This window comes from Panthera onca, chromosome E1 (genome assembly GCF_046562875.1).
Source record: "Panthera onca isolate mPanOnc1 chromosome E1, mPanOnc1 haplotype 2, whole genome shotgun sequence".
Classification (NCBI taxonomy): Eukaryota; Metazoa; Chordata; class Mammalia; order Carnivora; family Felidae; genus Panthera; species Panthera onca.
The window spans coordinates 39370943-39440623 of NC_138352.1; the positions used below are offsets into that span (position 1 = coordinate 39370943).

At 57.2% G+C, this 69681-nt stretch overlaps 1 protein-coding gene across 1 annotated transcript; it reads left to right on the forward strand.

The window, feature by feature from the left end:
- The first annotated feature begins 3173 nt into the window (after positions 1-3173).
- Positions 3174-59034, forward strand: TMEM132E (transmembrane protein 132E). Its single transcript, XM_060646702.3, has 9 exons — positions 3174-4786; positions 46498-47428; positions 48878-49024; positions 49301-49493; positions 50289-50432; positions 52766-52971; positions 54519-54807; positions 55716-55907; positions 56878-59034. The coding sequence occupies exons 1-9, from the start codon at positions 4720-4722 to the stop codon at positions 57931-57933; spliced, it is 3225 nt and encodes a 1074-aa protein (XP_060502685.1). The 5' UTR covers positions 3174-4719; the 3' UTR covers positions 57934-59034.
- Positions 59035-69681: the final 10647 nt, after the last annotated feature.

Consider the following 69681-nt stretch of genomic DNA (forward strand, 5'->3'; position numbering starts at 1 on the left):
GCCTGGCATATCAAAAACACTCAATAAATGTTGGCTATTATATGACTAGGCACTCAATATGGGTTTGTAGAACTAAGCTCTTGAACTTCCCCATCTGGCTCTTGTCTGTCTTATCCAACCAATGTATTCCAGTACCTAACACAATGCTTCACATATAATTAGAGCTCAATAGAAAAAAGTTGAAGTAATTAATAAAATGAATTAACTAATAAAATGAATGAATCAAATGACCTCAGTTTTTGCAGCTGTAAACAGAGAGGGCTAATGTAGGAAATCTCTGAGCCCCTCGCCAGCTGAGCCAGACTAGGATTCTAGGGGAATCCCAGGAACTCCCCCCAAATGGTGACTTCCCCTTAGTGAAGTCCCACGTTGGCCTGTCCATCTTCTCTTCTCCACAGGCATCCTGAAACACGGGGACATGCTGATAGGGCAGATGTCATCAGGTCCACCATGGTGGCAGAGGTGAAGCCAGGTGCCTGGTTCAGCCTAGCTCCCTCGGGGACATCCACGCAGGGCACAGGGACCTGACATAGAGCCCCACTGACTCTTTGGCTGTCTGGCAGGAAGGTGGGGCTGCTCCAGGCAGCGCCCAGGAGCTGGGGATCTAGGACATCCCCAACCATTGCCAGCCCTCTGGCTAGAAAGACACCTGACCCTGAACAAACTGGTAACAGCAGAAAGGAGATGCCACCACCTGAATAAATAAGGCATCCATTTGGGGAAGAAGAGTACATACATGCCAGTCCTTCCTCCAGTCTGGGCTCCTACCCAGGTTCCAGGTGGGATCCATGAGGAAGCCCCACAGGTGAGGTAAGGGCAGTCTGTGGGTGTGGCAGGAAAGGACTGCAGGAAGGTGTGAGGCCCTTTCCCAGTAAATGACATACGGGATTGGGATTGTTACGGCAGCTGGCTGTGTCTATCTCTTGCCCACTGCTCTCTCCCTGAGCTCTAGAACAGTAACAGGCCCACGGGGCACTGCAGCTGTAACAACTTGGGCATTTTATTCCCCAGGTGGGCTGCCAGCAGCCCTCCACTCCCTAGGGTGAGGAGAACGAACTGCCATTTGGAGCAACAGAGGATAATCAGATATGCTGACCAGGCAGAAGACTCTTCGATTGGGGGGGTGGGGGGGACCAGAAGAACCTGGGACTGAAATTACATAGCAGGCTGCCCCCCTTTCCTGACCTTGTGCCTCAGTCTCCTCCGTAAGAGGAGCCAAAATGTATGTTGCCTTATAACTTATCACAGTGGCCATCAGTGATTGGCTGAAAGTCTGTCTTCCCCTCTAGAGTGGAAGTTCCATGAGGATGGGCTAGGTCTGCCTTAGCTCTCTGTTGTGAGCAGGGCCTGTGGGGCTGGAGTCACTCACTGAAGTGTTGTGAAAGGAGGGGGGAGGGGAGGCTACTTTCCCTTCACCTAAGAGCCGGGGGAGGGGAGGGTGGATGCGGTGCAGAGAAGAACCAGAAGTCTCCTGGGCTCGGTTTCCAGAGAAGGCTGGGAGAGTGGCTGGCACTGCTGGCCCACGTCAGCGGCAGACATCTGGGGAGGATGGCTTGCCCCACATCACTGGGGGCAGTGGGTCCTCAGCTCAGAAAAGCAAACTTGTGTCTCTCCTCTGGACTTACTCTTTACAGGCCCTGTGCCCCCTTCCATTTGGGGAGGGAGAAAGGAAGGTGGCTTCTTTTCCCCCTTTCTTCCATACACGGAGCTCCTCGCTAGCCTCTCAGTGGGATGGTTAATAAGCCTTTGGGTGACATTAATTGCCGTGAGGCATTAGGGGCCTAATGAGAATCATCTTCCTTGATGACTCCAGCACCTTCCATCCATCCCCAGGGCCTCCAAGTGCCTGGCCAGCCCTCGGTAGCTGCGCCTCGGAGCTCCAGACAGATGTGGGCGTGGGGGAGGGCGAGAGCGGCTCTCGGCAGGCCCCGGTTCTAAGCTGAGACAGCAACAGCAGGCTGCCAGGGAGGAGGGAGGCTTCCAGGAACCGTCCAAGCCCATTTTCCAAAAAGAAAATGCCAGTTTCCTGGATAACAGGGTTAAGAAGTCTAGGGCAGAGTCAGGCACATGGGGGACATAGATTGAGCACCCCAGCTAGCCTTGTTCTGACCTACATCACCCCACACTCTCTGGACGCATGCACAAGTGTGGCGGAGTGGCCCTCAAGATCCATAGCCACCACCCGCCCCCCATAAGAGGTATGTCCATAGGCTTGAAGACCCCGTCCCTCCCGAGTTGAGTGGGATTGAGATCCGGCCCCTGGGGGCTGGGGCCCGACACCCAAGGATGCTATAAAATCATTGCCATTGATCGAACGCCTGGCTGACGGTTGACGGTTGACTTGTCGGGTCTGATCTGGGTTGCGCTCTAATGGAACCGGCCTGACGGTGGGAAAGAACGCCACCCCTGTCGCCCCTCCCCCTCGTCAGCAGGTGCTCTGGTGAGTGTGCCAGAGGGGCAGATCCCCACCACTACCCGCACGTCCCTTTAAAGGCTTGCAAAACAACCTGTAGAAAGGCACGTCCCCCTCCTCTCCCCCCCCCACCCCCAGCAGCGGACGGGTTTTTCCCCAGCTGCTCCCCAGATCCATCCCAAACGAAGCTGAGCCGACGAGTTCCCGCGCGACGGAGGGGCAGGGCGCGGCAGCTCGGTCGATTCCCACCCAGTGCCCCCCGAGAGCCCCGCAGAGACTCAGGGGGTGGGGGTAGAGTGCCCCCTACCCGCGCCTCTGGCAGAGCGGCTGGAAAGCACCTCCGGCGCCCGGCGAGGAGCGTGCTTCCTTTGAAAAGGGACATCGGTGGTTGCGGTGGCGTCTACCCGGGGGAAATGCAGCCACCGCAGCCGGCCGGCCCCGCTCGGGCCCCGGCGCTAGCCTACAATGGGGAGGAAAAAATAAAACATAAAAGAGAGGCGAGCGGAATCGCGAGGTCGGCCGCGGCCCGAGTCTCATTAAGGAGCCGCGCGCGCCCCCAGGCTGGGAATGCGGAATGGACACGTGGACCGGGGTGGGGGGAGCAGGGTTGGGGGGGGGGGGGGGTGTCTCCGAGGCGCGCGAGTCGTGGGCCGCGCGCTCCGGGCCCACGTGACCACGGGGAATCTGGGAGGGGAGGGGAAGGGAGCGAGCGCGCCAGGCTCCGCGCCCGCTACTGCCGGGGTGGGCGCTGAATCCCGGACGGGGGAGGAGGGCGGGCGGGCGCGAGTGTGTGTGTCTCTCTCGAGTCATTTACGGCGGAGCAGCCGGCGCGAGCGCCGAGGAGGCAGCGGCGGCGGTGGCTTCGTGCAACTGTGGCTCCCCCCACCTCCTCTCTCTTTTTGCTCCTTGATTCTTCTACCCCCACACACGTCCATGGGGAGCCGGCCCCCCTGCCGGCACCTCCTCTCGGCTCGGCCCCGTAGGCTCCAGCTGCCGCCTCCCTGGCCGCGGGCTGCGCGGGCGCCCGGTGCCTCGGCCCCTGGCGTGGCGCCCGGGTCTCGCCGCCCGCAGCCTGGGCTGGCGCGGCGCTCCGCTCGCCCAAACTGACTCCGAGAGAGGCAGCCGATGCCCGGCTGCACCGAGACAGCGCGCGAGCCGGTATCCGGGGGCAGGGCGGGGGCGGCGGGGAGAAGGAGACATCGGAGACTCTGAACCCCCGAAAAGTTCAAGGTTTGTGCAGGTCCCCCCGGGGAAGGCGACGAGCGAGGCGGAGCGGCGTGCCCCTCTGCTGAGACAGCGAGACCTGGGAGGAGAGGGGAGAGGCTCGGGGCCGCGGCGGGCTGGCCGAGCCCTTCTCCATCCTAGTACGGCTTACCGGCCGGGAGGCTGGAGTCGGCACCCCTGGCAGGGAGGGCGCGGGTCCAGCGCATTAGCCGGCTGTCCCGCTCCCCCGCTTCTCCGAGCCCCATCTCCATGGGGCAGCGCGTTCCGGCCGCACCACCCTCGCCCCAGCCGCGGAGCCGCTGCCCGGGCAGGCGGCGCTGAGCCAGCCTGCGTGGAGCCCGGGCCCTGGTCGAGACTGGAGAGAGCGCGCTGGAGCCGAGCAGCGAGCTCTGCGAGGGGACGAGCTGCTGGCCGCCTGCCTCGGGCATTTTGTCCCGGCGTCGCCCAAGGTGGTGGCGACCCGCGTCGCCGGTCTCAGCACCGCACGGAAACTTTTCCTGCTCCAGATGGATTAAAGTTGCCTGGATTTGCTCTTTCTTTGCGAAAGAAATCATTCATTTGCACCTAACCTGGAATTTCTATGCTGGGGCTGCTGCAGGGCGCTTGGAGGAAGGAAGCCGCGCTATCTATGTGGGGTTACTACCGAAACCGAAGAAACTGGGGCTTGCGTCGGAAATCTGCACCCTCGAGCGAGTTCGGGTTCGAGCTGGGCCTCGGGGCTGGGGGATCCAGCACTTGGCTCTAGGCAGTCCCCGAGACGCCGGTGGCCACTGGGCTCCGGGACCGCACGTGCGGCTCCCCCCTCGCCGCACAGATCCTGCAGGGGGCACCAGCCGGGGGAGGTGAAGGCTCCTCCCGCCCGGAGCTGCGCCCCTACCAGCTCCGAGGGTGTAGCCGGCGGCGCCTGGGACGCCCCCCTCCCCTCAAAGTGTCCCCGAATTGCACTCCCTGGCCCCCCAGAGCTTTCGGCAGAGACATTCGGGCGCCACGGCCACCCTGAGTTGGATGTGACCAAGCCCAGACTGGGGCCAAGTCGTCGAGGACTGTTGCCCCCTCGGCCCCTTCCCTCTCCCACCTCGGCCATGGCCCCAAGGATGTCGGGCCGCGGCGGCGCCGCCCTGCTCTGCCTCTCTGCTCTGCTCGCCCACGGTAAGTGTCGCGGCGCGGATTGGGAAGTGAAGATGCGGCGGGCGCCGCTGGAGGGGGCACAGGGGAGACTGGAGAAAGGCGAGCCCCCACCCTCCGGACTCGCAGCCGCGGTTCCCAGCCCGGCATCTCGGGCTGCTGCTCGAGTTACCTTCAGTCCCCTAGCCCTTTGGCGGGAGCGGCGGCTGCGAGCCCCGCCCTGGGGACCGAGACCGGCTCCCGAAAAGGGCGGTGGGGGGGGGGGGGGTAGGCACTCCAATCCTTTCCTGGTTAGAAAGAAGGGTCCAAACCCTAGAGTCTGGGGGCGTGTCCGCCCACGGAGATCTATGGGGATCCAAGGGATCCGCTAGATCGCATCCGGGCTGCCCCTCATTCCACTTTCACCCCCGCACCCTGCGGGGCTGGGGGCCGTTTGGGTCCGCGGGGATCCTGTCTTCGCCGCCGCGGGCGCGCAGGCCGGTGCGGGGCCGCGCCGCCGGCCGCCTGGCTTCCTGCGGCGGTCCTCGGGAAGGGAAGTGGACTGACCCGGGCCCCGGGAGCCGCGGCGGCTCGCCGCTCGCCGCCCGCCGTCCTGTGAGCTGCATCTAAATGGCCGGCTTAGCCGAGCCTGGAGGGCGGGGGTCTGGGCCACGGGCGCGGGCCGGGGCGGCGAGCGGCGCGCGGAGGGGACAGGCTCCGCGCTCTCGCGTTCTGCAATCTGTTGCGTCTGCTCCCTAGGCTCGCCCCGGGCTCCGCGGTAAAGGGGGTGGGAGAGGGAGGGGTCGGGGTTGGCGCGCTTTGGCAGTGGGACAGCAGGGATACGGGTAGGGGACAGAGGGTCGCTGAACAGCACCCCCCCCTCCCCAGAGTGGGAACTCCGAGCCGACGGGAGAAGGCTGCAGCGGGCCTTCCGCAAGCTGGAGGCGCTCCAGGAGGCGAGGGGCGCTGACCGAGCGGGGAGGGAGAGAGCTGGGGCGGAGGAGGAGAATGGAGAATAGAGGCCCCCTGCCCCCTCCCAACACGAAACCAGCAGACCTGGGACACATTTCCCCCACCGGGGGTGGGGGTGGGGAGGGCTTTGTCGCCCCACGCTGAGGGGTGAGCCTGGACAGGCTGGAGGCGGCTTGGATGGAGAGGGCAGGGGGCTCTCCGGGTTGATGGAAGACCCTCGATGTGTCGGGCTCAGCGTTTGCCCACATCTGCCCAGTCCTGAGGGGCCGGCCCAAGCCCCTCTTGAGCTTGTCCCCGGCCTCTAACCGGCTGCCTCTCTCACCCTGACCAAGGCGCGTCCTCACGGTTGAAAGAAGAAGGAAAGGAATGGGTTCCGGGAATCTGGGGGCCTGGGGTTAGGAGTGGGTGGGGAATAAGGCCCACCTTCCTCTAGGGTAGATTGGCTCTTCTCTGCCCGGGGCGGGGGGTTGACTCTGGGTGGGAGCCGGTTTGAGTTCAGTTCACCAGACACAGCCAACCTCAGTTCTTTATAAGAAAAATGGGCAGGGCAGCGGGAGGGGGGTAGGGGCAGGGTGAATGCAGCTGGGAACCAGAAATCTCGGCTCTGTGTGCAAGACTGAGGGTGGGGAGGGGGTGGGGAGGTGGGCTGTGCCCGTCTGGGCACTGGAGGTGCAGGGGCTGTGCCTGTGACCCGGCCCTGCTGAGCAGGAAGTGTGGGCGCCTAACAGGAGGAAACTGAGCTGGGGCCTGGGTCTAGGTGTGGTTCTGCCCCGCTCCTGCAGTCTTGTGTCTTATTGTTGGGTCTCCTTTCTAGAACCCAGCCATGGCCCCACCTGGGGGCAGCTCAGCCGCTCTTATTAGGTTCCCACTGCCCAGCTTCCTGACCCCTCAGCCTGGTATTAAAGATCCTTTCTCCTCCCTCACCTGTTAGAATCCTGCCTGCTTCCAGAGACCCAGCCCCAGTGGGGCCTTGGCGTCCTGGCCCTGCTTTTCCTGAGGGGTAGCAGTCTGCTTCGTTTCCTCCTGAGATGTTCCTGTCTTTTTTGCACCCCGTTAGTCCTGGAGTGGTCGAGGCAGAACGGTGGGCTTATTCTCCTCTGTCCCTCCACACAGCCAGTGCTAGTATGCACAGGACCCCTGGCTGACCAGCAATCAGAAAGAAGCTATTTGCAGAGGTGGGGTGGGATTCCCCCACTGACCAAGTGGTTTCCCTTCCTGGTTACCTGGCTCCCTTTCTGAGCCCCTTCCCGGAGTTCCCATGCCATGCCTCAATCTCCCCATCCTCAGGGAAGGGTGCCAGGAGATGCTCAAAGCTTGGGGAACTCCCCACTCCAGAGCTGGATAAGGCCAGAATCACAGAAGTTCCTCCCCTCTTCAGAAACAACCCGTCTTCCCTGGACTTTCCTCCTTCGGGGCTGTGTGACACCCACCCACCCGGACCGTCCCTCTGTCAAGAAAAGCGGTCATGGATTTAGTCTCACTTCAAGCTAACGCTTGGGATTTCTGGGCTCTCCAAAGATGCTGAGATAGGGGAGGGACTTGTAGTCTTCGGTGCCCGGCAGGCCACTGAGGCCACAGGCTTCTGACCACACAGCCAGACTGGGAGCCAGATAGCCTAGGTTTCTGTCTGACTCTGGCGCCATCCGGCAGGGTGACCTTGGGCTGTCTCCCTCATGCTCCCCATCTTGCACAAGCAGTCCCTCGCGGCCCTGCCCCCCTCACATTCTGCCAGAACCGCTGGGCAGATACCACGTGTGGACAGAACCCCACTACATTTTTAGGGCCCAGCTCAGCCTGTGGGGCAGCAGCCCTTAGCCTCAAGGCTTCTGCCAGAGACTATCAGAGAAGGCCACTTTCCTGCATCTGGTCTTTGGGGAGGCTTTCTGCTCCATTTTTAGTTTGAATGGGAGTTTAGGGGGGCAGGGTGCTGGTTAAATGTGTTGTAGAGCTGATAATGTCAGCCTCCTACTCAGTAACCTGCACTGGCTCCCCGCTGCCTGTAGGATCAAGGATACACTCTTTGGCCCCCCCTCCCTCCCGGGATCAGAGGCCCTACACGATCTTGTCTAGGTCTGCGTCTTCTCCTCGGTGGCACTTCCTGCCTCTCCGCTTGTGCACCCACCAGCCCCTCCCTCTGGAATACCAGCCTCCAGAAATCCTTACCTTGCCATCAGAACCCAAGTCAAACCTCATCTCTTCCAGGGAGTCTGCCTCTGTTACCCCTTGGCTTCCCACCAGCAGCCCCCACCCTGTGACAGAAACAATGGCTTTTTCTAGTGCAGCCTTGGCTCTTTGTGAGGCCTTTCCAGCACTCCTCGTGCGCCGGAGTGTGGGTGTGTGAAGGGTGTGCGTGAGCCTGTTTGTGCATGTGCACCCCTCCTGGTCCCCACGTCCTTGCATTTAGCACAGAGGCTATGTGTTCTTCATTTTTGCCCCACTCTCCAGGGCTTGACACATGGTAGGTGCTCAGAAGAAAGGGATGGGGTGGGAAGACAGCCCCGTCTTGAGGGGCCCTCCCAGTCACAATTGAAAAGGGAGCTCTGGGGGCGCCTGGGTGGCTCAGTCGGTTAAGCGTCCGACTTCGGTTCAGGCCGTGATCTCACGGTTCGTGAGTTCGAGCCCCACGTCTGGCTCATCCCTGACAGTATAGAGCCTGCTTGGGATTCTCTCTCTCTCCCTCTCTCTCTCTCTCTCTGCTCCTCCCCAACTTTTGCTTTCTCTCTCTCTCAAAATAAATAAATAAAGCTTAAAAAAAAAAGAAAGAAAGAAAGAAAAAGAAAAGAAAAGGGAGCTTTGGCGGTGGAAGGCGGAGGGGGGACATGCAGAAGCCAGGACAAGGAGGAGGTAGGCAGAGACACCAGGAAGAGAGCAAAGGAATGGGGCAGGGCCGTGCCCACACCCTCTTGAGGGGCACATATAGGGTACACATCTCTGGAGTGACATGTTATAACAGCACTCCATAGGATACGAACGTAGCGTCCCACGGCAATCTGACTGCACAACCTCAGATGCGTGCGTCCTCACCTTTTGGTCCCCAGCCTGGCAACCTCGAGCCTCCCTGGTAGGTTGGGGCCACGCTCTCCCCACCCCACCAATGACCCTTTGGAGATGCACGAGGGACACCGTAGAAGAGGGTCAGCACTGACCCCTGGAGTGAGGAATGGTGTTCCCCCCACCCCCCAACGCACACCCCCATCTTGGTCCTGGCCACATGGAGCCCTACACCACAACACAGCCTTGTTATGTTTAAGACCAGTAGGTGGGGATGTGTTATAAACTTGGCGGCAGAAAATGAGCTTTATTAGAATCCTGAGGATAACTCAGTGCTTGGCTGTAGGAGGCAAGGCCACGTTGGAACATGAGGGGAGGGCTTGGGGCAGCCTGGCTGGAACTGACGGACCCCAGGCCTGAGATTGGCAGTGAGTGCTCAATGAGGCTGCAGAAACTGAGACCCTTAGAGGCACTAACTCCAACCCCTGCCACCCACCTAGGGCAGGGGGGTGGGTGGGGGCGAGGGGAGGGCTCGCCTTGCTGCCCTACACATGGTGATGTCCATCCCCAAACCTGTGAATGAAAAGGACCACACAGCCACCGCTGCAGCCCTCACACAGATGAGGAAACGGACTCTCAGAGAGGGACGGGGATTGGCCAAGGTCACCCTGCCAGTTTGTTCTGGAATCAGAACTAGCACCAGAGCCCAAAGGGAGTTCCTGGAGTGGCCGTCTGCTCCAGGCCACTTGGCAGGGATCCCACCGTCTCTGTTGCCGCCCCCCCAACCCCTTCTCCCGGCTTTGTCCGAAGACGCGTTTCTGGCCTCAAGCCAGCCTCGAGTCCCAGCCAGTCGAGACAGCCAATCACCAGTGGCATTCACAGACTTCGCCGGGCACAACAGGGAACGTGGAGGGGTTCCGGACATGATCTTCAGCTCTCTTTCATGCGTCCAGTTGAAGAGATGAGAAAAAGGCCCAAATTCTGAAATTCAAGGTAGTTTGAAATCAGAATTCCCTAGGAGAAGGGAGGCGGGGGTTCGGATCCTGAATTTGTCATCCGCTTGCTGTGCAACCACAGTGAAGCCATCTCCCTCTCTGAGTTTTTTCCTTCTCTGTCAATGAAGGGACGGTGTCCCCCACGCCCCCGTCCACGTCTCTTGTTGTGATGGACAAGCCTGCTGTTTCGTCCCTTAACGTGTCTCTGCTCTGTGCGGTGCCTCGCTGCACAGATGCCCACATTAGATGCTAACAAGGGGATCGGCTTCCCTCTCTCCGTTCCCTCCCCAGAGTTCTCCTTACTTCTTCCTTGCAGTACTCAACACAGAATTTTAATAAGAGATTAATGAGCCAGGTGTGGTGGGGTTTTTTTTTTAAGAAAATGAATTTCTTTTTCTATTTTCCTACTCTTTTTACGTGGAAAGGGGGCCTCCTTACCATCAATTCAGTCAGCTCTGCTGCCCTCCATCTGTCCCCAAGGATGGGACACTGGTCTCTGGAGGCCAGTGTAATAACAGGGCACAAGCCTCTCTGGGGACACATGCAGAGAGGCCAGAAGTCCCCTTCTCCTTTCTTCTGTCCTGTTTGCCCCTTTCAGTCCCGCCTCCCCCAGCCCCCCCATGCACACACCTCCACCCCAGGCTCTGGAGACAACCCAGCAGGATGTATGGGACATTGGAAGCAATTGCCTGGATTACTCAACGCTTGTTGCAGCAGAGAATGAATGCAAGAATGAATAATTCGGTGCCGGAAAAAGGTGGAAAAGGTAATTGAAGGAAATCCCTTTTGGCCTAAATTTTCTGCCTTTGGAAAGTTTTGCTTTTTTTTCTTTTAATGTTGCATCTATTTTTGAGAGAGAGAGAGAGAGAGCGCGCAAGCCAGGGAGGGGCAGAGAGAGAGGGAGGCACAGGCTCCAGGCTCCGGGCTGTCAGCACAGAGCCGGACGACGTGGGGCTTGAACTCCGAGTGGCAAGATCATGACCTGAGCTGAAGTCGGAGGCCCAAACCACTGAGGCCCCCAGGCCCCCCTGGAAAGTTCTGCTTTGTATCAAACTTGAATCCTTCCTGCACTCTCTTGCTACATTCTCGCCCACACCTTCTTGGCCTGTGAGGATAGGCAACCCGTTACTCTCTTCTCTTGAGTGACTTTTCCTGTTCTGCCCACATGGGAGGCAGGGGGCAGGGCACATGCTTACTGGCAGAGTTTAGCAGCCTGTCTCCATTTCCTAGGCCCCTACCTCAGGGCCCTCAGAGCTGGGGAGTGATATGCCCAGGGTCAGCTGGGTAAACAGGACAACACTCAAAATAGTTGAGCTTTTCACAGGCATCTTTCTCCAAGAAGCCAGGTCTGAATGGCATCAGACCCTAGAGAGCAGTCCCCTGGCAGCCGGGACACCCTTAACCCTGAACCCTTGCCCAGGCACCCAGTCCCAGAGGTGGCCAATCCTTAAACAGAATGAGTCACAGTTGCACTGAGTGACAACCTCCCTGCTTTTCTGAGGGACAAAAGGAGAAGAGGGAAAATGTTTCTACCTCCCGGGAGTACCCAGTATGACAAGGGGCATCACGGTCTCGTGCCAGAGAAGCCCCAGTCCGATGAAGGAGGCACAGCCCAAGCCCTCAGAGATGGCCTTTGTCCCCTTGCACGGTGAGGGTCTGACGGAGAGAGACAAGATGACCACCTTCGCCCAGAAGTGCGGGGCCCCACCTTGCAGACCTCCTCCTCCTCTCCCCGCCGCCCCCAGGGCTGTTGGAGAGCATGGCTCTGGGCCAGAAGCGAGTGTGTTTTGGGTGGATTGATACAGACGATGCAGCAGACTTGTCACGGCAGGAGAACGGTGTCACGGGGAGCTCGCAGCACAGGCTTACGCTCACATGTGCACCCACATGGTCATGGGCACACCCAGACATGCTTGAGAGATCAGGCAGTCCTTTGGGGTTCAGATCCACAAGCTCATCTGAGTTCCACGGCAGGGGCGGGGCGAAGGCAGTGCTTGCGATCCCCATTTTACAGATGGCAAAACTGAGCCTCCACAGAATCCTCACCACACCAGCTCTACTTTCTAACCCTGAACAGGGAAGTCTTCTTTGCTGTACCTGTCTGTCTCTCACAGGGAATAAGCACGGACATGGACAGACAGACATGTGGGCTCCCTCATCTCGAGCTCCTCTCCCCTTACTCTCTAGACCTCTTTCAGTCCCTTGAATGAATGTTCTTTTCCGTGCCAGAGCCTCTGGACATGCTGTTCCCTCTGACCAGAACACCCTTCCATAGCCATCTCCTTGCTCAGCCTTCAGGCCAGAGTCTAACCACACCTCCTCTTGGAAGCCCACCCTGATTCTCAGGTGGGCAAAGACCCACTGCCTTCTGCAGCTCCTTGCCGATTTGCCGTGCGCATAACTGTGCTGTGTGGCCTCCCGGCTGGCCATAAGCATGAGTGGACCTGGAAAGTGGGTGGCCTCTTCCCGGCCGCTGTATTCCCGTGGTCTGCTGGGAGGTCTGGGACAAAATAGGCGTTTGGTGATTTGTCAGGTGAGTCAGTGAACATACCCTAGTGCGCATACTTGTGTACATAGACACCTTCCCCGTCACTCCGTGAGTATTCAGTCGGTGCTTACTGTGGGCCAGGCACCGTCACTCCATGAGTATTCAGTCGGTGCTTACTGTGGGCCAGGCGTTGTCTTAATCCGTGAATTTAACAAAAATCCCTGCACTCATGGAGGCTGTGTTCTTGTGGAAGGTGGTGAGGCACGCAGACAGCAAGTAATAAATATACTGTATTAAATAAGTGAATTGTATGTTAGAAGGCAAAAGGCGCTATAAGGAAAATAAAAAAGGTAGGGTATGGGGAATTGGGAGTGTGTGTGTGTGTGTGTGTGTGTGTGTGTGTGTGTTTTGGGAGGGGTTGTGCAGTATAAAATGAATGCTCACTTGATAAAGTGTCATTAAGCACACTTGAAGGAGGTAGGAAGCGAACAAAGTGAGTAGGGGAATATTACAGAGGGCAGGCCCTAGGGCAGGAGTGGGCTTGACCATTCAGATTCAGCAAGGAGGCGAGACTGGGCTGGACAACAATGCAGGATAAGGACAGCTGCGGCAGACGGGTGGCTCTTGTAGGAACATTGACTTGTAGGCTCAGGGAAATGGGGAGCCATAGCAGGGTTTGGAGCAGGGGTGACCTGAGCTGCAGGCTTGCAGAGCCCCAGAACCTGGGGTCAGTGCCGCAGGGAGGGACCTCTGTCTGCTCCCTTTGGCCCATTGACCCTCACAATCCCGGCTGTGGCTGCCTTTCTGGCTGCCCCACAGCCACCCCATCGGGGGGACGCCCAGGGTGCGGAGGGGGCAGGCTGCAGCAGAGACGATCCAAGCATTGGCAAAGCTGATTTCCAGACCCGCCCGGCCGAGGAGCCGTGTGGCTGTCCGGCCCTCCTCTGATGGGCTTGGACCTCTGGAACTGCAGCCCTGGATGCTTCCACGGCCTCTTCTTGCCAGGCCCCCACCATCGCCTCCGTGATGGATGCCAGATGCCAGTATCTTCATCTCAGCTGGGGCATTTGGGATGCTAAGTTAGCTGCAGTTTATGTCACAGATTCTGATTTTTTTTTAACTAATTATCATCCCTTACCAAAAAAAAAAAAAAAAAAAAAAAAAAAAAACCACTCCAGGGGTCAGGCGGATTATAGGCACTTGCTTGGACAGCGATCTTCTAGACCACTCTGATTTGGGAAGGAAGACAGCCAGGATGTGTGCCGGCTCTGTGTTCCAGGAAAGCAAAACCCAATTTCCCTGGATCCCTGAACACCCTGCAGTGACTCCAGATTACCTGTTGCTTTGACCTCTCCCTCTCTGTCCCTGTTTTATGTCCGCAAGAGCTGGGTTGGTGGCCCCTCCTTCCACCACCAGCCCCCTGCCACCCGCATGACCTCTGCAGCCCACGCCCCTTAGGCAGGGAGGCGACCCACCCCGGGGTGGGTGTTGGGGGACCGCACTCTCCTGGGCCCTGCCCCTCCTGGGGAGAGAGAAGTGGTAGGAGGCCTTTGTCCAATAGGAAAGAACTCTTGGATTGAAAATAGGAAAAATTACCATTTTCTCAGCTGCCAACACAGCAGAGAAATGATCTCAATTTTCTGTGGCTGTTCTCGGCAGGAGGAACACTGCCAGCCGCCTGCCCCATGCATGAGAGGTCTGAAATGCTGGAGGGAGGAGGCAGGCGCTGGGGGAGGTAGTGGAGTGAGATGCGGGGGAGGGGGGACTGGCATAGGGCAGAGGACTGCAGCCCTCCTCCAGCGCGGCCCCCACTGACCACAAGCCTGTGTCAGAGGAGCTGTTGAATTATCTAACTGCCTCACTCATCACTTCTGTTAACTGAGTACCTACCATGTGCCACTCCCTGTGCTGGGCACCAGGAATTGTCCCCGGGGAGCCAGAAGTAGACTTTGGTCCGTTTTGTTTCAGCCCTGATGCCCACAGCTCTCCTCCCCTACCCTCACTTTTTCCCTGTGCTTGACTCTAAAACCAACCTGCCCGGCGTCGTCACTTCCTGTGTGACTTCAGGCAAAGCCACTGAACCACTTCGTGCCTCGGTTTCCTCATCTGCAAATGATTATAAAAGTACCCAACTTGTAGGGTTGTTATGATTCGATAAATGAGTCATTGTTTCATGTCAGATGTTAAGAATAGTGACTTGGGGGCTCCTGGGTGGCTCAGTCGGTTCAGCATCCGACTTCAGCTCAGGTCATGATCTCACGGTTCGTGAGTTCGAGCCCCGAGTCGGGTTCTGTGCTGACAGCTCAGAGCCTGGGGCCTGCTTCAGATTCTGTATCTCCCTCTCTGTCTCTCTTTCTGCCCCTCCCCCACTCACACTCTCTCTCTCTCTCTCTCTCTCTCTCTCTCTTTCTCTCTCAAAAATAAATAAACATAAAAAAAAATAGTGCCTTTGGGGCACCTGGGTGGCTCAGTCAATTAAGCATCCGACTCTTGATTTTGGCTCAGGTCATGATCTCATGGTTCGTGAGATTGAGGCCTGCTTTGGGCTCTGCGCTGACAGCACGAAGCCTGTTTGGGGTTCTCTCCCTCCCTCTCTCCCTCTCCCCTCGCCTGCTCGCACACAAATGCCCTCTCTCTCAAAATAAATAATTAAACATTTAAAAAAAAATAGTGCCCGCCCATATACCAAGTGCCAAAACTGAAGGTTGTCAATGTCATTGTTGTTACCATACTAGCACATGCCCAGCACCTTGTTAAATGTAAAAATGAAGAAAATATGGTGCCTGTCCCAAGGGGGGCTTCTAACGGGGTGCCCTGAGCAAATGAACCATGTCTGCACAGACTGTGATAAAATGCAGTCGTAGGTTGTCGGGAGGGATAAAGTCGTAGGTTGTGGAGGGAGAACTCTCATAACTATTCAAGAGGTCAGGGGAGGCTTCACGGAGGAAGTGCCGCCCCTGAAGACCAATCAGTCAGCATCTACTGTGTGTCTGATACCCTAGGGAAGACAGAAATGCAGGGCAAAAACGGTTGCTGGCCTACAATTCAGTCCAGCGAGGGAGAGCCAAGCTGCCTGGGAAGGAGTAGCAGGATAGGCAGACTAAATGCAGGGTATATGGTTGGTAATTCTTTACCTGGATGATCTTTAGAGATCTCTCAAAGCTTTGACTCTATGTTCCATTGAGTGCTGGGGAGCTACTGAGTGCTCTGGAGTGAGGGAGTGACATGATCAAAGCGGGGTTCTCAGCAATGAGTTGGTTGGGGCAGTCTGCAGATTGGAGCAGTGCTGAAGAATGCTGTTGGGTGAGGGCTCTTGGGAAGGATGGTAAGTGACCCTAGCTGTCCTAAGAGGTACCACCATATGGCAAGGAGCCCAGCCTTAGAACAGATCTGAGTGCTGGCTCTGCCATTCTTCCGTGGCCTGACTTCTTTCTACTCCTTGGTTTCCACCTGTGAGGCCTGATGGCAAATGTGAGGTACAGAGCCTGCAGCGTAAGGCTCAGTGTTTGGAACTATCTTGATTATTTTAGCAGCTAAGGCCCAGGGAGGAAAGGGCACTTTGGCTCACAGCCATTTATGACCCCTGGGAGGTGGGGGGGAGTGGGGGGTGGGTAGACAGGAGTCCTGGAGAAAGTGGCTGGGTAGGAGGAGAGAGGCAAGATCGCCCTCAGTATTTTCAGCAAAAGCCCAGCCTCCCTCCTGTTCCCCACCTCCACTAGCAGCCAGGGCCAAGGGGACAGATCCCAGGGATCCCTGCCAGCTTTGGGCTCCAGGGAACTCTCAGACGAAGCCCTGTCAGGTCAGAGAATCGGGGTGGGTTTTCAAGTCATGCAAATGTAGGTTGACATCTCAGCCCTTGCCGCAGTGCAGCCGGGTGACCCAGAAGCCTCGGCTTCCCCCTCTGCAGAATGGGAGTAATGGCATTGTCTCTCTTGAGCTGGGCTGCTGCAAGGGTATAAGGGTGGACATGCCCGGAACAGGAGCCGTGAGCCTGCCGGAGGGCTCAGCCCAGTAAATGTGGTAGGTTCTGTTTGTTTCTTCCCTCTCTTGCCTGGAGCCAGGCCTCGCTGCTGGGAAGCATGGTTAAGACAGTGCCAAAGACTTCCCGGAGATCTGTTTTCTGGTGGTTGAGTTTTTTCATTTCGTTTTGTTTGGGGTCTTATTTTTCTTACCCTTATGCCTCCTAGCAACATGCTGCCTGTTTGAAACACAGGAGTGGTCAGCAGCCGGCCCCTCGTCCTCCCTCCATTCCTCTTCCTTTCCCTTCCCAGGAAAGCCCCCATTCCCAGTGCCTCTCCAGCCTGGGGCCAGGGGAGGCGTTCCTGGGTCCCGCAGCCGGCCCCGTGGCACTGCCTGGGTCTCACTGGGCCGGTGAGGCCGTGGCTTCCTGACATCTGATTGCATTCTCAGCAGGTGGCCAGAAATGGGGTCTGGGGTTATAGCCGCGGAGCCAGGGAGGTTCCCGAAACACGTGCTCTGGTGCGTCCTGCAGCCCAAAGCACGTGGAGAACCTGGTCCCAGAGCTGCCTCCTCCCAGTCCTCCGGCTCAGATTGCCCGTCTGCAAACAAAGAAAAGCAAACCCGTCCTGTAGGGGCGTTGAGGGCAGGGTAACCGAGGTTATGCACCCTGCCGGCATAGTCAGAACTCAGTACAGGTCTCGGTAACCATTTCTTATTCATATTGAGCCCCTAGGAGTCCCCTCAGGGCCCTGGTCTTGCCAGCCTCCCACCAAATCTTCCTCTGCCTCTGGGCTGTCTCCGCCAACCACCGGCCTTAGACACAGCCTTCTTCCCACTGGAGTTCATTCTCCTTGTCTCTGAAATCGGGGCTGCTATACTGGGTCCCTGAAATCAGGGCTGCTATATTGGATCATTGCTGCCCAATGGAAATATACCACATGTGGAAGGTACGTTTTCCTAGTAATCACGCGAGAAAACAGTGAAAAGAAACAGGAGAAATGAATTTGAACATACTCTAACCGATATATTCAAAAGGTTGTCATTTCAACATGTAATCAGCACGAAAGTTAGTGAGGAATTATTTTACATTGTTGGGTGTTTTTTTTTTTTTTTTTTTTTAATTTTGTGTTAAATCTTCGAAAGCCCCTGTGTCTAACTCTTACACATCGCGATCCCAGCCAGCCGCGTTTCAGTGGCTCAGTAGCAAAGCCTAAAGAGTAGCCACCACTCTGGACGGTGCAGGGATAGATGCTCCCCAAGGACCTTACCAAGTTCTCCCCTGGGAGGTTCCTTGGGGAGCCCTGGAGTCAGCCCCCTGGGACTGATGAGCTGGGCCACTGTCCTTTCTGCAGTCCTTGGAGATTCCCTGCCCATGTGGAGTCGACTCAGTTCCGCCCCAGCCCTGGGGTGATTCGTGGGGGACCTGGAGACCCATCCATGCAGGGCCCGGCAGCTCCCGGCAGCTTCCCCTTCCCGCTCTACCGGGAGATCCTGTAAACCACACATCACACCAAATCCCTCTCCGGCTCAGAGCCCTCCACCTCACTGAGAGTGAAGGCCAAAGTCCTTACTGTGGCTGACAAGGCTGGCACGATCTGTCACTTTTCCCGACAATACCTCTCTGACCGGATCTTCCTTCTCAGCCACTTGGCCCCCACCACACTGTCCTCTGCTGTCCTCATACACGCCAGGCACAGAGCCTCAGGGACTTGGCCCTTGCTGTCCCCCATCTGGCCTTTTCCCCCCAGATAAGGATGACTCATGCCCCCACGCCCTTCAGGCCTCCACTCAAGTGCATGCTGCGGGAGTGCCCCTCCCTGGCCATCCCCTATCCAAACTGGCCCTGCCCACACCTCCGTCTGCCCCCCACTGTTTCCCTTCACCGACAGGTCATGTAGTTACGTGTCTGCTTGTTCATAGACTGACACACCCTTGGAATGGAAGCTCCTGAGAACAGGAGCCACATCTCTTTTGTTCCCTGCTATATTCCCAGCACCTGGCTCGGGGCCGCTCAGTACAAATTTGTGGAAGGAAAGAATTAAAAGCTTGCTTCTTTCTCTCCTCTCACCTTTCTCCCCAGGGACCCACTGGGAAGAGAGATCTAGGAGTTAAATGGGTGACAGAGACCAGAGGGAAGTAATTTCTTCCTCCCTGCCTCCCTCCCCCCCTTCCTGCCTGCTTTCCTTCCTTCCTCCCTCCTTTCTCCCTCCCTCCTCCCTCCCTTCCTTCTTTCTTTCCTTCCTTCCTTCCTCTCTACCCTCCTTCCTCCTTCCTTCCTCCTTCCTTCCTTCCTCCTTCCTTCCTTCCTTCCTCCCTTCCTTCCTTCCTCCTTCCTTTCTTCCTCCCTTCCTTCCTTCCTCCTTCCTTCCTTCCTCCTTCCTTTCTTCCTCCTTCCTTCCTTCCTCCTTTCTTCCTTCCTTCCTTCCTCCCTTCCTTCCTTCCTCCCTTCCTTCCTTCCTCCTTCCTTCCTTCCTTCCTCCTTCTTTCCTCCTTCCTTCCTTCCTCCTTCCTTCCTTCCTTCCTCTTTCCTTCCTTCCTTCCTCCTTCCTTCCTTCCCCCTTTTTCCTTCCTTCCTTCCTTCCTTCCTTCCTTCCTTCCCACACTCATCTGCCACATCCTAACTTGGTGGTCTTACAAAAATTACTTCACTGCACTGTGGCTCAGTTTCCACATCTATAAAATGGGAGAATAAGGGCACTGGTCCCATAGGGTTGTTGGGGTGAATAAACACCTTAATGCCAGTAATGTGCTCAGAGCAGTGCCTGGCTCGTAGTAAGTGCTCAGTAAATGGTAGCTCCAGTTTTACTCTGCACACATTTTTGAGCACCTACTCCACGCCTACTGTGACAAGCAGTGGTCATGCGCAGGGAAGACGTGTTCGCCAGCTGATGTGGGACAAGGGCGGAAACCTCCAGTGCAGCAGAATCGGTGCCAGGGCGGTAGAGGTGCCGGTGACTTTGGAGACGCGCAGGGTGTGGCTTCCCGTCATTTTGCAACAACCGCTCTCAAAGGCTCTGCAAACTGGTGACTTGAGCTCCGGTAACTACAACTGGGGCAGCCATTCTGTGCAGAGTCTTGCCCGCCCAGTGACTGTGGCATGCTCGAGAGAGTACAGCAGAGCGGTTCGAGAACCCCGTTATGACAACACCCACCTCTTAGATCATGGGGTCCGATGGGCTCATGTACGTAAAGGAGCCAGCACTGCCTGGATGCAGAGTGTAGACCAGAGAGACCAGACCTATTATTACCCTGGCTATTGATGTACTGGCCAGAGGGAAGGCAGACAGTGTGAATCTCCCTGCACACGGCGCCCTGCCTGCAGCTGGCACTCTGTCAGTGCGTGTTGAATACACGGAAAGCAGGTGTCCTCTGATGTCCTACCTGCACCGTGGCACAGAAGGGCTGCTCAGTGGGGTGAGATACTTAAGGTCAGAGAAGCTTGGGTCAGGGAAACTAGATGGGAGCTACGTGCCCCTCTCATGCCTCCCATCCATATTTGAAAGATAGGGACACTAAGGTCCAGAAAGGGACAGATCTTGGCCCAGCTCACACAGCGGTCTGTGATGGCAAAGCCACACCTAAGACCCAGGTCCCTGATGCCCAGCCCAGTGGGCTTGCCAGGGTGTCTTCAGAGGTTTTGCATGAGGGCATTAGAGGCGAGGGTGTGGCCAGCAATCACTGGAGGAAGCCGGTTGGTCAATCGCAGATCAGGGTAACCCTGCCATCTCCGGCTTCCCCCACGGCTGTATCTGGGGGGTAGGTCTCAGCGGGCATGGTGTTTACAACCGAGTAACCAGATTCCATCTCCAATAATCACATCACAAACAGCATGAAATGCGAACTGTGGGGAAGGCTTTGCTAAATGTGCAACCGGTTTTCTGATTTTCCCTCCGCTCGCTCCCCGCCCCCACTTCTCTTGCCGCCGAATCGCACGCCCGCACATGGATGCACACATACGTGACCTGCATTCTCCAGACATCCAATTCAGGCCTCTGATCCCAGCCCAGCCAAGGTCACTTAAGTCCTTGTTCGAGAGAGCAGTTTCCCCTGTCTGGGGGGCTGGGCAGGAGGAGGGGGTGTTTGAAGATCAGGTTCTCATCCCTCAAGACCAAGACCAAGAGTGTGGTACCCTGGGCAGTTCAAAAGTGGCTACTACACACTTTATCACCTCATCACAGGTAAGCCCAGCTTGTGAAATTGGCAATCCTGATCCCCATTGTATGGACGAGGAAACTGAGGCTCAGAGAAGGGAAGTGACTGGTCCAGGTCATAGAAGGGGAAGGCTGCATTTGCCTGTTGAGAACTGTCGTCTGCTCCCCCTGGGCCCTATCTCCTGAGTCTGTTGGTCCAGGCCCAAGGCTTCTCCTCTTGCCCCAATATCAGAGGAAGAGTCACACCCATTCAGCTTGGTCCCAGAGCCATCAACTCACCCATGCAGGTGCCCCAGTTACAAAAGGGGAAACCAAGGCATACATCCACTGGTGCCGGCTACCCTCCTCATGTGTCACATCTCTTCGCCCACCATATACTCCCCATCCATCCATTTCCTGGGTCCCTGGCTGCTGCTACCCCAGCCTTGAGAGATTTGTCAGAGCGGGACCCTGCAGGCCCCCTCCCCCTCCCCACACCCCTCAGAATCCAGATTCTCCTTCTTGGCAACCCTGCAAAGCTGATCTGCATAAAACCATCCCCGGGCCCTGCCTTTAAAAGTCTTCATCTTTTCTCTTCTCCCTAAACGGCCCCTAAATGATTTCTGTAAATTGCTCTAAGTAGCTCAAAAAAAAAAAAAAAAAAAAAAAGAAATAATAATAACTCAGCGAGTGGCTGCCTGACCAGAATGTGGATGGCTCTCCTGTCTGGCCGCAGCTCCCAGCTCCTTCAGGCCCAGCACCCACGCACAGGGTCCTCTGCTCCTTAACCCAGGAAGGGGCGGCACTGCCTCTGAGACCCCACCTTGCCTCCTCCGTCAGGCAGGAGCATCCCCCATCAGACAGGAAGATCCCTGGGACACTGACATTCTCCCTTCCCCTTCCCCCACCCCTCCAGCCTGTAGACCCGCCAAAGGTAGAGCTGTGTCTCCCTTCTCAGTCTGGGGCTCCTCCCCCATTAGACATGAGGCTTTCCCAGGAGAGACTGCACCTGCCCGGTCAGGCAGGGGGTTCTCTCTGGGCAGGACTAACTCTCCTTGTTCTGCAACCAGCTGCCCTGTACAGCCTCATTTCCTTCACCCATGTTAGAAGCTTGGGCCCTGATTCCTAGACTGAGCTCCATTTCTATGACTCAGTCAAGCATGCACACATTCATTCATTCATTCTACGAAGCTTTCCTAAATACCTCCTTTGTGCCAGACACTGACTGGGCAGGTGTCCTTCTGCAGAGTTGACTCCTTTATGGTGCTCCTATTAGCAGGGCCCTCAGACATAGGCCTAGTTCTCCTGGGGATAGGGTATCCAGCCAGAGGGCCAGCTGGGGCGGCATCCCTCATGGACATGAGCCCAGCCTCACCCCTTAGCCACCGTGATGACCTCTTGGCCAAGGTGGACCAGAGAGGGGCCCCTCTTGGGGAGCAGAGGCCAGGGGTGGGAGGGAGGTGCTTCCAAGGAGACCCTGGCCTGCCCCCCGCTTCCCTCCATAAACTCTCCCCAAGCCCCCCACCCCCACCATCTCCTGGCCACAAGGGGCTGAGATCAGGGCCAGGAGACCTTGATCCTAGCAACCTAAGTCCTAAAATGGTGGCATGGACTTAAACAAGTCTCTTCTCCCTTCCGGGCATCAGTTTCCCTTTCTAAGAGGTGACAGAATTGGACTCCATCAGTAATTTTTTTTTTCTGACCAGGGAAATACATAATCCGTAATATATTATAATATGTAATATATATTGCCAGAGATATACATAGTCTATAATGTATCACATACTATATATTACATATGATACGATTACTATAGGATGCAGTCAAAGCAGAGCTACTCATTATATGGAGAAGAGAGGTGTCCCCCACTGAGGGCTCATCTGCCCCACCCTCCCCTGCCACCCCAGGGCAGCCCTGGAGACACCCGAGGGAGCCCAGCTGGCAAGCTCTGGGTCTACTTAATCCACCCCTGAGGCCCCATCCACTCTGCCTTTGGGGGGGTCTGGCTAGAGCTGCCTGATTAGGGGCAGTCCTTCCACCTCTCTGGCCCCAGTTACCTGGGGCCACACTCAGTTCCCCTGTGGGGTGAAGCCCATGAGAAGACTTTGGCTTTTGCCTGGGCCCCCAGCACCCCCTAGGGTCCCTGAATGGGTCCAGCCTCCGGTTAGAAGTGCTGGCATGAGAGCTACTCAGAAGGTGGCAGGTGGGACCGGCCCCAGGACAGCCCTGTCCACCCCTGACAGGAGGTAGATTATTCTAGATGGGATCAATCCCATTTGTCACCCTCCCTGCATTCCCGGTGATGCGCAGAAGTTGAAAGGGGGAGAATAAACAGACATAGCCCTCCGCTTCTTTTCCGATTTAATTGGAACCCAATTAAGTGAGTAATTGTTACAAATGTGAAATCACCTTCCACCAACTTGGGGACATGAGCCTATGCTCAGCCTGACCCTGTGGGACCCAGGCAGGGACCCAGCCCCGGCCCAGCAGTGCAGGCTTTCCAGGGGCTGGGGAAATGGTGACTCACAGAACTCCTGACCGCGCCCCCCAAAGCTGGGAGAGATGCGGAGGATCCCGTCCAGCCCCTGCTGCCCGAGCACAGCCTCTGGCCTCCACCCTCTGGTGTCACATTTGGCTGCCAAACTTGACTGACCCAGGATGTGGACTCCTCGCCCCAGGTCTCACAGACACTTGCTTGGTCCGAATGCAGGTGCGTGGAAGTGTCACCGTCGAGGCAGGGACGAAGGTCCCCAGAAGAATGGGGGTGAGAAGGGGTGAGGAGCAGGTGTGATGACAGTGTCTGTGGATTCAGGGGCAGGGAAAGAAATAGAACAACTCAGGTAGCAGTTCTGAATCTTGGCTGCACATTCAGGAGTTTGTAGATAACTCCTGGTGTCTAGGGTCCCAACCCTAGTGATTCTGAGGCCACCAGCTTGGGGTGCGGCATGGGCTCCCAGGTGATTCTTCAGACTCGCTACTGGGGCAAAAGGGGTCGGGGAGGAGTGAGACAACTGTCCCCTTCCAGGACCCACCCAGACCCGCCCGCCTGGCGTGGCTGGGGAGGGGTCTGGGAACCTGCATCTTACAAAGCTTCCTAGAACCTGGATGATCCCGGTGGGGATGTCCCCATGCTGGGGTCCTCTGGGGAGGGGACACTTGGAGGGCCTGGGGGCCAGAGGCGCTGGGGTCCCTGGGGAAGAGGAGGAGGCTAGAAAAGGTGTTAAGGATGGGCCTGTCTATTTTTAAGTGATTTGAAGAGAAACTTTCTCTGGTTTTCTCTCTTCTCTTTCTCTCTCTCGCGTGATCTTGTTTCAGGACCCAGAACTCAAGGTGACACTCTTAGAACTGCTGTTCAGTTTCATTACACACATAGTAGGTACCCAATAAATATTTATTGAGAGGCGCCTGAGTGGCTCAGTCAGCTAAGCGTCCGACTCTTGATTTCGGCTCGGGTCATGATCTCACAGTTCGTGAGTTTGAGCCCCCATCGGGCTCTGTGCCAACAGCATGGAGCCTGCTTGAGATTCTTTCTCTCTCCCTCTCTGTCTCTGCCCGTCCCCCATGCTTGCTCATGCTCGCTCGCTCTCTGTCTCTCTCTCAAATAAAACTTTAAAAATATTTAATAAACACTTTATAGGCAAAATCTGTTGGGTGGGCTAGACTGGGAATGTAACTGCTATCAATGATACTGGCTCTATGGAGGAAGGCATTGAAATGTGTTTCTAATACCCAATTTCCAGCAAACTTTTGATGAGCAGCCATGTAGAAGCTGGTGTGTGTGTATGTGTGTGTGTGTGTGTGTGTGAGGGAGAGAGAATATTCTGCTCCCAGTGAGCCCAGCATGGACCTCACCCACCTTGGGGCCCACAGTGAGATGTGATATGGGTACCCTGATTGAACTCAGTGGGCATTTATGGAGATGGCAGAGAGAAGTGTGGTCAGAGGGAGGAAGGCCTGAGTGGTGGTTGAGGAGAAGGTCAGAGAAGGGCTGAGGCATCCAGGACAGGCAGACGGGCAGGGGTTAGAGTGGCCAGCGCTGAGCTGGGGCCCGGGATGTGGCTGTGAAGGACACAGATGTCAGGGTCCTCTGCACACGGCCTCCTCCACCGGGGCGGGGGGGGGGGGGGGGGGGGGCGGGGTACAAGGACAGATCAAAGATTCCAAGTAGAAAAAATGGCTGGAGATGGGGAGCTGTGAAGGGGAGGCCATGAGGTCACAGGACCCCCTGACCTGGAGCTTTAGCCCAGGTCCAGCTCACTGTGGGTCTCTAACAGTGTTTGCTGTGGGAAGAGAGAAGGGACAGTCCCCACCAGGGAGCAGGCAGAACCCAGGAAAGGTTGGAGTGGGGAGGAGTCTCCTTACTGCCTTCTCATGACACAGGATTTGGTCAATGACAGCTGACCAGAGTCCTGGGAAGAGTGTCACCAAAGACCAAGGAGGGCTCTGGCTCATAACCTTCTAGGGGTTTGCAGGAGACCCCAACTTGACCATCACCCCAGCGTCGTTAAGGAATATGGTGGAAAGAAGAGAGAAGCAGAGCCTGGTCCAGAGGCCTGGCCAACAGTGTCCCTTCCCGGAGCCTCTAAAGTGCAAGAATCAGGTAGCATCTCCAAGGAGGAATGACAGTCAGCCTACTGGCCATTGGTCCCCAGGGCATCGCTGTCACTCCAAGGGGCAGCCATTAAACTCAGAATGAGGGGCTTGGGAGAGCCCCCCAGCTCTCTAGGCTGCCTTATATCTGGGACCAGGCTGTCTTTCCTACAGCCAGGCTCAGCCCGGCAGGGTGCTCCGACCTCTGGCCCAAGGCTGTCTTTGTCCCCATAGTCCCAGCCCTACTTCCTGCTGACAGAGGACTCCAGAGAGGCAGCCATTCACAGGAGAGGTGACCCTGATGGCCTTGGGGGAGGGGGCTATCCCTGACCACACAGGGTGACAGTGATTAAATGTACCAGCAGCTGGGCCATCCGGGCCCTCCCTGCTGCTAATTTGGGTCAATTAAGCCAATTTGTCTTTGTCGACTTGAAGTCCCTTCTCTGTAATGGCTGCGGTCCCTCTGGGGCTTCCAAGGGAGGAGGGAGCGGGAAGGGAAGGAGGAGGCAGTGCCCTGGCCTCCGTGGCCATTCTCCCATCCCCATCCCAAAGCCCCAGGCTCAGGGACATTCCTGAACCTTGTGACCCCTCCCATTGCACTGCCCAAGGGCCTCTGCGGCTGTCACCCCTGCAGGGGCCCCATAAGGTAGGTCAGGCAGGGTTAATCCCTGTCCCACAGATGAGCAATTAGAGGTCCTCCAGGGAGGAGATGACTCCAGGTTAGCGGAATAGAAAGATCTGAGCCAAGCATTCAAAGCCCAGTCCAGCGCTCCTCTCCCCAGGCCATTTGGACTTACAATTTCCTGAAGGCACTCAGTCTGTGCTCCTGAGGCCCAGGGGAGCCCCGCTGCCATGGTCCCTGAGAGGCTCCAAGGAACACAGTTTGGAAACCACTTCCCCACTCTCTCAGGTTCCACCTTCCACAAGAAAAGGGAGGCAGGGACAAAAATCAGTGTCTCCAAAGCAAAGCCAGCTGCCTCTGCTTGGCCTCCCGGCCAAGGAGAGAACGGCCATCTTCTGGAAAGGGCGATAGTGCTGCCTGGAAGCTGGGCCCTGGGAGCGTCTGGACCTGGCCTCACCCACAAGAGGGGTGGGAGCAGCAGCACTTTAGGCAAGCACGGGGTCAGAGGCCAGATCCCCAGCCCGACATGCAGCTCCAGCTACCTGGAGTCTCGTGAGGCCCCTTCGCTCCTCTGGGCCTTAGTTTACCCATCTGTAGCATTGCCGGACCCGAAGAGGAAATTGGGCTAGGACCCTACGGCTCTCACATTTGACAAGTCCTCCTAGAGGGAGTGGAGGTCGAGGGGAAGGAAATGGAGTGCTCCCTCTCTGCCTCCGTTCTGTCGAGGTGAGAGCAGGCGCAAGAGGTGAGAGCAGTCCTGGAGGACTGGCAGGGAGGAGGGGGATCCAGAACTTCACAGTGTCCCCTGAGGGCAGCGGCTGCTCAGCTTTCATCCCCAGGGACCCAATCTGGGCCTAACACTCAGGGCAGAGGGAGGGCATCGGCCGGAGCAGTGGTTTCCGGGGGAGGCGGGCAGGAGAAGAGAATCTGGAAGGCGCCACAGGCAGGGTCAGCGTCCGGCACGCAATGAGTCGAGCTCCCCGTTAAGCCCCTACCAGGTGGCTTCCTCAACCCATCTCATGACCAGAGTCACTTCCACCAAGGGCAGAGGGTGGGGGAGCACGTCCAAGTGGGATGGGGTAAGTGCACCGTCTGCAGAGAGATGAGAGTCCCCTCTCGGGAGACCTCCAGCTGCACAGGGCCACACAGTGGCTCGGCCTCCTTGGGAGTTCGTCCTGTAAGATGCGTCCCAGCCTAGGCCGGGCTCCCAGGAGAGGAGGAGGGCCAGATGGCCAGGGCGGGGCCCAGAGGTAGTTTGTTGGTGCTAAGTTCTTACATGAAGTCATCTTGGGGCTGTGTCTTGGCAGACAGGAGACGGGATGGGTGAGGGTCAGGTGCAGGACTGTGGCAAATGCAGGAGAGCCTCACCTCCTCGGCATCCTCTCCCGGGTCATTCCCTTTGAGGGAAAGCCAGTGTTGCGTCTCAGATGTGCGTGACCTCAGAGTCTATGGTATTGGGGCCCCCAGGACAGGAGGCTAGGGCAACAGACTCACAGACCACCTGGAGCCTCGGGGCAGAGGATTCAGGGCAGGAAGGGACCCAGGGAGGGGCCAGCTTAGCCTCTCCCTGTTGTTACTGGTGGGGAGACTGAGGCCCAGAGCGGTCACAGGGCCGGCACGCCGTGTAGACGTGCTCTGTGAAAGCCAGCCGACGACTCCCAGCCTTGGCCAAGTGTTGCCTTCGGGGTCCTGCTAAATAAACCTCCATGCCATGGTAGGTGGGAAGAAGGGATGTATGCCGTGCCCGCTCCTGCACAGGCATCCATTTGACAGGGGACACACGGGACAAGATGGGTGGTGGAGCTGAGCAGGCTTTGGCCTGGACCTTGGAGGGAGCCCTCAGGGGCCATTCCTTCCCTGGGTGTGATCGGTGGCACTGTCCTCCTCCAGCCAGCTCTTTCCCCCGGGTGTCCCCATGTCCCCCGACCCTGCTTTCTCAGACTCCTTGCAGCTTCTGTCCGTGCCCGCCACTCTCAGCCATGTGCCCTGGTGGGCAGCCCTCCCCCTCGGCCGTCCCGGCCACGCTCAGATCTCTGGGCACTGGACCCAGCCATCATCCGTGTCTCCTCACACGGCTTCCTCACTCTGGTCACCCACTGAGCCTGGTCACCCCTGAGCCCTCCGTCATTCACTGCAACTGCCCTCCTTCCACCCAGAAGCCCAAGTGGGCAAACTGCCCACCATCTAGACCTCTCCCCCTCCTCCTCCTCCTCCTCCCTCCCTCTCCTGGCCTTGGGTCTGGTTGACGGAGTTGCTTTAAAGTGACAGCAACAAACACTATATGTTAACCAGCTTGGATTTAAACAAAATTTTTTAAACAATAAGAAAAGAAGAGAAGAGAAGAGAAGAGAAGAGAAGAGAAGAGAAGGAAGAGGAGAGGTGAACGTGAAGCCAGGACCAGGCGCACATATGCCCTCGAGTCTGCGCTTCACAGTGGCTTCTCTGGAAAGGGCCTCTGCTTCCTCGCTGTCACCACCCCACTCGGGGCTCCACGTCTCTCTGCTGGACCACTGCACCTGCATCCGGTGTCCGGGGCGGACTTTCAAAATGAAAGTCTGACTGTGTCACCACCACCCTCCCACCTTTCCTAGTTGCCTATGTATGGGGTGGAGGGAATATAGGGTGGCACCCGAGGCCCTGATCTGGCCTTGCTCTTTCTCCTGTGCCATCACCCACCTCTCTGCCCTCTCCCCCTGAACACATGCCCTCAGGCTGCCCCCCCACCCAGATGGCCACTGGTGCCTGAACTCCCCAAGCCCCACAGGTCCCACAGCGCCTCGCTGACCCACCCATCCCTGACTCTTCCTGGCAAAATCCCGCTCACGGGCCCCAGCTGAGGGCCCTGCTGAGTCCCCATCGGACTCCATCATTCCCTGCTCTGTGCACCCTTGGCAGCTTAGTTAGCTGCCTGTGAGTCTGTCCCTCTTGGAATCCAGTTATGACCTCTCTGGGCCTCACCTGCACATGGAAAGCCTTTGAAGGACCAAATAAAGGAATGGATGCATTTTCAGGAAGATCAAGTCCTGAGACTAATGAGAGTGGTTTATTATTAATAACTGTTGCGAGCCTTTATTACTGAGCACGTATCTGTACCAGGCACCACACGCGGAGTTTGCTTCGTATCCTCACGGCACCCCCTTGAAGCATCCACTTTAACGGAGAGGTGGCTGAGGCTCAGCGAGGTTGAGTCGCTCGCTCAAGGTCACACAGCTGGAAAGAGGCAGGGCTGGGATTCAAAGCCAGGTTTCTCCGAGTCCGAACTTGAGCTGCAGACCCTCCCACCCCCGCCACTGCTTGCACTCCCGCTGCCCAGAACAGCCCAGAATAATGGGGCAAACCTGGAGGGGCCGTGCCTACATGGGCAGCACTGAGTGGGACGTGCCTGTCCTCTGCTGCCTGAAGAGCGGCTTGCATTTCCGTATGTAATCAGCCATGAAGTCCTAAGTGAGCAGACTCAGGTCCCTTGTCCCTGACTGTCACACGGGCAATTGGGGCCCTCAGAGCATGAACCATATGATGACTGAGGGCTCAGCCCAGCTCCAGAACCACGTGGTTCTTCACAGCGGAGCCCAGCGAAGGTATCTCTTTTTAGAATAAGGGGTCGGGTCAGCTGTGCTTGGCACCCCCATCTCCATAGCTACGTGGGACAGGAGGGGCTGCCCCTTTTAGGCGAGTTCCTACGGAGACCCTTCCTTGGTCATCTAGAGCCAGCCTGGAGGAGGTGCCAGTAGCCCCCGAATACACCCCCAGCATCAGAACGGCTTGACCCCGTCCCGCTCTCCCACCTGGGCTGCAGACAGGGAACTGCACTGTGCCTCCAATAAGCCGTGTTCTCGTCCACTGGCAGAAGAAGGGCTGAGATGATCTTTCAAAGTCCCTCATCAGCACCAGGATTCCACACATCCAGGAAAGGCTATCAGTCAGCTATTGCCGTGACGATGCCACGTAACAGACTTCCCCATCTGTCTTAAGGTGTGTCTATTTCTCGTGAGTCTGCCTGGCGTCTGGGGTTTGGCTATTCTAGACCGGGTTTGGCTGGCTGGACTCCAAGCCGCTGTTTGGACCCCAGTCTCTCCATGTCTCCCAACACCCTCTTTGGACCAGGTGCTGCTTGAGGGCTTACTCTTCTTGTGATGGAAAGTCCCAGTCGTGCAAGCACATCTCAAGCGTCTACGTGCATTTCCTTCACTCAAATCTCACTAGCTAAAGCAAGTCCCATGGCCAAGCTCCAGATCAGGAGCTGGGGACGTATACCCCACCTACCACAAGGCCACGGCCAGGGCACAGCTGCACCGTACGGCTGCAGGACGTTGAAGAACTGAGACCAATAATTCCATCTGCCACCCAGGGAGAAAGTGAGGCAAGTCAGAGCCGGAAAGGGACCAAGAGATCACAGGCATAGAAACTGAGGCCCAGGGAGGGGATAGGACGTGCCCAGGGAGGTGCAGGACCCAGTCTCATGCCCTTAGTTTGTGCTTGTGTTGGACGGACCGGACCACCTGGAGTGGGGAGCAGTGTGCACCCCAATCCCATGACCTCTCCTACCAAGCAGAGACATGACTTCTTCAGTTTCTCCAGCTGCAGTCCTATCTGCCCTCCCTGCCCATGCCTGGACTGCCGGAAAGACAGCGCTGGGCCTCTTATCCCCTCTCTGCATCTCGCACTCACCCCTTCCCCCCCTCCTCCTTTCCTTTCCTCCGCCCTTCCACAGCAGACAGCAGTTCCTAAGAACGGTAGCCTCCCAGAATCCCATGGTTGGAAGGTCATCCAGGCCAACCCTCTGCCTGTGCGGTATCACCGATGGAGATCGTCAGCCTCAGGTGGTTGGGATCCTTCTGGGAATGGGGAGCTCACTACCCCCAGAAGGCAGTCCTTTCTGTTGTTGGGCAGCTCCGACCCCAAGAAATTCCCAACTCATTTTTAGTTCCAAGTCTTCCTCGCCCCCCCACCCCAAATTCCATTCACTGATCTTAGTTCAATATGTAGGAAAACATACATGCCAGCCGGGATCTGGGGATACAGAGATGAGAGTCTGCCCACATGTCCAAGGGGCTGCAGTCCACATGGGAGGCAGACAAGGGTACAGGGTGACAGGCATTTGGGTGGGAGGAATCATGGTTGTCCTTGCGAGACGTCCTCACCTTCTTGGAGCGTCAGGACATCTTGTCCTCTTCCCCAGGGCATCTTGAGATGCTCTGGTGTGAGCAAAGACTGTTGAGAATGTGACTCTGTTATCTCCCTTCTGGTTGCTTCCTCTTGGAAATGAGCAGCGTCGTGGGGCCCTGAGAACGACCAGGGGGCATTAGGCCCACAGAGGAGTTTGAGCAGATCTCTTTAGCAGAGATCGGGGAGCAGGTGGCCTTAGCATGGAAGAGAATGTCATCTGCTCTTATATGGCCCCTCCCAGAATCTGAGGGCTGCAGGGAACCTCAAAAATGTCTAGTTGAATATCCATCTGGGTGCTTGGAGTCAGGAGGGGTAGGCACACTACAGACGGACACAGAAGCCACTGTTCCCCCATCCGGCCCTCACAGAAGACATTGTTCATCACGTGTGGCTCTCTTCTTCCCTTGAATGTGGGCTCAGATTCAAGCCACTCTCAACTCCGGCTCCTCTGCAGGAGGGATAAGAATTTCTTGACCAGTCTTGCTTTACAGCAGCCCACACAGGCTTCCTAGAGGAGGCGGGATTTGGGGATTGAAATGAGCAGACATGGGGCGAGCACGTTCCAGATGTGGAGTTGGGGGGACGTCTGGGGAGGGCCCTGTGCTCAGTTCTCCTGCCTTCCCGGCAGGTGCCTGTGAGATCTCTCTCAGAGAGCCTCTGGGAGGCGCTGGCGTGGAGTGGGGCAGGGACAGGGACAGGATGGGAGAGGAGGGAGAAGAAGGCAGTTGTGAGCGGAGGGGGCCATGGGGTGAGGTGAGGGGCTAGTGCAGGTGCCCGCCACGGGGTCTGGCCCCTTCACCTCAGGATGCCTGGAGCCCAGGCTGACCTGACGGGTTGTTGCAATAACATAAGCTCAGGAAATTCTTTGTAATTATGGCACTTGCTTCCCATGCCCTGTATCAGCCCCTCTGAACAGCAGTTTTATCCGTGTCTCCTGCTTTTGCCTGCTGTCTTGAGTGTATGTTGGGGATGGAGTGCCTGGGAGGCGCTGGGAGATAAGGCAGGGCCCCACCTCTGGCCTCCCTGCCTTGCTCCAAATCCCTAGGGGCTCCCCATCACCCACAGCATGATGGCCCGAACTTTTAAAGGCAATTATTCACGTGAAAGCCTTTGTGAAAATCCCTATCTACAAAACCTGCCGAGGACCTCTGTGGCACCCCCCTTGCATCACCCCCAGGCCTTGTAGGGTCCGGGACCCTTCTGCAGGGCCCCAGGGCCCCTGGGAATACAGTCTGAAAACCATTGGGATAAAATCCCCAGACTCATCTGTCCAGCACCAAAGCCTTTCCCACGCCCTCGCTGCCACCTGCTGTCCACCTCAGCTCCCTATGCCACCCAGCCCAGAGCTGCCTTCACCCCTGACCCCGTTGTCCACCCCCACTCGCTCCGCCTGAAAGCCCCCCACCTCCCGGGTCTCGTCACACTCCTCGGTTTATGTATTTCTTCTACCCTCCTCCAAGGCCCGCCACTCAGTCCCTCCTCCCCCTCCCGGCATTTCTTGTGTGGGCATCTGGCTCCTCCTAGAACACCCAGGGTACCCTGCACTCCTCCTGAGCCTTGCAGCATTCTACCTTTTAGCGTGGTTATTTATGTACCTTTCTGGTCTCCCTGTTAGCCTGCAAATTCCTTCCGGGCAGAAACTATCTTCTTTATCTCTGGCTCCCTGGCAGCTCCCAGCAGGGTCTTGAGCAGAGAAGGGGCTGAGTAAATATTTATGTGTTGAATATCTTTATTGAGGACTGTTGTACTGGGTGGTCAGGTTGCAAGGTGAAAGGCCCAGCCCCTGCCCTCAGCAAGGCTTCGGTCTAAGAGGAAGCAAAACCTGTACAGAGAAAAATGCGGAATGGTGAATGCGAGTGGCTCAGAAGTGCCTAACCAGGTCTTGGGGGCGGTCAAGGAGGGCATCATCGAGGAGGTGACCCTTGGGAGGAGTCAAAGGTCAAGGAGAACCCACCAGGCGGAGCATGTGGGCAACAGCACCACAGGCATAGGGAACAGCATGTGCAAAGGCACAGAGGCAGAGGGCATGGCTGGAGTGGCCCAGACCCAGGTGTGTGGGCTAGGGAGTGGAAGGAGGTGACTCGAGAGCAAGTAAGGACCCACGACCGGGGCACTGTGGGAATGAAACACTCGTGGGGATGTGGGACCGGGAGGAGGAAAGAAAGCATCCCATAAGGAAGAGGAATGGGTTGCACTGAGGCAGAGCAGAGGAGGAGGAGCAGGGTGTCTGTGTTCTCCAAACCTCAGTCTTCTCATCCGTAAAGTGGGTGGTTACAATCAGAGTCTTGAAGACCCCAGCCCTGGATCAGAAACGCCCATGGCGCATCAGGTAGATGACTGACCGTCAATCATCGTGGTGCCAAGAGAAACAAGGCACAAGAGGGCCTAGGCTTCGAGGGGCAGTTAGGGTAGGGCAGAGCAGATCCGGAAGGCTCCATGGGGCCGAAGGGGGACACCCGTGAGCCAGAGTCTGTGAGAGCACTCAGTAGGGATTCCCACACCTGTTCTTTATAACACCCGTATAGAGGTGGGTTTCCTTGGCCCCATTTCGTGGGTGAGGGAGCTGAGCCTCAAAGAGTAAGTAAGTGGCTTGAATCCAAGGTTGTGACACTGACCCTCTGCTCTCTTCCCAGCTGGCAGGCGAATCTCATCATCCAGGGCTCCCCGCCTCCACCCCCAGGAAACCAGCCCAGGTCCTACAGTCACCCTGCAGGACACTTCCTAGTTCTTTTTAACGCCCTTTGACAACCCTGTGGGGCAGACAGAGAAAAGATGGTTAGCCTCCTTCTTAAAGTGACCAACTGTGTTTTGCCCAGGACGGGGGGGGGCGGGGGGGACTGTCAGTATCAGATTGGTCGCACTACTCATTCTGCAGGCCCAGGTCACTCCAGGGGGCAATGCCCTGGTCCCCAAACTCGCCCTCACACACACATGTTCCAGCCCAGGGGCCAGCTCAAGAAGGGGCCTCCCTCCCCAGCTACCCAGTTCCCAAGGCCCCAAGCTGGGGGCCACAGAAGACTCTCTAGTGAAGACACTAGACAGCTTGTAAGTGAGTCAGGAAGACCAAGGCAAGGCTCAATGCCGAAGGACAATCATGGGTTCCTCCTCCAGGTCCGGATGCCCAGACCAGCTTGGAGTGCACTCTCTTCCTTCCTGGGTGGCTCTCTCTTCCCCAGCTGGAAACTCCCCAGATGGGGCTTTGGCTGTGCAGCCCCAGCAGACCACCCCCCCTACCGCCACCCTACTGACCTGTCCCAGGGGCCAGGAGTCTGAGTTCCAAACCCTGCTCTGCCACAGAACCCCTGAGATCTTGGACAGATACCCTCCTGTCTCTAGGCCTCAGTTAAAACGGGCTCAGGGAAGGCCCACCTCTCGGACCGTTGTCAGAACGTCAGACCTGGGCTGTGGACGGGCCGAAAAGCCCTGTGTTCGTAATAGCGCCAGCCGCCGGAGCTGTTCTGGAAACACAGCTCAGTTGGTCCAGCATGCCAGGTCTCCAGCTTCCATTGCTCCCAGGAAATGAGCCCAGGGCTAGGGAAATCAGGAGGCCTGAAGGAGCCTAACCCCAGCTGTGTGGCCTTGGGCAAGCCTCTTAGCGTCTCTGAGCTTTGGTTCCCTCATAGGCGGAAATAGGGATGTTATTTATTTCCTGGAGTTATCGTGGGGACAGGAGTCTAGCCTAGTGCCTGCGGTCCGTAGCAGCCTCTAAATATGAGCTGGGCCCCCCCACGGGCTTGCTCGGCCCTTTGGGGCCACTCTGTTCACTGCAGCCCTGACCCCCAGACTGGGCTGGGCTGGGCTGCAGGGGTGAGGTGGTTCCCCAGCTGTCCCCAGAGCCTCCCTTCCCAAGGCCCAGCTCCAAACCCCACCCCCACCCCCACGGGCAGACACACACACACACACACACACACACACACACATTCTCTCTCTCTCTCTTTCTGTTGTTTGCGGCTAATTGTTTATTAGGAGATGCGGGGCGGCTGCGCCAGTGGGAAGGCTCAGCTTGCTCCGCTATAATTAGGATAATGCCCACTAGTCATTTAGTGAAACTCAGAGAGCAGCCCCTCCCCCGCGGCTCCTGCTGCAGCTCCCAGGCCTGGCTGCCCAGCGTGCTCCAGTGCCAGGCCGCCCCACCCTTGCCCTCGGCCCACCTCCTTACCCCTCCATCCCCCTGGGCACCTGCCAGGCTGAGGTTTTCCTCCCTCCCTCTCCTGGTTTCTTTCTCTCTGTCCTCTTCCTCTACCTCCCCCCTGCTCTCCTGACTCTAGCTTCCTCTCTCCTTTTCTCAACACCAACCCCCACCCCCCCCACCCAGTTCCCTCATCCTTGCCTCATGTCTGCTCTCCCCCTCCCCTTGCCCTCCTGGGAGCCTGAACCAGAAGCTGGGTTGGGAGGGTCAGCAGAGTAGGTCAAGCCTGGGTTTCCAGGCCCCAGGCGGGGGCAGTTCTAGTGGAGGCTGTGACCTCCTGGGGGACCCGCCTCCCTCAGGCCTGCTCCCTTGGAGGGGCCCTCCTTGCAGCTGCCCTCCCCTCTTCCCTGCCCGAGGCTGGAGGACTGGACTGGTAGAGCAGGGCTTGATCTCCAAAAGCCCCCTCCCAGGAGCACAGCAGTATGACTCTATTGCCCTATCCCCCATGCCCTTAGGGTCTTCCTGAAATCCCAGAAACAGGGGTGTTTGGGGGGTTAGGGGCTTAGGGTTCTGGGTGTGAAGGTGGGGACCCCCACAGGAATGGCCAAGCAGGGAGCCGTCCGCCTCACGTGGCCCGAGGTGGGGAGGGGCAGCGGGCTGCTGAAGAGTATCCATTAGTTCACCAGCAACCAGGGGCTCTTCCAGCAGCTTCCTTTTGTTCTGAGCCCCACAGCCACCAGTGGAAACCAGACCTGGCCACATATGAACCCCAACCCCTCTTCCTCCACCCTGGACCCCACCCCCCACCCCCGCTCAGCCCTTTCCACCACAAAAGAGACCTCACATCAGACCCATTACAGCTGGGCAGACTGAGGGTTTCACTCGCCCTGATAGTTGTTGCAGGGGGCAGAGGTGAGGACGGGGTCCCTTCCAGCTTTTCAGAAGTCAATAAAAGAGCTGTTCCCCAGGGGTGAGAGATGCTTGCCTGGAAATACAAGGCCTCCTTGTCCTCACAAGCCTGTCTGAGCCTCTGGTCCCCATCCTGGGATCACAGATGCAGACAGACTAACAGACAGACACACACTCACGACTCATAAGGGCAGGCTCACAGAGCAGGCACTGGGAGGGGGGCCTGGGACACTGGGCATCTGGAAGGGGCCGGGCTTCTGTCCCTCCTCTCCTGGGCTCCCCCAGCCCAGGAACCCTGTCTCTGGGCTCAGGCTCCTCCAGCCCAAGGTCACCGTCCCACATCTTCAAGTCCTTGCCCCCAAGAGGTCTGTATCACCCTCTCTAGGGCTAACGCTTCTCACCCTCCCTCTCTTCATGGGCCCCAAGGCTCTGGACCCCCGGGCCATCTGTAGCTTACAGCATCCCACAGAGAGAGCAGAGGCTGGACGGGAAGGGAGTGAGCCTGGCTCAACCAGTCCCTCAGGACCAGGCTTGGTCTTGCCCTGGGACTGCTTCCCTCTGGCTGCAAGGCTCTGGGGCCAGCAAGATAGTGCCCCTGGGACCAGCAGGGAGCCGGGGAACAAGAGCCCTGGCTCCAGCGGGTCTCCCATCTGCCTTGCTGTGCACCCAGGATGTCCTCCCTGCCTGGGCCTCAGGTCCCCTGCCAGGTGCCCAGGAGCAGGACTGGATAGATGGTCAGCACCAGCACGCAGGGGCCACAGCAGCTCCCTGGGGGGCACGGCTACCCGAACTTCCGGTGCCCTGGCCCTCCTTTGGGCCCCTGAGAAGCACTCCCAGCCAAGCTCCCAAGCTCCAAGTTAGCGGAGCTTGATACTGTCTCTCATTCACCAATACTCTCCTCCTCCCCTCTGTTTCTGCCTGCATCGGATTTCTCCCCTCATTCTCAAAGATGACCAGTCACAGCTGAGCGGCAGGCAGCTGCTGGTCTCATGGAGCAAGAGTGGCCAGGTCAGAATGCCGGCCCGGGATAGGGCTGGAGCAGGGGGCCTGGAAGCGGAAGACTGGCCCAGACTGCGTGTGTGCGCGCGCATGCGGGCGTGCGTGGCTGTGAATCAGCACACACAACCTCCCAGGGCCCCCCCCCCCCACCCCGGTCGTTCATTTGTTCATGGCTCTGTGCAAAGCACCAGAAGGCTCAGACACAGTGAGGAGGGGGAACAGTCACTGGGTTTCAGAGGCTCTCTGGGCCCTGACTCAGGAGGCTGTGTGGGTTCCCTTCAGTGATGGGGACAATGACTGCCAAACCATAGCTGACATTAAAAGAGGCTGACTGTTGGGGCGCCTGGGTGGCTCAGTCGGTTGAGCCTCCGACTTTGGCTCGGGTCATGATCTCATGGCTTGTGGGTTCGAGCCCCGTGTCGGGCTCTGTGCTGACAGCTCAGAGCCTGGAGCCTGCTTTGGATTCTGTGTCTCCCTCTCTCTCTGCCTTCCCCCACTTCCCCTGTCTCTCCCTCTCTCAGAAAAAATAAACATTAAAAAAAATTTTTTTTAAATAAAGAGGCTGACTGTGCACCAGGCATGGGTGAAGTACTTTATAGGTCATCTTATAACATGTGCATTTCCTTCTCAGAGCAGCCCAGAGAAAGAGAGACTATCGCCCCCTTGGACACTTTAGGAAACTGAGGTAGAGGGATGCTAAGCCGTTTGCCCAAGCTCACACAGCTAATTGATGGCACAGCCAATCTGAGGGGAGCCTTCCTGACCCTCAGTTTCCTCATCTGTAAATGCAGGGTAGGGATCCTGCCATCGCTACAGCTAAGGGACCAGGAGTTCTCCGGTAGATGCAGGAAGAGACCTGGCCAATCATCAGTGCCGCAGGCAGCAGGCAATTTGGGCGGAGTGGACAGGTGCCCCTTCTACTGGCCCCTTTCCCTCAGCTTGTTCCATCCCGTGTGGCAGGGGGTGTGACAGCATGGGGAGGCTGCCTCCCCAGGATTTGCAGCCTCCTGGGGGCTGTGGGATACTGGAGGCTTGGCTTGCCATGGGTCCTCTCCCTGGAGCTCCTGCTCCACTCAGCCCAGCCAGGGCTACAGGCCCACGGAGGTCCTCAGTGCTGGGGGCACAGGAGTCAGGTTCATGGTGAGAGAGCCTCACCTTGAGGGAACCGCTTTGGGAAGAGGCAGAGCGAAGCTGGGGAGGCAGGGATAGTGGGGCTCAGGGTGGGGACAGACATCTCAGGACCCAGACCTCAGGGAGGCACCCATTTCTCCGCCGGGCTCCTCCTCAAAGAGGTGGTTCACCACAGCCCCAGCCTTGGGTGGGGACATACCTATATCGACCAGCCCAGATGGCATCACATAGGGAAAAGGCAGAAGCATTTCTGCATCAGGCTCTGGGCTTGGTGAGCAGAGCCCGGGGCTGGGTTTAATTTCCTGCTGGCTCCCTGGACCCAGCATCTTTGTACAAGACCCAAACTGTTTAACAGTATATAGAGGCCCTGCCTTAGGGGATACGGGAGGGCATTGTTTGGGGCCCACGGGCCCAGCTGTCACCTCTCCTTTATCCGGCTGACCCCTGCCTGGCCCAGAACCCACCAGACTCCCTGCACACATGGCCCCTGCCCACCCCCACGTCCCCCATGTGGCAGGCAGCTCAGGGACTGTCCGCTTCTTCCTGATGAGGTCCAGACAGGGGAGGAAACTGCCTCAGCTCACTCAGCAGGCCACCGGCAGATCTTCCTGAGCTGGATCCCAGGGGCCCCCAAAACTAGTAATCCTTTCAGCCTCGGTGGCACTTTCGAGCTCCTTGGGACACTGTGCTTCATGTGCCTGTCATCTCTGTACTTGTCCTTTTTAACTCAACAGACATTGACAGAGGGCCTGCTGTGAGCTAAACAATGCATCCAGTGCTGGAGAAAAGCAGATCAGCACTTCTCCCTTCTCACAATGAAATAACCAATACGTGTTGAGTGAATAAATGAATAAACACTGAACGCTGAACACTGACTCTGTGCCAGGAATTACACCAGGCAATTTGTTTATTTAGTCATGGCAACCCTATGAAATAGGTTCTATTATCCTCATTTCCCAGGTGTGGCAATCGAGGCTCAGAGAGGTTAAGTAACTTGCCTAAGGTCACACAGCTAAGGAAGTGTCAAAACTGGGATTTGAACGTGAGTTTGTGTGGTTCCCAAACCACACGGGTTCTTTCTTCCTTTCCTTTCTTTCTTTTTTTTTATTTTCCTTTTTTAAAAAAATCTCGGAATAGCTTCAAACACTTTCCTTCATTTTTAATGACATTTATTGTTTTCTTTCTAATTTTACAAGCAGTACATGTTCATCGCAGACAACTGGAAAATACATAAAAGCATAAAGTAAAAAATAACAATCACCCGTAATCCTCACCCCCCAGAGATAACCACTATTAGCATTTTGATGTATTTCCTCCCGGTGTCTACATCTTTTTATGTAAAATTGATATCATGCCATAGAGCCAATTTTACACCCTTCTTTGTTTAGTTCAAACTATTTTGTGAGCATTTTCCCATCTGAGTAAATATTTTTTTGAAAACTTGATCTGTAATGCTTGCACACATCCATTCTTAAGCATTTGCTTTTATTTAACCATGTCTTGCTTTTGGACACTTAGGTGTTTCATATTTTTTACTTATAAACGTAACATCACAGTGAATATCTTTTTACATAAATCTCTGAGCCGATATCTATGGACGAGATTCCCCAAGGGGAGTTCCTGGGGCAAAGAGCATGAGCATCGCCAAAACCTTTAAAACGTATCTTGAAAGTGCGTTCTAGAAAATTGTCTACAGTACCCTCCGACAGTAGGGCGTGCAGATGCCCCGTTTCTTAAAACCCTTGCTAATACTGGATCTCACTAATGAAAACAACCACAAATGAAAACCAAAAACCTTCTTCAAGACAGGTTTTTTCCCACTTCAGCACCTCACTCCGTGGTTCCTGGCATATGGGTTGATGATTGATTCTCCGTTTACTGATATGGGGAAATGGGTCCTCAGAAATGGCATGCTTGCCCCGGGTGGGAGCTAATCGTTAGCCAAGGAAGAGCAGGACTGGAACTGGGGCACCCCTCCTCCCGGCCAGAGCCCTCTTCCAGGCACCCTCAGAGGGGAGCTTCCTCCCCTACAGCTCTCCTGGGCCAGGGGTGTTTCACACCTCTGCTGTGGGCCTAGAGGTTTGAGCTTGTGTGGGGGAGGGGGGAGGGTGCCACTGTGCAAACCCATCCCTGGCCTCTTGATAGTGGACACATAGACCCCAGGATCCTCACCACCTACAGCAACCATATCTCTTGCTCCCATTCATTCATTCATTCATTCATCTCTTCACAGATTTGGCACCTGTATGTGCCAGGCACCGTTCTAGGCTCTGGGTACTTCATCACCCACTGTCAGCATCACCAAATTATGTCATACAAGTCACTTCAGTGTCTCCCAACCTTTCCCGCTGGGCGCCATGTTTTCCAAACTTCTGTGATAACAGCGCCTGGGGTGTTTGATAAACACACATCATCAGGTCTCTCCCCTGGAAACTCCGATTGTGTTAAGCCTGGGTCCAGCCCTAGAATCTGTTTGCTTTTGTTTTGTTTGCTTCCACTGATTCTTACATTCAAGCAAGTTCAGGAGCAAGTGCCAAAGGCTCCCCAAACATTGACATCTGGTGTGGCACCTGTGTGTGTGTGTGTGTGTGTGCGTGTGTGTGTGCACACACAGGTGAGTAACCAAGCGGCTCCCAGCACAGCCCAGCACCCTCAGGCCCTGCTAGGACACCCTGCTGTGTCCCTCAGCCTCAAACTCACCAGAGCTAATGACGATCTTTTTTTTCTGATTTGGAAGCGATTAGTTTTAATTTGGGGACAATTAGAGGTAGAAGCAGGAGGCATCTGATCTTGATTAGAAGCCGGGAAATGGCCAGAGGCACCCCCATCCCCAGCCTGCCTGGCTGTAGCCTCTGTGTAGATTAATTTATATTTTCAGTAGGTTTGTGGGGGTGGCAGGCTGGCCTGTGTGTCTGGGGAGAAAGTGGGAAGGTTTTGTGGGGGTGGCCAGAGGCCCCTGCTGTGCTCCCAGACCACAAAAGCCAGACTGAGTTGAAGAGGGAGGGCCTCTGTGGGGCACCTGGGTGGCTCAGTCATTTGAGCGTCAGACTCTTGATTTCAGTTCAGGTCATGATCTCACAGTTTTGTGGGTTCGAGCCCTGCATCGGGCTCTGCGCTGGCAGCTTGGTGCCTGCTTGAGATTCTCCCCAACTTCCTGCCCCTCCCCCATTCATACCCTCTCTATCTCTCAAAATAAATAAACCTATAATCTTAAAAACAAGGAGGGGGGAGGGCCTCTGTCCAGCCACTGGCCCTGCGCAGGTGTCTCATAAGAGGGTAGAACTGAGATTTGTTAAGCACCCCAAGTGCCACCCTTTGCGCTGCGCAAAGCTGGTCCAGGCCCCGTGTCTGCCTGTATCGCCATTGAGCTGGAAAAGCAAAAGCATAAATAAGTAGGTGCCTTCTGGTGTCGGGGGTGGCTTGGGAGACTTCTGCACAGGTGAAGGGGCGCGTAGGCCAGCGTCCTGCCTGCGGAGAGCATTCACTGAAGTGACTAACGAAGCAGTTCGATGGTAATTTGCATGTTACACCCAGACCAAGGCCAAGCTCCAGATCAGTCGGACCCAGAGCTGGACAGAGCAAAGCAGCACCCACGGGTCCTAGTGAGAGGCGTGGGGGAGTGCTTCAGGAGGAGGCAGAGCCGGGGTGGGCGTGGAAAGAAGATGGGACCCCCACACCCCATCCCAGCTGAGCATAACCCCAAAGTGGCCCCGGGTCGGTGCTCCCCAAGGGACTGGGCAGATTCAGTGCCCAGGGAAGCTGGGTGGGGGGAGAAGATTCGAGGAAGATGGGAGTTCAGGCCTGTTGCATCCACAGACACCCCATTCTTCGTTACCAAGCTGTAAAGAGCTGTATGTGCCTTCTGGGGCTGTGGGAAGAAGGAGCTGGCTCAGCTGAGTTGGGAAGGGTCACACTCTGGGTCTAGTCTCAGGGAAAGGCTGGGTCTGCCTCAGCCGCCATCATTATCCCTGAGCACAAAACCAGCATGATCCCCGCCCAGCTTCTTCCCCTGGATGGTGTCTCCGCTCCTGACTGGGGAAACTGAGGCTGTTGGGGGGCAGAAACAGCCAATCCCCATGTGTTCATCTGCTTGGGCAGCCCTAACAAAGCACTACGGACTGCATGACTAAAACAACAGATTTTGGCTTCTCGGTTCTGGAGGCCAGAAGTGCAAGGTCAGAGTGGCAGCAGGGTGGGTTTCTCCTGCGGCCTCTCTCCTTGGCTTGCAAAGGGCCGTCTTCTCCCTGTGTGTTCACGTGCTCTTCACTCTGTGTGTCCGTGTCCTCATCTCCCTACTTGTTGGGACACCAGGCGTATTGGATCGATGACCTCGTTTTACCCTGATGACCTCATCTTACCCGGATCACCTCCTTGCAGACCCTGTCTCCAAACACGGCCACATTCTGAGGTCCTGGAGGTCAGGTCTTCCACGTATGAATTGGGGTGGGGGTCACAATTCAACTCCTAACACCCATCATGCGCCCGAGAAGATGTGGAGAAGCCCTCTCTATCAGAAGGCGGCTCAGTCGGTTGAGCGTCCAACTTCTGCTCAGGTCATGATCCCACAGCTCGTGAGTTCGAGCCCCATGTCGGGCTGTGTGCTGAGCTCAGAGCCTGGAGCCTGCTTTATACTCTGTGTCTCCCTCTCTTTCTGCCCCTACCCTGCTTGTACTCTGACTCCCAGGGCTGCACCCAAATGCCTCCGGAGGCCCAAAGCTGTTTACACAGAGGGAAACCTAGCTGCTGCTCCGGGGGAGAGTCAAGGCCACTGACAGGAACACAGTGCAAAGGGTGGTCCACAGGGTGAGCTGGGCCCAAACACAAGAGCAGGAGTTGGGAGCCTGGAGGCCAATGCTCTGGGGAGCAAGTGAGAGGGTGAGGGGCAAAGAGTGGCCAGGGTTCAAAGCCAAGCCTAAGAACCCTGTGGGGTGCCTGATGTGGGGCCCGAGGGGCGGATGTGCGCCAGCCCGTGAGATCAGCCCCCCTGTGTTGGGGGGGGGGGGGGGGGTCCAGGCTGTCATGTCCATCCCAGCCACACCCTTTCAGCACCTCTCCCCCACCTCTGGGCCCAACCAACCTCAGTTCTGTGTAGATCTTCCCCTCCCCCGACTGTTGTCATTCAGGGAAACTGCAGCTCTTTCCTCCCAAGGCCAGGCCCTGCTTTATGCTGAGATAACAGGCCAGTGCACACATTAGCACACACACACCTTCCCAGATAGCCTTCCAGAAAACCTGACCTGTCTGCCGACAGCTCCACGGGCCTCAACTTCCTCCCCTCCAGCCCCCCCACCCACCCCAGACCACCTCCAGGGCCTCTCCCACCTCCCTGGGGAAACTGAGGTCCAGAGAGATCAAGCAGCTTCCTTTATGCTCCAGAGTAAGTGGGCAGGAGAGCAGAGGTTATAGTGCTGGGGCCTCAGAAACACTCACCTCCACCACAGAAGAGGCCTCAGGGCCTCACAGAGGATAGAATGACTCACAGTGGTGACTGGAGGGGGTGTCGTGTGTCACGATGACACAAATACGAAAATTGCACCACCCTAATACTGTCTTTTCTGGCTCTCCTTTCTGAAAGTGAGCTGTTTTCTTAGCACAAGTTGCTTCCCCTTTCAGAAACCCAGACTCTTTATCTGCAAGGTTGCTGCCTGCCACTGAGAACCGTCCCCCTCAGCGGCCATCCGGTCTTCTCTTGGATGCCTCGTGGAGGAGGCCCTTGTACCCCACAGAGCATCCCAGTCATCGGGTTCTGAGAATCCCACTCATTCCACAAAAATCTATGGAGGGCAGAGGGGTGCATGCGGACATGGCCTCCAGGCCCCTCCCCCGTGCCCCTCTGAGTCTTCTGCCCATCTGGTGGCTCCTGCCCCCACTGTGCCTCCAAGGGGTCCAGATGGCCAACTGTGGGGTGGGGACAATGAGAGTGTCGTCAAAGGGGACTAAGTGCTTACTTAGCAGCCTTTGGGATCTCCTGAGGACAGTAAGCAAGGCAGGGTCAGTGGTTATGAGTTCCGTGCCCCCAGCCTGTCCACCCCGGATGCTGAGCACTTACTGCTATGGCAGCTGCCCTTCCCCAACACCAGCGGGACAAGCACGGTGGCCCCTCCCCGCCTTGGCCCAGTGCCCACAAGCCCTGGACATCCCACCACACAGAGCAGTGCCCCCCTCCTCCTCTCCCTTGGCCTTTTAGCCACTCTCCACATCCTCGTGGAGGGGCTGATGTCACCATCTCAATTTTAGATATGGGAACCAAAGGAAGTATCTTGCCCATGAGTGTCACGGGGAGAACCTTGCACCTGAGTCCTGGATTCTTTGTTTGCCTGCTTCCTGCCGCTTCCAAAGCAGTTTGGGTGGTTTCTGAGCTCTGGCTCGGGCTGTTCCCCTGGACTCCAACATGTGTCACTTGGACCAGCCTCCCCCTGATGGCAAGGACAGCATCTCAGAGACTCCAGGGGTAACTGTGGGGCAGGGACTGCGGCCAGGAAGGCTCTTCCCATCTCTCCAGACATCTTCCTGTCCTCGTCTTGGACCTAGCTGTCCGCCCCGCCACTGCAGCCAGCATACCTTGCAGGGTTCGGAGCATCTAGTGGGGAAGGTGGCCTGGGAGCAGAGTTCTCCGGGGAATGGGAGGAGCAGTCTGGTGATTAAAGCATGGGCTGCCCGCCGCACGGGCCTATGCCCTGCCCCAAGCCAAATGCCTCTTTTTTTTGAATGAGGAAATTAAACCACAGATTAAAAAAAAAAAAAAAAAATAGGCCATAGGTGCCAGAGCCTCAAGAGCGGGGAATTTTTAGTTCATTGCCTTTATGAGGAATTGGATGTGAAGGTCTGTAGAATTATCAAGGTTTCATTGATGATGGCAAAATAATAAATGGGCATAAACTGCAAGGAACCACTATAGCGTTGCTTAGAAGGCTCTTCCTTGGGACACAGGTCTCTGCAAATCACTCCGCGTAAATCAGGCATGATTTGTCAGAGCCTTGCTCAGTGCACGGCCTCCTAGATAACTAACTTCCATACAAGACAGGATGCGAAGTCCCCTCTGAGAAGGAGAGTCCCAGGGATTTGAGGTCATACCTTGGAAGGCTTCCTGGAGGAGGTGGCATTGGAGCTGGGCCTCGGAGGAGGATTCCGATGTGGATGCGTGCAGTTAGGAAAGGGGAGAATTTGATGCAGAAGGCACAGCATGAGCAAAGACGGCAGATGGGGCAGAATCAGCAAGTGCTACAGGCAGAGATGGTCCAGTCATGCTGGCAGCGTGGGTTTGGGAGGGGGAGTCCTGGGGCAAAGGGGAGCCTGGAACCCCACAGTAGAGGACCCTGAATGCCACACTCAGGCCCAAAGTGAGTCTGGATTTTGTCTTGTAAGCAGAAGGGAGAGAGTCTATAAAAATGCTTACAGACATTGGCATTGCGATGCACAATTTATAGAGTTCTTTCTTATTTGATTCTCGAAAACAGAGCAAGTGACAGCACAACATCCTTTAAGACCGGTATTATTATTATTATTATTATCAATTATTATTATTATTAACTTGATTTTAAAGGTGAGGAAAGTGACTCAGCACCGATGGGAAGATGGGAAGAGAACTGCTTCTCAAACCTCAAACCCCCACAGCTTGGTCCTTCCTATTCCAGAACAGTGTCCAAAGGGAATTGAGCTGGCGGTGAGGGGCCAGCAAGGTCTCATTTGTGTCCAGGAGAAACAAATCTCTCTGCTATTGTGGGGGGGAGTGGATGCCAGGGAGGTGGTTAGAGGGAGAGGGGAGACCCAGTCAGGCCGTGTTATGTTGTCATAGCAGCGGGATCAAGGCAGGGTTCTGGGGATGGAGGACAGGGGGCAGCTCAGGACACCTCACAGAGTCAAGAGGTAGAATTGCTTTGGGCAGGGTCCTGCTCAGATGTGGGGAGGGGACCAGAGATGGCAGACCCAAGGCTTGAGTTGGGTTTGGGAGAGTGGGGTCCCATTCCCTGTGTATACAGTGCATGGGGAGAGGGCGTGGGGGTGGGGGGAGACAAGGGATCTCTGGGGGCCCTGCACCGTCTGAGGCAGCGGGAGCAGGAAAGGGCTTGGGTTTGAGAGTCAGGTGGCCCTGGGTTCGAAGCCTACTGCTGGCCCCTTTGGCTCATGTGGCTCGGGCAAGTTGCTTAAGCATTCTGCACCTTTACCTGTAACATGTGAGAATAAGCTCTCAAAAAAGAGAAGCTGTTGACAGAACACGATTGAATCCGTGGAAATGGTAGACTGTGTAGCTCAGAGGATCCATCTGAGGATCAAATAAGCTAATGCCGGTGGCGTCAGCGTGGAGCAGGTTGGAATGGTAAGAGCGCTTTCTGGGGGCCCCCTCTCCGCTCTCGGCCCTTTACCCGCACACACTACTTGGGAAGTCTTAAGCAACCGCACCTGGAGGCAGAAAGCAATTTCATCCTCATTTTACAGATGAGGATGTGGGGGGATAAACCCTCTTTAAAGCCTCACAGGGCTTTGCGCTAGTGTCCGGTTTACGCGCACGCTGCAGCAGAAGAAACCAGGCAACGGTGAGCGGAAGGTTAACACAGCAGCACAAGGGGACGCGCTTGGCGCGGACGCCCGCTGCGGGGTGGGAGGCTGGGGTGCCCTGCCGTGCCAGCACAGCCTCTGCTCACCCCTCTGGGCTCTTTCCCCTGTCTGTCCCCAGCCTCCGGCCGCTCGCACCCGGCCAGCCCCAGCCCACCCGGCCCGCAGGCCGGCCCGGTGCTGCCGGTCAGCTACCGCCTGTCGCGGACGCGGCTGGCCTTCTTCCTGCGGGACGCGCGGCCCCCGCCGCCTGCGGTGGCCAACGGCTCCCTGCAGCGCTCCGAGCCCTTCGTGGTGTTCCAGACCAAGGAGCTGCCCGTCCTCAACGTCTCCCTGGGGCCCTTCAGCACCAGCCAGGTGGTGGCCCGGGAGCTGCTGCAGCCGTCCAGCACCCTGGACATCCCCGAGCGCCTGACGGTCAACTGGAAGGTGCGGGCCTTCATCGTCCGCGCCCGCGTGCCTGCCTCGCAGCCCGAGGCCCAGGTGCTGTTCTACGTGGCCGGCCGCGACTGGGACGACTTCGGCGTCACCGAGCGGCTGCCGTGCGTCCGCCTGCACGCCTTCAGGGACGCGCGGGAGGTCAAGAGCTCCTGCCGCCTCAGCGGGGGCCTGGCCACCTGCCTGGTGCGGGCGGAGCTGCCCCTGGCCTGGTTCGGGCCCCCAGCCCCCGCCGCGCCGCCCGCCGCCCGCCGCAAGTCCCCGGATGGGCTGGAACCCGAGGCGGCCGGGGAGAGTCAGCAGGCTGAGCTCTACTACACCCTCCACGCCCCGGACGCGTCTGGGGGCTGCGGGGGCGCCCGTCGGGGGACCGGGCCCGGGGCAGGCGCCCGCGCGGAGAGCCCCACCCAGCACCCGCTGCTGCGCATCGGGAGCATCAGCCTGTTCCGCCCGCCCCCCAGAAGGACCCTGCAGGAGCACAGGCTGGACAGCAACCTGATGATCCGCCTGCCAGATCGGCCCCTCAAGCCTGGCGAGGTGCTCAGCGTCCTCCTCTACCTGGCCCCCAACTCCTCCTCTCCCTCCAGCCCCAGCGTGGAGCATTTCACTCTCAGGTAGGGGGCATGTGGGGGGAGGGTCCGCCCGCATCCCAAGGTCAAATGCATACCTGGCCGCTTGCAGGGGTGAGCCAGCACCCTAATCCGACTTCTTCCGTTTCTCACTTGAGCTACTTCAGGAAGGCACCTTACTTATTTGAGCCTCAGTGTTCTCATCTGCCCGGTGACAACAAAAAATTCTGCCCTACCTCCCTAGCTCACAGACATGGGGAAGGAGAAATGTTCCTTTTCACAAGCATAGGTATCAAGAATGATAGAATGGGGTTGGAAGGGCCCTTGGGCCTTAGCTGGTGTAACTTAAAATGGTGTACCCATTTTGCAGATGAGGAGACCAAAGGCAAAGAGAAGAAATGGAGATCAGACAGCAGCCCGTTGGCTGGGAGTCAGAAATGAGCAGTAGTGTGCCCATGTGTCAGGACATTTGCCCAATCTTGGAATTAAGAGAAAAATTTTCAGGACTCCCAGCCTTTTCTGTACCCTGAACAGGATACAGTCCACAAATTCAGAAATACCTTAAGCCATATCACATCCCCACAAAACAGAATGGAATTTAAACCATGTTGAATGATTCTGAGAATGTAGCAAAGGCCCCACCAAAATATTCCCCCCACCCCAGGCACTATGCATAGGACCCACAACATTGCCTTTAGCCTCCGACTTCTTTGAGTTAAGTATTACCCTCTCTCCTGAGTGTACCACCTTAAAGTTCAGATCTTCCTGGAAGGGATGAGACCTGATTCAATGATTGATACGTGAATGTGAATATGAGTTAAATCAGTCATCACAGATCTTGGGCTACATTAATAGGAGTAAACATGTAGAATTAGGGAGGTGATCACCATTCTGCTTTAGCCAGTATGAATCGGAGCATAGCTGAAGTGTTGTATTTGGTACAGGGCGCTACAGGGTACTTATGTGTGCAGTGTCCAGAGGACGGTGACCTGAACCTGTGGCAAAAAGTAACAATTGGAAGAGCTAGAGATTTTAGGCCTGGAGAAAAGAGAGACTCAGGGAACACCCGCTCCCCTCCGGCTGTCTGAGAACTGTTACAATTGAGACGAAGGAGGATTGTTCTTTCCTGCCCCAGCAGAACCCATGACTAAGTATAGGAATGGGGTTTCCAATCCTTAAGGGCTTTCTGAGAATGGAATGGGATGTGCACAGTAGTGAGTTCCCTGTCACTAAGGTATGCAAGTAGAGGTTTGGTAGAACTTGGCAGAGAGATGGGGTAGAAGCGATTGTAGCCTCCACTGAAGGTCAGCATTTTCAGTCACATGATACCAGATTCCCCAAGTTCATCTCAAGCATGAAGTCTAGGACTCAGGGTAATGTACTCACCTGCTCCCCCTACTCCCAGCCCCAGCCTGGGGGGTGGGGGTGGCCAGGTGGGCAGCCATCGGGCCCTAGGCTGACCCTCTCGCTCTTCTCCCTCCCACTTTGTCCCAGGGTGAAGGCCAAGAAGGGTGTGACCCTTCTGGGCACCAAGTCACGGAGTGGTCAGTGGCATGTGACCTCGGAGCTGCTGACTGGGGCAAAGCACTCAACAGCCACTGTGGATGTGGCCTGGGCGCAGGGCACACCCCTGCCCCCCTGGTAAGCTGAGGTGGTGCCTCTGCCCACCTCTTTGCAGGATAGCACCTGGGAGGGGTGGGGGAGTTCTTGATGGAGGAAGCGAGACCAACAGAAGGGCTGGGGCTCAGATTGTGGGGGCTCTGGGGTCCAGGTCCGGGCACCTCAGGTGGCTGGAAAAGGCTCAGAAAGCTCCAGGAGGCAGGATGCCAAGGAGGGCAGGGGTCCTCATCGGGGTCCTCATCCCGAGCTGCTCCCAGCTCTTCCTCCCGGGCTCTGCTTCCTTCCTCCCCCCTGCAGGGAAGGCCAGGGGCCCCTGGAGATCCTGCAGCTGGACTTTGAGATGGAGAACTTTACCAGCCAGTCGGTCAAGAGGAGGATCATGTGGCACATTGACTACCGCGGCCGCAGCCCCCTGCCTGACCTGGAGCGGGCGGTCACCGAGTTGACGGTCATCCAGCGGGATGTACAAGCCATCCTGCCCCTAGCCATGGTGAGCGGGGCAGGTGACTGGGCCAGTGGATGCATACATCTGTCACGGGCGCGTGTGTGTGACAGGCACGTGCACAGCTGAGCGTGTGTATAGATCAACGCATGTCTGTGTGAGCCTGCGGCCAAGTGTGTGCCTGTGAGTAAAGGTGTGTGTGTGTGTGTGCACGCGCTCACTGGAGGCAGGCGGTGCTCTGTGCCTGGTGCTCGAGTAGGACAGCAGAGGCTCACGGGGACAGAGGTGGGAGAAGTCACCCATGGAGAGGGCACTCAGGAGAGGCTTCCTGGAGGAGGCGGCCATGCAGTTGAACCTGGAAGGAAGGGCTTATATAACCAGAGATGAGGAGGGTGCTCGAGGCTGAGGATCATGTGGGCAAAGGTGCGGTGATGGGAACGTGAGTAGTTTGTTCTAAGGAGCAATGGACTTGGGGGTGCCATGGCTGGAGTCACTGGGCCAGCCTGAGGGCACCTGGAATGGTCAGCAAATGTGTTGGATGTGATGCTGAGAAGCATGTCAGATGTTGAGAGAAGATGGTGGGGGACTGGCGAAGGGTTGTCTCCTGGTGGCACAGTGGCTTCCTGAAGGCTGTGGCAGGAGGCCAGGTAAGCAGAGCACCTGAGAAGGCAAGTGAGACTGGGCGGAGGCCCCTCTCTGCACATGCGTGCTGGTGTCCCCAGGGGAAGGACGCGCATCTGAGGAGTGGGGGCTCCAGGAGCCTGGGCCTTGGCTGGCCTGTCGTGGGAGAGCAGATGACCACCATAAGCACCCCAGTTCATCAGGGTCCCACCCTCCCTGCAGGACACAGAGATCATCAACACGGCTATCTTGACGGGCAGGACGGTGGCCATCCCTGTCAAGGTCATCGCCATCGAGGTGACTGGACTTGTCCTAGATGTCTCTGCCCTGGTGGAATGCGAGTCTGACAATGAGGACATCATCAAGGTGGGCGTCCTGGAGATGGGCCCCCCACACACAGGGAAAGAGGCCTCAGACCTTCAGGGGGAGCAGAGCCCCAAGCCAGTGGGGATTCACATCCCAGGCAGCTCCCCTTGGTAGGCAAGTGGAGGAGAAATGGGGGTGGGGGAGAATAGCTTCACATCCCACGTCTAGCCTGAGGGGGGTGAGGAAAAGCCTTGGGTACTGCTATCCTAGAGGGCTTCCTGCAGGAATTTGAAAGAGGCCATTTGGCAGGCAGAGGGGAGAAGGCAGTGTTGACAGCCTGAGCTCAATCCAATCCAGCAAGTGATTATTGAGCCCTTGCCCATGACAGCCATCAGGGAAGGCAGTGGGGGTAGGGAGGGAGCCTACCCCTCAGGGACACGCCCTGAACCCAGATGCTGGTGACCTCACAGAGAAGCTTCAGCTCTGGGAGGAAGCCCCAGAAACATGCGAGTTAGTCCAGGGGTGAAGGTCGTGTAAGGAAGGACTCTCTCAGGGCACACTCCCCCAAGTCCTCCAACTCCCGAAGCCCCCCACCCCCCACCCGCTAGAGCTCCTCCCCAGAGATCCACTCTGGGCCCCTGGTCCTCACAACCCAGCAAACAGGACATCGGTCTGACTCACATGTCCCAATTTGCCACCTCTCCAAGAGGGCCTCCAGATTTGCCCCTGCCCCTGGTTTTGGACGGTGGTCACAGGCCATGATGCACAAGGGTGCAGCCCCAGTATCTGTGTGGTAGGTGAGCTGTTTGTTGGGCCAGCCTCCAGCAGGTGCCAAAATCAGATGATCAGACAACAGAATCTGTTCCCTGTGTCTGTAAATAGCTCAGCGTGAAGGAGAACGGGAGGAGTGGGCCGTGGGTGTCCTTCTCCCTCTGGCTAACTGGGGCTAGCCTGGAGTGTGCTCGCTCTCTCTCCCCACATTCTGTCCCAGATCCCTCCAGGTCTAGGGAGCTGGAGCCTCACTTCACCCATTCCCCACCCAGGAAGAATGCCCCCTTCAAAGTCAGTCAGAGCAGATGGCTGGGTACCACAGCCCCATCCCCTGCAGAGCAAAAGCCTTGCCCAGGCCCTTGGGGCTTCCCGGTGCTGGCAGGCTGCATCAGGAAGAAATAGACCTGCTCTCAAAGGCTGTCACCCAGCACCTGCCCCTGCCCCCCACCTCCACGCTCCCCGACCCCGGCCGCAGAATGGACCAGAACAAAGTCTTGACGGCTTAGATACCAAAGGGGAATTCGCAAAGATGCTAAGTGGAATCTGTTTCCGTTCTCAATGAAATACACTCAGGTTCTTTATGGAGTTGGCCAACACTCTGAATGGACTTTGCCAGCCTTCTGAAGTGGGAAATGAACATTTCTGGCAGGGCTGCTGTCCCACGTCCCACCACCCCCATCTGAGATGCCTAAGGGAGCTGGCAAGAGTTTGGGACGAGCTAGGGGCTCATCACAGATTAACCACAACCCCGGCCCCCTCCCCACCCCCACCAGAGCCTCCAGAGCGTCCTACCCCCGCAAGCCGCATGATTAGACCCTCCTCGCACGTGCACGCGAGGGTGGGCACCCAGTGGCCTGTAGCGGCAGGAACACTTAAATGCGTTGCACACAAGATTCACTGCTGCGTGTGCCGGGTACATACTGGGCACACTTGACGTGCACACCCACCTACATCTGCCCTGAAGTACCGGCACAGGTGTCCACCAGGATGTGTTCAGCAGGCATGTGCCCACCCAGCGAACCTCTAGGAGTATAAGCCGGTGTCCTGGTGGGCATGCATCCGTAAAAGCTGCACCCACTGGTGGCAACCATCCACCTGTCTGTCCTGATTTTTCCTCTCCCCGTCCCCCACCTCCACCCCAGGGCTAGAGCAGAAATTAACTAGCGGCTGAAATTAACTGAAATTAACTAGCGGCTCATTTTCCTGGGGCCACAGGGCCAGATGGGCCGTTGAGGAGTCGTGGGCTCAGGACAGGCTCCCTGCCCCCTCTGCACTGTGGAGGGTCCTACCAAGTGACACCTGCACCAGAGCGCAGGCAGTCATGCGGGGGAGGGGAGCCAGCCCCCGGCCGGGGCGGGGGGTGGGGGGGGGGGGGGTCGTCCACCAGAAGTCTCCTCTGAGGGGCGGTCTGTGTAAAATCACGGGCACGCTGGCTCCTTGCCAGGGAGCAAAAACCTCCCATAGTAGCCACTGAGAGATGATGCTTGGTGGAGAAACAGTGGGAACAGGGACACCAGAGGCTGATGTCTCCCGGAGGAAATAAATTCGTCACCTCCCCTCCAGCCCACAGGATGCCCCCTGTAGGGCAAGACAGGCCAACCAACCTCCCTCCCCCTCCCCAGGTATCCAGCAGCTGTGACTACGTGTTTGTGAGTGGAAAGGAGTCTCGCGGGTCCATGAACGCCAGGGTCACCTTCCGCTATGACATCCTCAACGCCCCCCTGGAAATGACAGTCTGGGTCCCCAAGCTGCCCCTGCACATCGAACTCTCAGACGCACGCCTCAGCCAAGTGAAGGGCTGGAGGGTACCTATCCTCCCCGACCGGAGGTACAGCCCCTCCACACACAGTGGACACTCGGGATACTCACAGGTGGACACAGCCCTGGCACATAGTCTGATCCACGCATGTGTGTAAGACCCCAGGTGTACACAGTCTGCAGGTCGGTGATGCAGTCAGCAAACTTATATTGAGTAGCTTCCTGTGTGCCAGGCACTGATGGGTGCTTGAGACATGGGGTGGGTGTGGCCAGTGCCTGACCCGGCCAAGCCACGAACATGGTAGACACGGGAAGCCCTGTGCGCAGGGAATCGAGTGGCACTAAAGGAGACAGCCACCTCTTCCTCCAGGAGAAGTCCAAGCAGGCTTCCTAGAAGAGGTGACTCTGGGTATGCCTCTCTGGGGCACGTCCTCCACTCACCCCTCATTGCTGCTGGAGAGGAAAGCCAGCAGGGCAGAGAGAGAAAGAGTGGCAGGCAGCTAAGAGGGGAGGGGAGGGGCTGGGGGAGAAGCAGGCAGCCAAGGGAGAGCTGGGCTCAGCTCAGTTCTGTAGAGATTGGGAAAAGCAAGGCCCGGTGGGGTGGATCGGGGATCGGAGCCTCTCAAATTTGAATGTGCACATGAATCCCCTGAGGGCCTGTTCAAATGCAGATTCTGACCCAGTAGGTCTGGGAGGGGGCCTTCTGCAGGGGAACCAGCCCCTGCCCCGCCCCCCCCCCCCCACCAGGTGCTGCTTTGAGTCATGACGGGGGAGTGAACTCTGCAGCCAGACAGGCTGGGTTTAAATCCTGACTGCTGTTTACTAGCTGGGCCACCTTGGACTACTTACATAACCTCTCTGTGCCCCCGTTTCTTCGTCCACAAAACGGGCACGTTAACACCTCATAGAATGGTTGTGAGGATTCATTAACACGGGCACAAGAGACCTGTGTGAAGGGATATTCTGGTTGCTGGATGCGTCCAGAGCAGTAGCAAAGCACGAGCCACGCCCTCTGCTCTCTCTCTCCAGAGCACGCTTCCCTGACAGTGAAATCTCCTGGTTTTAGCCTCTTAGGCAATCTGGATAGGCTGAATTTCCCAAATCCTCAAGTTCTGGCGCCCTTTTGCTTACTAGTGCCTCCCTCGGCTCACCTCTCTGCTCTCAAGTTTCACAATGAGCAGCAAGGGGAACCAGGCCGCACATTCCACACGCTGCTTGGAAATCGAAATCGCACCAGCTAAACCTCCGAGTTCATCTGCTTGCCGCACGGCTGTAAGGATACAATCTGGCCGAGCGTTCTGGCAGTCTGTAACAAGGCTGCCTTCGCTCCAGTTTAGAGCTGAGAACAGGGCCAGGCGCATGCCTGGCGCCGAGAGAGAGAGACGGCACTTGTCAGGATTTGACATCAGCTTCTCCCGGCCGTGCCCAGCAGAGGCCGGGAGGCACAAGGGAGGGTCAAGGAGGTGCCTTTCTAGGAGAGGAAAGGCTGGGGACTCCGGGCTCCAAGCTTGTCAGAGACAGAAGGAACGGGGCAGGGAGGGGGCTTGCCCCTTTGCACGGCTCCCACCCACAGCGCAAGGGTGAGGGAGTGACCCCCCCTGTGCCCCGCCCCCCCAGGTCGGCCCGGGAGAGCGAGGACGAGGACGAGGAGGAAGAGGAGCGTAGGCAGAGCGCCAGCCGCGGCTGCACCCTGCAGTACCAGCACGCCACTCTGCAGGTGTTCACCCAGTTCCACACGACATCGTCCGAGGGCACCGACCAGGTGGTCACCATGCTGGGCCCGGACTGGCTGGTGGAGGTCACTGACCTGGTCAGCGACTTTATGCGGGTGGGCGACCCCCGCGTGGCACGCATGGTGGACAGCAGCACGCTGGCGGGCCTGGAGCCAGGCACCACGCCCTTCAAGGTAGGCACACGGCCGCTCTGTGGATCTGTGGGCAGAGAACACAGACGTTCCCGGGACGGGATCTCTAGGGCCTCTGGGGTCCACCCCAGCCGGCCCCCAAAACACACTCTCTTCCCCTCACCCTGCCCCTGCCCCCCCCCCCCACCACCAGAGGTGAGCTCCTTCACTGCCCCCTTGGTGAAGGCTCTCCCTGCAAGCCCTATCAACCTTTACCCATCCGTGTAGATCGCTCGGTGTGTTCCCTGAGAGCAGGTGTGGATGCGGAGAGGCGGCAGAGGAGAGGGCCCAGGAAGGGGAATTCAGGGACCTTAGGAATTCAACTCTGACCCTCCTACAGCGGGGTGCCTGGGCAGAAACCATCCATCTAAGAGGTTGTGAATAATGGCCCCTGGGCTAGGATTTGCCCGCAGACGTGATTTATCTGTAAAGCAGTGGATCCAGTGTTGAAATCTTGGGAGGTTTCTCATTTTTCAAAATCTAGATTTCTGGTTTTACAAAATACCAGGCCCACAATCCCACCTGGCAATCATCAGCTGGTCGGTACTGGTGCCTCCTTGACATGAGCGTTGAGTTCTATCTGCCAAGGTCCCTACCTTCCCCCTTTGTCTCTCTGACATCGAGGCCAAACATCAATGGCTATTTATCGCTGTGGGGGGCTGTTGTTGACCTTAAAATCTGCCCACCTGTCTCATCCGTGTTCCTGCCTGGCTCTGGCAAGCCCCTGACCCTCACCTGGCCTCTGGACCCTGGTTTCCTGTTGCAGCCCTAAGGCAGAGCCCAAGAGTCTTGCTCCCCCCAGCCTGCCTCCAGGGGTGGGCCTCTCTTGCAGCACTGGCTTTTCTTCCCAGGCTGGGAATTGGGGGGGTGCTCTCCTGGCCTCCGCCCATCCCTGCCCCACTCTGCCTCAGGTGGTGTCCCCGCTGACGGAGTCTGTGCTTGGGGAGACGCTGCTAACAGTGACGGAGGAGAAGGTCAGCATCACACAGCTGCAGGCCCAGGTGGTGGCCAGCCTTGCCCTCTCCCTGCGGCCCAGCCCGGGGAGCAGCCACACCATCCTGGCCACCACGGCCGCCCAGCAGACCCTCAGCTTCCTCAAGCAGGTAACTGGATGTCCAGCCGGCCAATCTGGGGGCTTGCGGTGTGGAAGGAAGAAGGAAACTCCAGTTTTCCCTGGGGCCATGAGTCCCCAGGTTAGGGCTCGAATGGAAGATCTGTCTGCCCTTTGTGCCCTACACACCCGACCCACCCCATTCCCCTGCCATCTGCACCGGGAGTCTGGCCAAGGTCCCGCTTCTTGCATCTGCCACCAGAGATGCTCCTGCTGAGGGTTCCCCCTCCCAGATTCTCAGAGAACCCCCGTCAGCTGTGCCTCCACCCCCAGGAATTACCCTCAGTCATCTCTGGAGCCCCAGTTACAGCCGCCCCCCCCCGCCCCGACAGATCCACCAGGGCGTAGGCTACAGGACAGAGGTACAAAGGTGACAGGCAGGAGCACAGGGAGCCAGAAGGCTGCTGTTGAGCACCGGGCCAAGGGTCCCCTGCCCCTAACCTGCTCCATGACCCCAGGCCAATCCCTTCTCCCTGGGCCCTGCTTCCTCATCTGCAGGAGGGGCAGTGCTCAGAATGTTTTAACGGAGGACAAGGGTGGGGTGGGGTGTGTGTTCTCAATGTCCACGTGTCTCATGGGGATGATCCCAAGGTCAGGCATGGAGATATGGGGTTGCTCCTGCAGCAAAAGGGACTTGAGGTAGATCCAAGGCAGAGCATACATTCAGCCCATCGAGGGGCGAAGGATAAAGTGGGCGAGGAAATTCTCAGGGCCGTATGAGGCCATATTGAGCCCCTGACGCTCCCCACAACCTCCAGAGGAAGACTTCCTGCTCCAACAATTCCTCCTAAGCACCTGCCACCCTGTCAGGCACAGTTCCAGGGCTGGGAGTGACAGCAGGGAGGCAGAGTACCCCAGTCCCTGTCCTCATAGAGCTCAGCATCTGCTCGGCATCTCCCAGTGAAGCCAGCCAGAACTAGCTCTCTGACTCCTGTCCCCTTCTCCTCCTCCTCCTCTTCCAGGAAGCCCTCCTGAGCCTCTGGCTCTCCTACAGCGATGGCACCACAGCCCCACTCTCCCTGTACAGCCCCCGGGACTACGGGCTGCTGGTGAACAGCCTGGATGAGCGGGTGGCCACGGTGACCCAGGACCGGGCCTTCCCGCTGGTGGTGGCCCAGGCCGAGGGGGCGGGGGAACTGCTTCGTGCAGAGCTCACCATCGCTGAGAGCTGCCAGAAAACCAAGCGCAAGAGTGTGCTGGCCACGACCCCCGTGGGCCTGCGGGTGCACTTTGGGCGGGACGAGGAGGACCCCACGTACGACTACCCCGGGCCCAGCCAGCCAGGCCCCGGCGGGGGCGAGGACGAGGCCCGGGGAGCCGGCCCACCGGGCACCGCGCTGCCCCCAGCCGAGGCCCCGGGCCCGGGCACCGCCAGCCCCGCGGTGCCGCCCACAGAAGACTTCCTGCCGCTGCCCACCGGCTTCCTGCAGATGCCGCGCGGGCTCACGGACCTGGAGATCGGCATGTATGCGCTGCTGGGCGTCTTCTGCCTCGCCATCCTCGTCTTCCTCATCAACTGCATCGTCTTCGTGCTGCGCTACCGGCACAAGCGCATCCCGCCCGAGGGCCAGACCAGCATGGACCACTCTCACCACTGGGTGTTCCTGGGCAACGGGCAGCCGCTGCGGGGGCAGGCGGAGCTGTCGCCGCCCGCGGGCAACCCGCTGGAGACCGTGCCCGCCTGCTGCCACGGCGACCACCACAGCAGCGGCAGCTCACAGACCAGCGTGCAGAGCCAGGTGCATGGGCGGGGCGACGGCTCGTCGGGCGGCTCGGCCCGGGACCAGGCCGAGGACCCCGCCAGCTCGCCCACCTCCAAGCGCAAGCGGGTCAAGTTCACCACCTTCGCCACGCTGCCCACGGAGGAGCTGGCCTATGACTCGGTGCCCGCCGGCGAAGAGGACGAGGAGGACGAAGAGGACCTGGGTTGGGGCTGCCCGGATGTGGCGGGCACCACGCGGCCCACCGCGCCCCCAGACCTGCACAATTACATGCGCAGAATCAAAGATATGGCGTAGAGGCGCCGTCCCGCCCCCTCCCCCCGGGGGGGTGGGCTCTGTGTGGGACGCGACCGGGACCCCTGCTCACACTGACGCAGGCGGGCCGAAGCGGATGTCGTACTCCCTGCCCCTGCAGCTTTGCTCTGTGCTGGGCGGCCGCCTGCCCCAGCTGGGCCTTCCCCGCGACCACCTCGCACCATACCCAATTGTGCCACCGAAGGCGGAGGGCTCCTTCCTCAGGAGCTTGCTAGGAGGAAAGCAATCCTTGTTCGACTCTTTCCAAACCTCCTCCCATCTTAGACAACCCCCTGCCCCAAAAGTGAGGCATGGAGGCCAAGCTTGGGGTGAGGTGGGCCCACACTGTGCCCCGCCCCTGCCCCCCCACGTCCCCTGTCTTCCCCCTGTGTGGGGGAGCTTTGGGGGGGTCTTGTGTCACAAGCTGCACAAAGACTTTTCTCAAACCAATATTCAGGGATTTCTGTCCTGCAGGGTGGGGAGACGGCGGCTGCCCGCCCTGCGGAGGATCTTGCTGTGGACAAAACATGTGGGGAATGGGGGAGACACTTGTAGCATCTGCTGGCTTCCGGGTGCCCCCTCCCCCTCCAGTCCCTTCCCAGGACCTGGGAGTTGACCCTACAGAGGGGTCTGGGACCAAGCCAGGCACCTTCCTGAGATCTCAGGACTCCCTCCTCTATCCCAACCGGCTGTGGGCGGAGCCTAGAGGGGGAGGAGCCCTGGGCAGGCCCTGAGCAAGCCACACCCCAGCACTGTGGTCTGAGCAGTCCCTGGGAAGCCCGGTCCCCCTGCTAAGCCCACAGCAAGGTCAACACTACGCCTTAGCCCTTAGCCGCTCCTCTCGCTCTGCTGACCACTCCTCCCTCTCTGCAGGGGCAGCCACCCATCCCCCCAGGGAACGGAATCGGTGGGAGGGGGAGGAGGCACCAGGGGATGCTGTGGAGGACCTCGGGATGGGCAAAGGCAGCGGGGAGCCGGGCGTCTCCCTTACCCCTCCCAGCCCACAGCCACTTCTCTCTTGGGTTCTACCCACCACTGTGTCGGATTTTCTTAAATAAATGGGGGTGACCAGACTGGAGCGGGGCAGCAGCTCCCGGAGAACAGAAGGCGTGTGGTGGCTGGCTCTGCGTCTGGTCCTTGTGCGTGTGTGCACATACACACACACACACACACACACACACACTGTGGACACACTAAATGACAGAGATCGACGCCCAGCTGAACCCGGTTGCCCCTTCCTCCAACATCCACATCCCTTCGGGCCCTGTCTTGCCGAAGCGGGTGCCCACGTCCGGTGTGAAGGATTTGCTGGCCCAGAAATGTGCCCTTACAGAGAGGTAGCTCCCCTAGGAAATGCCAAGGTTGCCTCGGGAGGGTGGGGCAAGCCTCAGGGCCTCGCCTCGGGAGAAAAGGCTTGGGGAGTGAGGGGGCACAGAAGAGTAAGGAGAGGGGTGAGAGCAGGTTGGTGTGCACACCTGAGCTGCTTCTGGATTCCCTCTCCACCTGTAGTTCACCTTCCAGAGACGGTCCCTCCCCGTCACTGTCACTGTCACCACCTCCCAGGGAGGCCTCTCTTCTGCATGGATTGATGAGGAAAGCCTGGGGCGGGGTCTCCATGTCCAAGCTGTAGGCAAGAGAGAGCGAGGGCTGTTGAGTGAGCACATGGCCTCCGACGGCCCTGGGGCACTGCTCCCCAGAGGGGCACAGGGGACCTGGCCAGAGCAAGAGCCCAGCCGAGGCTGCCTGGCCAGCCTGCAGCGCCCTGGACGGGTGACTACAGCCACCAACATCTGTTCCAGAAGGGACCAGGGAGGAGGCCCGGACCTCCCTCCTGGCTCAGAACCAGGGCTGCATTGGCATCCGTGCCCAACATGCTGTTGCCCACCACGAAAGGAAGCCTGCTTTCCTCAGTCCTCTGCTCAACAGATCATGGTGGCCCTGGGGTTGTTGTGAGGACCAAATGACACCACATATGCCCGGCAGGAGATTAAGCTCCTAGCGCACACCTGTTCCTAGAGGTTCCCAACAAATGGAGTTTCTCAGGCCTCAATGTTCAGGATCCATTTGTTTATGCAACACATTAAGCTCCTGCCGTGCACTGGGCCCTCCTGGGAAGCGTGGAGGCAAGATCATGGGCCTGTCCCCCAAGGAGCCCCAGCCCCGCTGGGAAGATGGACACGTCAACTGACCACGGTTATCTGGATTGATTGATGCTATGATAGCTTTACCCTGGGTTGGTGGGACGCAGGGGAGGGGGGAGGAGACATTCTCAAACTGAGTTTGCTGAGGATGGGGCCAAAGGCATTCCAGGAAGGGAAGGGAGCGGGTATAAAGGCCCAGACGCCACCTACTCAATACCCTGTACTTTCTTTTGCTGCCGTGTCTTTGTGCATGTTTTCTTTGTCTCTCTATGCGCATGCTTCTGGAATATGAGTCCCAGGTGGTAGGGGGAACACAACAAACATACGCAAAGTTGTGGAGGCCAGAGGCAGTGCGGTGGGTTCAGCATGGACTGGGGAGTCAGGCTCAGACTAGAGGTTCAGACGGTCTCTGACTGGGTGCCTACAGGGGCACCCAGCTGCGGAATTGTCAACTGCATCGTCCTACCTGGGGATGAGGGGGAGGAGACACGAGCCACTGCTTGCCACAGAGACCTCCTTCCCTAATGAACCTCAGAGACCAGGCTGCCCCAGAAAACAAGGTGGAAGCTTCCACAGAGGTGTCTGTCAGCATCCAGGCTTTCACAGACAGGGAAACCAGGACCCAGAGAAGGGGAGCCGTTGGCCAAAAGTCACACAGCAAACAATAACGGAGCCAGCAGCCTGCCTCCTGCTCTGTCCTATAATTTGTGTCCCTTTCTGTTCATCCCTCACCCCCTGTCCGGATGCAAGAACTCAGAAGCAATTGCTAGAAACAGCGAGCCCTGACCCTCGTGCAGTTCAAGAGGGAGCAGGCTTGGAGGGAACGAGACAGGACATTAAGTTAACAGCCCCTCTGGAATGGCCCTGGCACCAAACTTCTCTTTAAAAATTTGTCTTCAACCCCAAAAATGAATCGAGGGACCTTGTAAAGAATAGTTATTGACGGAGAGCTGCTCGGGGAGCACTGAGACACCGGGCCCATGAATCAGCTTGCGAGGGAAATGAGATTTCCCAGACAGCCAGGCCTGGCAAAGGCAGAGCCAGAGGTACAGAGAAGCCACCTCGAGCCTGTCCCCACCCTGGTGCTCAGCTCCTTGCCCCACCCCACACCGCTAGCTCCCCACCCCCACCAGCCCTGCATGTGTCTCCGTGCCCGCCTTCAACAAATATTGACAGGCACCTACTATGTGCCAGGCACTACATTCCCCCTGAGAGAAGTCTTCAGGAGAAGAGGGAGAAGCCATGGAGCCTGTTGAGAAGGCTGAAAATAGAATGCATGGGTCGGAGAAAGGAAACTCTCAACTGAAAGGATGATTCTTCCCAAGACAGGTTGGCAAGGACTCCTGGGTCTGACAGTGCATTTGCTGTGTGGCCTTCAGCCAGTGTATCACCAGCTCTGAGCCCTCGTTTCCCCTTTTGTACAAACATGGAAATCACTACTGCTAGGCCATGTCCACTGACCTCCCTCACAAGGCCCCAACTGTTTCAACACCTGTATCACTACAAAGCGTCTAGAGAGGTAGGAATTACTACTCCCATTTCCAAGAGACCATAACACAGAGAGGGCAGGTAACTTGCCAGTGGTCTCCAGCTCAGAAGTGACCAGGCGGGCAGCTACAAATCTATCCTCCTTTTGCTACCTCCTTAAGCACCATTGGCAACTGAAGGGGAAAGAGGTTGCAGAGATTTGGGGGAGATTAAGAAGGGGGTCTCTAAAGATTTGATGGGCTGTGATGGGGGCAGCCTGTGGGGCCACCATTCAAGGCATGGATAGATCACGGAAAGTGTCTGGGGACAGATGGAACATTATGAACACTATGACCTCTCTGCCATCGTCAGAGGGACAGTACTCACCTGCTGAGAGAATTCTATGACTTGCCTCGTGGCACATAACGGATAAACGGCAGAGTCCGGATGCAAACCCAGATTACGTGGTTCCGAGTTCCAGGTCTTTCCGCTGCCCCGCACCGCCCTCCTCAGCAGGCATCTGGACTCCAGAGGATCGTTCTGATGAGGCCGAAAGAACAGCCAGGCTGGGAATCCAAGGGCTTGGTGCAAGTTCTCAGCCACGAGTCTGGCATGGCCATGTGTGGAACAAGCCAGGACCCTCAGCTAGAATCCAGGGGTCAGATGGTCCCTCCAGTCCCTTCAGTCTTGATGCTTTGTGTATCTTCAGGTGGGAATCCCTGGGCACCACCCAGCCCTGCCAGGCCACACCTCCGCCACCTTATAGAGATAGTTGCTGTGGGGTAGAAGGGAGAGTAATGGGCCTCAGCGGTCCTCAAAGCTCTGCCAGCCTCTATCCGACGCCAGCATGGGTTTGGATTGGCCGTGTTGGGGTGGGAAGAGCATGGTGAAGGAGCAAAGGGGGGTGGGAACGGTAGCTATCCCTGTGTGAGCCAAACAGGCAGTGGGTCTCGGGGCTGAGACAGAGCGTGAAGGGTCCCCTGCCCACAGGGAGCTCCCAATCTGATGGCAGAGACCAGAATCTGTTCCACGGGAGCTCCCGGTCTTGGGGGAGGGGGCGGGAAGCCACCTGCCTGTGATAAACGACCAATCTGATCAGGGCAGCAGGTCGCACCCTGAAGAAAGGACATCATGCATTCAGAGAGATATAAGCACTGAGCCCACAGAGCAGAGGGGATGAAGTGGACATGGAAAGCAGACAGCTCATCCAGGAAGGCAGAGGGGAGTGTCAGGGGCGCTGAGGGGAGTTGTGAGGAAGGGTCTACCAGATGGCTGGGACTGGGAAATCGGGACCCAGCACTCAGAGGTTTGGGAGATGGGATGGATTTCTCCTGGAGGAAAGGGATGGAGTCCTGCGGGGTCCTGACCAAGAAGAGTGGGTATGGGGAGGCAGGATGTGACCCTCCCTCGGTGACCCTGGAGAAGCCCTGGGCTGCTGGGGAGAGAGCCGCTGTCCAGGCCTGGGAGAGGCAGGGGAGAGGGCCCCAACCCTTTACACCCTTAGGGGAGGAAAAGGAGACTGGCGCATAGTGGGGAGGCCTGGATGGGGGCCAACAGGCTTGGATTCCAGCCCCCTGGGCATCCCCATTCGCAACGGGCCCTGGCATGAATCTCTGGCCCTCCTCTGGCCCCCTCCTCTGGCCCAAGGGATCTGGACTGGATGGCATCAGAGGGCCCTCTCCGGACTGACCCTCCTATCAGGAGCCCCGTGGTGCCCCGTTTGCAGACACATATACATCAATTCGAGCACAGGGATCACTGTGCCAGGCAGCCCCTCCCTGGGCAGTAGGAGGGGACCTCAGGGAGGGGTACTGTGGCTGCTCCCCATAGCTCTCCCACTCCCTCCTGGAGCGGCCCCGTCAGCCAAGAGAACTGATGGCGAGCAGAGCAGGGCTAGGCACGGATCTCTGCGCCCTGCCACCCAGCACTTGCCCTGAAAGTGGCCTCCACCTACAGACCTATCCGGGAGGGGGGTGGGAGAAAGCCACAGCCAATGGAAGGAGGCAAGCGAAGGGTCACCTAGGCACCCCCTCTCTGCCCTCCTTATTATTTACTCCCCACAACCACCTGCACAAGACAGAGTGGAGCCCACCCCAGGGATGCACTTCATCAGCGCTGACTGAGCTAGAACGCTGTTCCAGGCCCTCCTCCCTCTCACACTTTTGCCCACGGGGTCCTGCCTCTGCCCCTCTCCTCCCGGGGGGTGCTCTGGTCCCAGTCCCTTGGTGGGAAGACTCTCTACCCAGGGAAGGGGTGGGCCCAGAGGAGGGGAGCTAGACTGTGGTTGGCCCTCGGGTCGGGGACCACTTCCTCCAGGGAGGGAAGAGGGGAGGAGGGAGAGCGCAGACCACTCCAGCCGCTGCAGCTCAGCCAGGGAAACCTCCAGAGATGCCAGAGTCATGAGGCGACCCCTCCACCCCAGCAAACCAGGCTCCAGGAACAGACACAACAAAGCACCAGAAGCATCCAGTGATTAGAGAACTGCCTTTGTCAAAAGATGAGGAGCCAGGCTCTGGTGAGTGGTGTGAGGCAAGCAGATCACACGTACACACGCTCCCCACACGCATGCAGAGCACACATAAACGCACGCTCTCTGAGCACCGCTGCGCATCCACACACCTGCCGAACTCGCTGCCCCCAACACGCATGCACACACAATAAACACATGCACACATGCACACACAGGGCGCGTGCACACTATAGCCCCAGCGCAGTAATAAGCAGAGGCAGCCAATGTTTTTTTCACTATTTTTTTAATGTTTGTTCATTTTTGAGAGACAGAGACAGAGCGCAAACAGGGGAGGGGCAGAGAGAGAGGGAGACCCAGAATCAGAAGCAGGCTCCAGGCTCTGAGCTGTCAGCACAGAGCCCGACGCAGGGCTTGAACTCACAGACCAGGAGATCATGGCCTGAGCCGAAGTCGGAAGCTTAACCAACTGAGACAATGTTTGAGCATTTGAGGGGGCAGAACCCTCCAGGCCCTCCCCGCCCCCAGGCAGGAAGGCCCAGAGTTTGAGAGAAGGTCTGCAGGGGCCTCATGAAGAGGGGCTGGAATGAAGACAGGTGGCACACTCTGGGCTCCAGTTGTCCCCAAGGGGTCTCTGCGAAGGGGTGCTTGCTGTTGCCCCTCTGTGGAAGTACCCTGGGGCAGAGGGGGGAGTGTGGTCGACTGTAGAGCAGCTTGTCTGAGGGAGGGGCAGTCAGGAACATCTTTACCCCACACTTAAAACAATAAATAAATAGTCTCAGGCACTCAGAGGAATTTCCATTTACATGCAAGCCATAACTGAGTTAATTACAAAGATTCTTATCTGTTCATTAAAGCAGACTGGAGGGCCCTCTATTTGGAAACACTTTGCAGTTAAAGGGACCATGTTATTAACTCTAATGAAATGATTTATTTTGGACTCGTGCCTAGTGAGGTAGAACCTGGGACCAGAAGCCCTCATAGGGTGGGGAGGGTGTGCCCTGGTTCTCTGCGCTGACGTTCTTGGTCCCGGAAAACCTCTGTGGGAAAGGGGACAGGGATCCGCAGAGATTAACACCTCTCCTGTGGATGGAGGGAGCCCCTCTGAGGCTGGCTGGAGGGGAAGGGCACCCAAGGAGACTTGGGGGCCATGCTGGCCAGTCTGCCTTTGCCGCAGAAGGCAACCGAATTGATTCCTCCCTGAGCTCAGTTCCTTGTCTATGAAATGGGGGTAAAATAGCACTTAACCTCATTGGGTGCTCGTAAGGATAAAATAAGTTCTTGCATGTGAATAACAGAAAATGTCCGGCCTACAGCTCACCTGAGTAAATGCCAGCTATTATTTTATCATCTTCCAGGAAAAGATGAATTTTCTAAAGTGATGTGACACCTGATCTGATCCTCCCTATGATACTCCCAATTTTTTTTTTCCCAGCTTGGTGTTTAGATGTGGGACTTCCCTCTTAGGTTAAACCACCTCTCTGGGGTACCTGCACAATTTGGAGGGGAGGCTTGCAGTCCCTAAAAGGAAGATATCGATGTTTTGCTAATTTGGGGCAGGGGGAGTTCAGTCAATTCATCTGAGAGCCCAAAAGAGATCTGAATCCAGGCTGGCGTCAGAATACCTACATTTGAAATATTTTTCAGGACGGGCTCTCTACTGATATTCCTTGGAGCCATTCTAACACTAGGAGGTATGAACTGAATCTTTTGCATGTGCTGGGAGCAGAGGGGTGGAGTAACTCGATTCTTTTGGTCCAGGTGACCTCATCAGGAGTAGGAATGCTTCAGGAGAGCAGGCCCCTGGAGCTGAGGCCAGGGACAGTCGACTCAGAGAAGCAGGATCTCAGCTAAGGCGGGCCAGGGGGCAACTTGCCAGGCCACACAGATCCTGCTCCCGCTCCTCAAGCTGGCATGGAGCTCAGAGGACCACTGTGGGCCATAAGCAGGCAGCCAGGCGGAGATGTATATCTGCAGGGTGGAGATAAGGCCCAGCCCAACAGCAGGGGGCTTATCTCCCGCTGGCCTGTCTCTCATGGTGCTCACTGGCTGGTTGGCCTGCTACCATGGCTCCCCACCATCCCCAATTCCCAGTTCCAATCCCCTCCTGAGGCTTGCATCTCGGTGAGCCCCCCAATGAGACCCTGCACCGGAGAGGGTGTGTGGTTCTGTTTGGGCCACTCTGTACTCCAGGCTGGGAGGGAATGAATGTATAGTGACTTTGTTTCTCGGCCACTGGGGCCCATGGGTTGGGAGACAACCCCCGGCTGGTCCCCAGGGACATGGTGGGCGGCTCCTGCCTTTCCTGGCCCACCCGGGACCGACAGCCCATAGGAAGGCATGGCAGGAGCAATGCTCAAAGACCAGACTGGAAGAATCCCTCCCTTCGAGTCCTCAGGCTCAGCCCTCCCTACCTGTGCTTCAGTCTCTTATAAAAACAGGCTCTACCTTGGGGTGCCTCAGGTCTACCTTCCGGAGGGTTTCCTGAGGGGTGCGGAGGGGAGTGAAACAGAGTCCAATGGCCAAATAGAAAAGGCACTGAGAAGCTCAAAATTTCCTCCTGGAAACCACATTAGGAGAACTCTTGCTGGCAAGGGAGGAAACCCAGACTCCAAAGAGATCAGAAGTAAGAGAGAACCCAGGGATTTGGAAACACAGAAGCCTTCTCCCCTACCTCACCCCCACCCACCAGAGCTCAGCAAGCAAAGAGGCAGGTGAGGCTAGGAGTGTGGGCTATATCCTGGGGCCCACTGAGGCCTGAAGTTGCACTAGGTGTTACCTGAGTCTGGGAAAGGGAATGCTGTCCCCCAGAGCTCTCTCAAGGCTCCCAAATACCTCCTTTCCATTATTTAAAAAAAAATTTTAATGTTTTTTATTTATTCTTGAGAGAGAGAGAGAGACAGAGACAGAGCATGAGCGGGGGAGGGGCAGAGAGAAAGGGAGACACAGAATCAGAAGCAGGCTCCAGGCTCTGAACTGTCAGCACAGAGCCGGATGCGGGGCTCGAACTCACAAGCGGTGAGATCATGACCTGAGCCGAAGTCGGACGCTCAACCGACTGAGCCACCCAGGCACCCCACCCCCCCCCCACCCTCTTTTCCATTATTTACTTCTCCGTGAAATTCCCTAAGTTCCAGGCCCCCAGGTGTCTCCGCACCCTGGGATGAGCACATCATTGAATAAAGACTGTGGAGCCGACAGGGCTGGGTTTGAGTCTTGGGTCTGCCATTCACTTCTTGAAAGTCCCTTCAAATCAGCATCTCAGTGATCCAAAGTGTAAATCAGGGCTAAAGTGCTCTTGTGAAGACCAGCCATCTTTTCCATACTGTCTAAGGCACACAGTAAGTGCTCAATAAGGGACATTCGTATCGGATCTTTCAATCACCAGTGCATCATCTGTCACCAGCCCTGGGAGGAATCCATTCCAGTTGTGGAAGAAAACAAGACCCAGAGCGGTAGAACGATTTGCCCCAAGTCCTAGAATTTCACTGATTCGAATCCGGAAGGAGCCGGATTCAGATCTGGGTCTCCAGACCACTGTTCCTTCTTCCCAGCTGCCCCATCCCCAGGCGGACCTGACCTTCGGCGTTTCCGTGAAATGACTGCCCTGTGTCAAGTTTTAAGATTGGGTAAGGCTACCAGGCCCGAATGCAGGGCCTCATATCTCCTCTCCCCTGACCACAACCTCATCCTCTCTCTGTCTTCCGAGGCCCAGGGCTGGCCTCCAGCAGAGCGGGAGAGAAGAAGGAATGTTCCTCTTGTCTCTTGCTCTCCCCTGGGCCCTAGAGCGGGGCTGAGGGATAGGCCAGTGCTCTGTCAGCAGCCCCGGTCCAAGATGGATGTGGAACCTGGTAGGATGGTGTCGGCAACACTTGGTGAGATTCATTTTCCCCGCTGCTAGGGGAGAAAAATGTGGCCTCTGCGCCATTTATCTGCTCTGCAGCGAAGTGGTAAACAGGCAAGCCTCTCGGAGAACAGCCTGGAGCGGAGCCCAGCTCAGCAGGCCTCCCACAGGGGCTGGGATGCTAGGAGAAAGCACTGGGACTCATTTCCCCAGGGCGCCCACGACTGGAAGGACTCCCAAGTGTAGACCCACGGGGTGGGACCCTCGGGGGAGCCACACACACCCTCAGGAAGCAGAAGTTAGGAAGTCAGATGGACCATCTGGCCACCGAGATGGATCCAGGAGAAAAATGGCTGGGTGCCCCCTGTCCCTGAAGCCCTGCCTTTGCCTGTGCTGTCCCCCGCATGGGGTGTTCTCTCCGCGTCCCTCCTGGGAATACCTGGGGCCAGCCCACAAGTCACCTCCTCCGAGGAGCCTTCCCAGATCCTAGCAGCTTTATTTCCCACTGCTCTTGGCATATATCCTATGAGCAAATTTGGCTTTAAATGGTTGAATAATTTTTATCCCACTTCGGCTCCCCGCAACTGTATCATTTCTGAGCTTGGTCCTCCCGCGCTTCCCCTGTAGTGAATTATCTGTATTCCAGGGCAGCCCAGGACTAGGCTAGAACATGCGTAAAATCAAAGTTCACTATTTCCTTCCCAGGTCAAAGGCTGCCTCCTTCCTGGCAGGCTCTGTCAGATGCCCTTGTCAATTCTATTGTGCTTCCGGGAAGGCAAGTAGACACGCTGAGTGGAGTTTGATGCTTCCTTCTCGGGCCCTCCCTCTCCCTTCCGTACTCCCCGCCCCCATCACTTCTTCTTATACAACAGTCCCACATCTGTTCTCCATAAGCATCAAAGTGCTTTCATGCCCACCCTCCTGTCTTCGGGCCTTGCTTGCAAAGAAGAGTTGCTACTATGATTCCCATTTAACAGATGAGAAAACTGAGGCCAACACATAGAGAAATCTTGCCTGGAGTGACAAGAAACCAAAGCACACACGAGGACTAGATTTAATCTGAACCTTCAGAAGCAATTCCTTTCCACAGTTTTCAAGTTCCCAGCCCCAGCATGAGATCCGCCCCTCCCCCCTTTGTCCCCGCAGGGGCAGGGCTGGCTCCAATGCTCTTTCTCTCTGCCTTCCCACCTGCTAGGGCTCACCAGCACCACTAGAACACCCTCCTACCTGGCTTCCACCGCAGCCTGTGACCTCCACACCCCTCAGTGAAGCTGCGCTATGTCCCCTCCCCCTGCCCCACACAGGTGTCTTTTGGGGGAGCCAAGATCGGCTGACCCAGGCGAAGGGTCCTCACAGGTTGCCAGCCCTAGGAACCTCGGTGGAAGCAGTCAGGGCAGCCCAAGCACACACCACACATCAGAGGCTTTGCTGGAGGCCCCTGGTCTCACTCCGCCTCCTCCCCACCCCCACCAGCCCCTTCACCCTGTGGTTCACAAGGAGAAAGGCATGCAGGGAGGCTCAAGAAACCAGGATTCTCTCACTCGGCACCCCTCTTTAGCAGAGATCATGCGGACGTGAAAATGAACACAACCCAGCCCAGCCTCCGGATCCATCCACACACGTGCCATAGGACATGGGACAAGCCCTTCTCCCTCCCCATCTGTTAAGCAAGAGGGCAGAATCTGAGAGATCTTGGGGTGGGGAGTATGAACCCTTTAGAGAAACCATGAACCTTCCCCAACCACACACACTTTTCTGAAATAAATTCCTCCTCATACAAAATTTCACCTGCCACTCCGTGGGGGTGGTGGACAGACCCCTGAGGATCCTCC

What these genes read in the sequence shown, in the direction of transcription:
- TMEM132E (XM_060646702.3), top strand. Translation starts at nt 4,720, where the DNA reads ATGGCCCCAAGGATGTCGGGCCGCGGCGGCGCCGCCCTGCTCTGCCTC. An exon ending in GTGGAGCATTTCACTCTCAG is followed by an intron (nt 47,429 to 48,877) that starts GTAGGGGGCATG and finishes ACTTTGTCCCAG; the next exon opens with GGTGAAGGCCAAGAAGGGTG. An exon ending in ACAATGAGGACATCATCAAG is followed by an intron (nt 50,433 to 52,765) that starts GTGGGCGTCCTG and finishes CCCCCTCCCCAG; the next exon opens with GTATCCAGCAGCTGTGACTA.